This window comes from Zingiber officinale, chromosome 3B (assembly GCF_018446385.1).
Source record: "Zingiber officinale cultivar Zhangliang chromosome 3B, Zo_v1.1, whole genome shotgun sequence".
NCBI lineage: Eukaryota > Viridiplantae > Streptophyta > Magnoliopsida > Zingiberales > Zingiberaceae > Zingiber > Zingiber officinale.
Genome location: NC_055991.1, coordinates 134,148,662 through 134,210,104, shown reverse-complemented (window position 1 = coordinate 134,210,104; position 61,443 = coordinate 134,148,662). Strand labels below are relative to the sequence as shown.

At 39.5% G+C, this 61,443-nt stretch overlaps 5 protein-coding genes, 1 long non-coding RNA gene and 1 other non-coding gene across 8 annotated transcripts; 2 read left to right on the top strand and 5 right to left on the bottom strand.

The window, feature by feature from the left end:
* Positions 1–779: 779 nt before the first annotated feature.
* Positions 780–3,315, bottom strand: LOC121968658 (mitogen-activated protein kinase 5-like). Its single transcript, XM_042518970.1, has 2 exons — positions 2,935–3,315; positions 780–961 (listed from the first exon to the last, which is right to left on the bottom strand). The coding sequence occupies exons 1-2, from the start codon at positions 3,093–3,095 to the stop codon at positions 790–792; spliced, it is 333 nt and encodes a 110-aa protein (XP_042374904.1). The 5' UTR covers positions 3,096–3,315; the 3' UTR covers positions 780–789.
* Positions 3,316–6,314: 2,999 nt separating this feature from the next.
* LOC121968657 (zinc finger protein ZAT1-like) lies at positions 6,315–7,369 on the top strand. The gene has a single exon (XM_042518969.1). It carries the CDS (start codon positions 6,431–6,433, stop codon positions 7,223–7,225), a length of 795 nt encoding a protein of 264 aa, XP_042374903.1. The 5' UTR covers positions 6,315–6,430; the 3' UTR covers positions 7,226–7,369.
* A 20,742-nt stretch (positions 7,370–28,111) lies between these two features.
* LOC121967930 lies at positions 28,112–30,763 on the bottom strand. Of its 2 annotated transcripts, none has more exons than XR_006107882.1 (2): positions 30,572–30,763; positions 28,112–30,465 (listed from the first exon to the last, which is right to left on the bottom strand). It is a non-coding gene; the product is annotated as an uncharacterized LOC121967930 (long non-coding RNA). The 2 variants fall into 2 exon arrangements; XR_006107881.1 differs by having other exon boundaries at positions 28,112–30,348.
* LOC121968741 lies at positions 30,607–30,709 on the bottom strand. The gene has a single exon (XR_006108281.1). It is a non-coding gene; the product is annotated as a U6 spliceosomal RNA (small nuclear RNA).
* Positions 30,764–31,287: 524 nt separating the features above from the next.
* On the bottom strand, positions 31,288–36,431 carry LOC121967929 (SEC1 family transport protein SLY1-like). The gene is made up of 3 exons (XM_042518471.1): positions 36,285–36,431; positions 34,355–36,205; positions 31,288–31,707 (listed from the first exon to the last, which is right to left on the bottom strand). The coding sequence occupies exons 1-2, from the start codon at positions 36,313–36,315 to the stop codon at positions 34,356–34,358; spliced, it is 1,881 nt and encodes a 626-aa protein (XP_042374405.1). The 5' UTR covers positions 36,316–36,431; the 3' UTR covers positions 31,288–31,707; position 34,355.
* Positions 36,432–36,620: 189 nt separating this feature from the next.
* Positions 36,621–46,148, top strand: LOC121967928 (ABC transporter G family member 28-like). Its single transcript, XM_042518469.1, has 14 exons — positions 36,621–37,171; positions 37,268–37,344; positions 37,545–37,817; positions 38,960–39,023; positions 39,121–39,267; positions 39,413–39,447; positions 40,236–40,309; positions 40,546–41,387; positions 41,676–41,972; positions 42,539–43,027; positions 43,158–43,306; positions 44,867–45,156; positions 45,270–45,394; positions 45,743–46,148. The coding sequence occupies exons 1-14, from the start codon at positions 36,882–36,884 to the stop codon at positions 45,897–45,899; spliced, it is 3,309 nt and encodes a 1,102-aa protein (XP_042374403.1). The 5' UTR covers positions 36,621–36,881; the 3' UTR covers positions 45,900–46,148.
* Positions 46,149–46,312: 164 nt separating this feature from the next.
* LOC122055278 (ethylene-response factor C3-like) lies at positions 46,313–46,603 on the bottom strand. The gene has a single exon (XM_042616644.1). The coding sequence runs from the start codon at positions 46,601–46,603 to the stop codon at positions 46,313–46,315; it is 291 nt and encodes a 96-aa protein (XP_042472578.1).
* Positions 46,604–61,443: the final 14,840 nt, after the last annotated feature.

Below are 61,443 nucleotides of genomic sequence, written 5' to 3'. Positions count from 1 at the left end.
GAAAATAATATATGTGCATAACTTGGAAATTAAAGATTAAAAATTAAGCTTTGTTACAGTAAATATTAAATAAATAGGAAACTTAAAAAAAGAGTGACTAGCATCAAATCATCAATCAATTAACCAAAAGGGACCAATCAAAAAACAATTGAAGAATATTATTGAGGTCATAATAGACGTCAAACAACGCTCTCCACATTAACAGACATTGCCCTGTAGGTTAATTGACCAATAATAGTTTGGTCTAACATGGTATCATTTCAGAATTTTTAGAAGGCCATAACCAGTGGATATTCAAAATTAGCAAAAGAAATGGTACCAAACTCAACCTCCCAATTATTTCAGTATAACCAATTAGAACACCAAAAGATCATAGGAAGCATTCTCAACTAAATCCTAAAAGATTTTGAAACAAATGAAGCCACACTAATTGTTCTACATTGAATGCTAGAAAATCTCAGGAATAAATGAAGCAGCATTAGATTAGTAAAAAGGGTATTCATCGTTCATCAAGCAGAATTTCCTTCATTATGAATGTGAATACATGTTAGATTACTACTTGCTAATTTTAAGTAATTCTTAAGATCAATGGTTTATGAAGTAAACGTTGGAAATATGGTTATGAAGCAGAGGAATATCAGATGTCAAGTAATAGTAAAAATAATGTGGATTTTTTTTTTTAAACGGAACTATGGTGAAGCAACAACAATGAATAACTTATGTACTGAACCAGGAAGAAATGTGCAATTTAATTGAAGAACCCGAGTACCATAAACAGCTCTAAAGAAACTAGAAGATGAAGAAATCATGCCAAGTTGGCACTAAACTTACATTATCATGATTCAGATGCTGAAGAAGCTTGATTTCTCGCAAAGTTCTTTTTGCATCGATACTATTATCAAATGCATTGCCAATCTTCTTTATCGCAACCTCTTCATGAGTCTGGGAATTTACTGCAGCACTAAAGACCAGGGGAACCAACAGACCCGTTCAATATTGGTAATTTAGAAGAAATAAACTATCAGGTTTTTCATCAAAATGTGAATTATGCTGCAGTGAAAAGTGAAGGGGGAAAAAAATCAAATTGATTCCATAATGCAATCCTGATTTTGAAAATTGTTTGCAGAAAATTTTGTAAAAGGACACAACTATAGAAAAATTAAAATAGGGAAAGTGAGGCAACTGAATACTGAACCGGAATGCATCTCCCAACTAGCAGTTGCAGCAATCCATAGCCAAAGAATGTGAATCGTGCAATAAGAATTTTACTATTCTGAGAATAGCAAAGTTCAATTTGGTATAGCATAGACAGGAAGAGAATAGTATTAAGTAATGATCAATCTCATAAAGTAAGCACCCATCATGGGCATGAGATTAGTATGGGTTTGGATGTACCAAGCAGGCATAGATATAGATAATTAAAAATAAATTGCACATACTCTACCTATTGTCATCCCTACTTATATACCTAAAGGCATTGTAGAATATAAGTGAAACAATTAAAAATATCAATTTTTATCCTTCTGGTGGACACCAATATATGTTGCCATAGGCACGTGGTCAAGTTGAATGTCCAAGAAAAGGTGCTACCACTGTACTACTAGAGTGTAGAGTCAAGTATAGATAGGTATTGAAGGCTCTCAAGTCTCAAGTAGAAACTTAACTGGAATATAATAAGATCAGGACAAAACCTTAGCATGAAAATATTAAAGAAAATAAGAGGAAGGGGAATGACACCAATAAGAGTAATATAGCCACGGAAAACAAAGAAAAGTTGGAATAGGCATAGCAATATAAAGGAAAAAATAGGGTCAACAGGGATACATTTAAAAGAAATAATAATAAGAAGAAGAAAAGAGTATGTCTATATCTTACATTATAGGTTTTATTTCAAAGATCACAAAATAATACATTTTTAAGTTTTATCATCTTTATAATAATAAAAAAAAAATTTGGCAACATTAAAGGGAGAGTTCAGCAAGAAGGAAAAAAAGGGAAATAAAATATTGTTTTTGCACAAACTGCTTTGTTTAGAAAGAAAAGTATAAGTAATGGTTGAATCATGTAGTAGTAAAAGTCAACTATTACATACTGATAAACAGAGAGCCTGTACATGAGATTCCACAATGCAAAATGAACTATATGTTGGAAGATGAATTTGTGGCAAATGTTGTCTTGGCTTGTATAGCACTCTATTCTGACCCAAAGCGCATGAGATTGAACAAAAACATGACAGTCCCTTGGTCAAGAGGACTAAGCATCATCAAATCTCTCAAAACTAATTTTGCTTTATCTGCTCTCAAGATCTTAAATATTTCTCATTTTCCATGTATATATCTTGCAAGTCAGGAAAAACAGAATAAAATCAGCCAGACATAGATTGATCCAGCCATAGTGAAACACTACTCAAACATTGAAACTTGACTAGCCCAATAACAACTAGCCATATTATATATGCAGCAACAGTGACTTCTGGATGCCACTATTATCAGCAGATCATAAAACCCCATGTGATGAAGCTCTCCAGTAAAATACACGGAAAGACAACATATTAATTCTGAATCATAGATCAGACAATTATATCTCTACCTCCCCAGACGTATGTAATAAATCTATCTAACGCAGAACTCTCAGCAAAATCATGTAAAGGAGAACATGTTAAGCTTGAACTTGTTTGCCTATCATCTCAAGTCCTGAAACCTTTATTTGGAAATATGCAATTTCAAGATCGCATACTATTTTTGCTACAATACCTGTTGCCTCTATAAAAATTTCGGATTTGCCACATTCATAATGCCAAGTCAATGCTACTGAATCCTACTCACTCTTCACCCTTCGAAGTATCCCAATCCAAACACAAAGTAGGAAAAGACAAACAAAGGGAATAAAGAACAAAGGCGAGTGAGGTACAAAGGTGTGAACTTTTGGACTCACCAAACGATGCCGTTGGCCCCGCGGCCGATGGGGCGGATCGGGGGCACGTACTTCGCCGTGACCTCGAATAGGTTTCCGTGCACGTTGTACCGGACGTAGCGGCCGCTGTGGGTGAGAATTCCCTTGATGTGTCCCTCCCCGAGGGCGGCGGCGGACTCCATGCCTAGGGCCTCTCCAGCGGAGATGGAAGAAAAAGGAGATGGAAAAGCTGGGATCTCGTGAAGGAGAAGAGCGAGAAAGGGGAAAGAAAAAGGAGTAAATAGGAAGCCCGCGACCGTGAAACGGGAGGTTGGAGTTCGCTTTCGCCGGCGTTTCTCGTGGTGCCTCGCCGTCGCTTTCGCTCTCTCTGCGAGATTTTTTTTACCGCCATCGAAGAGAAGAAGCGCCAAAGACTTCAAAGACTTTTACCTAATTATTTATCGCGAAATAAGTTATTTATTATTATTTATTTTATTTTTTTAAAAAAAAAGGTGATTCTTGATAATAAAAAAAACTTAATTAAACGATGTTAATTTATTATATTTCATAAGAAACTAATTCAAGGTTTTCATTTAAATATATTTTTTTTAGATTTTAAATGTTAACACCATTGCATCTTAATATTCAATCTATTTTTATTGGATTATCATATAATTTTTTTAAAAATAATTTAAAATTTTTTTTTAATATCTAATCTATTTTTAAATCTTGCAACTTAGCAATAATATTATTCTTAAGTCATATTTTTGTTAACAACTTAAGTCTTTACGAAGACTTGTAGACTAACTTATGAGGGACGACTATTAGAGTGCTAGTCGAGTAGAAATATCTTGCAATTTGCTCATCTTTACTAGTCAAAGGTGAGAATAATGTGATAAGTCCGTATCTAGTTCTAGAAATATGAGGAAAATATATTTATTTTAGGTAGGACTTTGTGAGAAAAAAAGAAATTAGAGGGGTAAATGAACTAAGTCGCTCGTGAGCTATTTGAATCTCGATTTAATAAAAGTTCGTTTGAGCTCGTTTAATGAGAATCGTTAAGATAAAGAAACTAAGCTCAAGCTTCATAATACTCGGTTCGTTAGCTCGTGAACATATTCGTTAGTAAGCTCATGAATCAACTTTTAAATAAAAAAATAATAGTTTGATATTAATTTATAGATTTTACACTCTACTTATGAAAAATATAGATAAATATATTAAATTTATTTATTAGAATAAACTTATAAATTTTAATAAGAATATTATAATTTTCTCTAAATATATAATTTATTTTTTATAAAAATTTAAATTTATAATTTATATTTATTAAGTTCGATAAAAGTTCGAATAAGCTTATGAGCCATAAATGTATTTATTAAATAAAACTCGAGCTCAGCTCGATTATAAACGAGTCAAACTCAAACATTCAATAATTCGGCTCAACTTGACTCGATTCCACCCCTAAAAGAAACCCATGGAGGTTTAGAGGACGAATGAATTGTCCATGAGTCAACAATTTGAAGAAGTCCAAGATTGACTCATGGGATTCCTATGTAAAATGATGACTTTATAACTCGTTTTTACTCTAAAAAAATGTTAAATAAAATTGTAACATGGTATCATATATCTCGAATCATTATGTAGATACAAGTGTTGGCTATATTGATACTCATAATTAGAAGACACTATTTATTCTCCTAACAATAAAATCCTAGAAATCAAGACCAACTTTAATTGTGATGGTTCTTCCACCCTCACAAGCTAGATATCACGAACACGAGCCCACGATTAAACCGGATATGTGATGGCGACTTATGCCCCCATGATTCTCGTATTAAAATTTCACCTCCTACCAAATCTATCCCCCCTCCACTATGCCCAATTTAGCCCTAGTACAATGAATTCAATATATCAATGCGAATAATCTTCCCCTTTCCTCTTTCTATGTGTTGCCAAAATGGAGTAGAATTTCACTAAATGAAACCAATTAAACCGCGCAAAGGCACGACTTATTTGACTATGTACACCATATACAATTAGGTTTGATTTATTCGATAGACGAACTAAAGAGAAAGACAATCTATACTTCCATATAATTTGAAAAAAAAACTCTTAAGAATTCATTCTTAAAAAAGAGATATGTATTGAATTGGCACATTTAGCACCCTTCTCACCTTAAATTCCTTCCTAACTTTGTTCGTTACCTATCAACATTCTTTTGACAAGTAGCAAATGGTTGGGGGAACTCATTTTGGTATGTGATTTATAAGATATTATGATCACTTTGCTTTTTCTCTTTAGCGAGAAAAATCTATATTATTGTTATTATTATTATTCATGTCCGAAAGTAGAGAAGATGACTGATTGCGAAAGTGGCTTTGATGTTGACTGTTTGAGAATTCTGATTTAGTAGAAATGACTCTGAGTGATCCTGTGTGTCAAAAAGAGTGTTAGCAACCGAGCTGGGGAGTGGGTCCCTGGCGTTGGCCCTCCGACACTCAAGTCAGTTATCCAATTGAAGATGATGAACAATATTATGAGTATCTAAATTTGTGTAGTATCATATTGTATATATGTGTCTGTAGATAAAGACCCACTATAGTGTTACTATTTATTTAAACGCTAATCTCAAAGTGTTTTAAAAAAATTAAAGACATATAATGAAGATGCTCTAACACTTTTTTTAAAATAGATTCATAATCTTTGCGTTTGGTAAAAATGAAGCTTCTAATATACAACTTGCATTTAAAATATGCTCTCTCCTCCGTGACATAAGACGTCAAAAAGGAATATGTGACTGTTGGATTGAGGGACCGAAAATATGCTTACATGGCAAGCCGATCGAGCTCCTCCTATGATCTGATCGACAATCGCTTATAAGGGCAAACTGATTTATAGAGTATTCTCAGGGACTCATCTCTCACTCAGCCTATCTGTTTAGCTAAAGAATTCAATTAGATTGAGCGCCCATTTTATCCGATCGAAGTATAACTCCAATCGGTTCGACTACTCGATTAAGCTAGTTAATCATGCTATCTTCAAGTGGCAAAAAAAAATCTTGACTCTGGAGAATACTGACTTAGTCTTGAGTTATTCATCAATATCAAGAGATTCGACGTCCGATCGATCCAATGGTCCGATCGTATAACCTCTCAGCCATGACGATTGATCGCCCTGCCTTCAAGGATTGATCCTTCCTCGACTTTAACCATCATACCAGTTGATCTTTTGGACTCTGATCCGACTCAGAGGCCCATCTCAACCGTTGTATCAGTTATTATGATTTTTTATTATTAAGATAAAAAGAGGGTTGATATCTGAAACATTCATTAGTTTGTCTTATTAACTCCTTTTCTTTTGTTACTTGACTTGCTCTGCTACTTCTTTTTCCTCCTGTGGCCTTTAGTGGGCACAGGCAGGGGAGGTTTCTCCTTCTCCGGGCCAGCTCTGCTTCTCTTGTGCTCTGTTTCTGGTGATGGAACAGTGAAACTGCTCGGAAAGGTGTCCAAGATCTCGGCTTTTTGGGTCGCCGGTGATGGAGAGGCATCGGTGCAAGCAGTGCTATAGGCGGTTCGCCAGCGGGCGTGCCCTCGCCGGGCACATGCGCTCGCACTCCGTGGCGGCCAAGGGCGGCCGCCGTGGGTTTCCTCCGTCTCCTTCCGTGTCCTCTTCGTCTCCCGCGAAGGGGTGGGTGGTTGGCGCGGAGAGTGGCAAGAGGTTAGGGGCTGAGGTGCCGTCCTCCGGGGAGAGCGACGCCGTGTCGTCGCTGAGCCGCCGGCCGAAGCGCTCGCGCGGCGTCGACGCCGCGGATGAGGTGCACAGCTCCGTGTCCGATGGGTCGGCTGAGGAGGACGTCGCTCGCTGGCTGATGATGCTGTCGCGCGACGCGTGGTCCAGGTGCGAGGCGAAGGGTGGGCCGGAAACCAGCGGATCCAGATCGCCGCCGCGCATGCTGATGGAGTTCCAGTGCGAAACGAGCTGGGCGGCGGGTTGCCATTCTCAGAAAGCTCCCTGCGGCCACAGCGCCAGCCACAAGAGGGGCGGGGGCAAGCGCGTGGCAGTTCCCGACGAGGATCCCGCAGCCGCCGTCAGACAAGAACAAAAGCTCTGGGAATGCACCTATTGCCACCGGGTGTTCCGCTCCGGCCAGGCCCTCGGTGGCCACAAAAGATCCCACCTTTTCCCCTCCTCCGCCATCCTCGCCACCATCACTTCGCCGGAAACACCTCTTCCTCGTCCACGCCCCGCCTTTACCGCAGCAAACACCGCGGCTTCCAACGACAACGAGACCAGAACCGGCATAGATCTCAACCTCCCAGCTCCGCCTTAGGAAGAGGCGGAACTCTCGGCGCTCTCCGTGGCGATAGATTTGGCCAGCAAATGAAGCGAACGACGATCAAAGACGCCATTTTGGGGGCAATTCTAGTGCGCTAAACGTCAAATTTCATCAGAAAAAAAACTTGATCTTCGAAAATTCCATCGCATTCTTTTGTTGTTTCAGTGAATCCAGTTCCGCCTATACTAAAAATCAACAACTGGTCTGTAATCTCCTCCCGTAAATTAGCGTTTACAATCGTTGCCGCGATTAAACAGCAAGCAACTCAGAGCTGGTGCTCTCTGTGCGTGACTGACACACGAGGAAGAAGTGTGGCGTGCGTTAGGTGGAACAGGCGCAGTTACAGCTCTTTGTTGTTTCTTCTCTGTCCACTCCCTCTGCATGCATGCACTGTGCTCATCTGCTTAATCGCTCCTCCTCATCATCATTGCCTCCTCTCACTCACCCCTTCGGCGAGTGGTGGTGGCACCATTGATGCTGTTCTTCCCCGACAAGCACTTACCAGAAGACAGTGTGCAGACTATTCCCCATCGCTTGAGCTCCACTTCATTCCATGACAGCGTCAAGATTCTCCATCATCAGTTTCCAGAGTCCACAAAGCTTAAAGCCCAATCATTCTCCCACCTTCACATGCCAAGAAAGAGCTCATCACGAAGCTTAAAGGCAAGGCAAGGCAAGCCAAGCCAAGCCAGCGTCGCATGACCTTCACATGATCAAGTTCGACCACCATGCATGGCACCTCGGCTCGCTCCAGTTTACAGTATTTGTTTTCATTCCAGCAAGGATACTTTTCTGAGTCAAAGGTACATGGCATCCACGTTGATTGCCTAAAAGTAAGCCATCGATGCTGGGAACCGTTGACGGGGATGTCGGCCACTTGCGGCGGAGCAAGCTAGCCAGGGGAGTCGATGGTGGCTGACTGCGCGCGCCTGATGTTCGATGAATTGCCACAATGAATAACAGTATTAAATGATGGTCAATTGCTTAGGGAGTTTTAGAGGAAGTGCAAGTGATTTGAGTGGTTCCAAAGTAAGATTAAGATTAACAAGCAACATAAATTTTTATAGAAATATTATTCATTCATATAAGGTTCTAAATGTTTGTTCAACTATGTTTCTTTGTACTAAATGAACTGTGTATAATTGGCACCATACATATACACAACAATTTATTGAATTGCCACAGCTAATGATTCATGTCACAAAGTACAAATAAGCAACAGTCAATTGAGAATGCACTGATAAAATGACTGTAAATTAAAAAGAGAAGACAAAAACAGCAGTTAAAATATGAATCAGGGGAAAGTATTGACATAACTGGCTCTATGCGCTAAAGCAGTGCAAACCAAGATCTTATGCAGGTCTTAGCAATTTCACATTCAGATTCATTTCCTTGTAAGAACTGACCTTTTCTTTTGCATTAGAGCGATAGTAAGGAGCGTAGTTTATATCGGATTTTTATTAGTATTTTGCACGTATATTCTAGGAGCATATTTTGTATGGTTTGTTCCATTTTAGTATTGTTTTGTTGTTTTTCTTGTGGGAGATCTACTGTTGTGTTTTTTCATTGATAAGAAAAAGAATCGGAGCTAAAACAGAGTTAAAGAACCTTGGAACGAAGGTATCAAGTAAGGAATATACTGTGATCGTATCCCAAGACATGCACGTATTCCTCATGATGAAGAGGAGCAAAAACAAGAGAAACCGCAGAGGTCTCAGAATTTTATTGGCGCTCGAGTTTTGATATATAACAAATGGTTAAAGTTAAATTTTGTGTGTTCTAATCTGGTTATCAAGTGTGCAAGACTGAAAGAATTGATGGATCTAGAAGACTTGACACCAGGCTAAAGTCCAGTCAGACGATTGGCAAGAAGTCCAGTTAGGTCAGAGAGGACTAGACAGCTGGCAAGAAGTCCAGTTGAGTCAGGGAGGACTAGACGACTGGTTGAAGTCCAGATGGTGTATCTGGCAGGAAGACTTGGTAGGTCAAGAGATTAAAGTCAAAAAAGTTTGCAATTGGTAAGTGGAGGTAAGCACTAGAGAAGAAAGATCTAGTCAGAACGCGTTTCCCGTTGAGGGAACAGTAGACGTCGGTCTAACCTAGAATTTTAGTGAAATCTAAAGTCAAGACTAGATAGTCTCGAGATTGTTTAAATGTTTTAATATTTCATATTATATCAATTTTGCTAACTTTATGATGCAGGAAATCAAAGTTGGAGTTAGGGCATTCCAGACGTCCGGGCGATTAGATAGGATCCAGGTTCCCGAAATGGCCCGAATCCAACTTTGTAAGCAAATGAGTTGGCAAACACTGGTTGGTTGGCCTACGTCAGCTTCTAGGTGTCCGAGAGTGGTCCAGGCGCCCGGGAAAGGATAGAGGCGATTTGGATAGAGCTTCGCCTAGATGCAGCCACATCAGCAATCTAGGTGCCCGAAGATCGATAAACTCAACGATGACAGGATCAGATAGGCTTTAATGGAGGCGCTTGGAAAGGCCTATAAAATAAGCTTCAACCAGCCGCTTCAGATCATCAGTTGCTACGACTTTCATATTTACGCGTTGTTTTGAGAAGCTCTCTATGACACCAAAACGCTGCTCTGACAACCGACGTTCAAAAATATGGAACCGCCACCTTAGCAGCCCCCTAGAGTCAATCCAAAGACGACAACCAACGTTCACGCTACTACTATACTTTGTTATCAATATAATTTGTTTATTATTTTGTAATTAAGTCTTTGTATTCTTAATCGAGCTATTAGTTGATTGTCCAACTAAAATACTCAGCGAGTGCGAGTCTTGGAGTAGAAGTCGTTGAAGGTTTTGAACCAAGTAAAATCAACCTGTGTTAGCATTGTTTTTATTTCTTTTATTTCCGCTGCGTAGTTAAGTTTTTACGAAAAAGTGAAAAAGCGATGCGCGCTATTCACCCCCTCTCTAACACTTTTCGATCCTACAAATTTCACATGTCAATTCATGTGTTTTTCACATGGCTGTGAGTCGTTTTTGCCTGAGGACCCAAAAGTCGTGTGTTTTTACACGGTCGTGTGCCATCTCTTGTCGGTTTTAGAATTTCACATGGGCTGGTCGTGTGTTTTTCACATGACCGTGCGTCGTTTCTTGCCATCCTCAGAATTTCATACGGTCTGACCATGTATTTTCACATGACCCAGCCGTATGTTTTTTACACGGCCATGTCACCTTGCCTTAGATTTCATCATTCCAATATTTTTGAGAGTTTCTTCAAAATCTGAAGGCTGGGGAGGCTTTAAAAGGATCCCCTATGCTAATGGAGAGGAGTAGAAGAGTTTCCTAGTGATTAGCCCTAGGAGAGTTATTTCGAGGAGCAAGAGGAGTTCTCATCCACATTTGGAGTTGAGTTGCAGAAATAGCCTCGGGACGTCGATTGCTTAATAGAATAAGATTTTATCTCTTTCTCTTTGATTTTGATTGTAAAAACTTGTTCCATCATGTCTCCTTGTTGTAACTCCATATTCATGGAGTAGTACTCTTGATCTAGGACTAGGGAGTAGCCCTTTGATATTAACACACTTGTTTCTTTCCATAGTTTGCTTTTGGCAATTCTTAATTTCTATAATTTGATTGTCTGTGGTCTAGATTTATTGAACACACAAGAACTCGACGCCCAAAATGTGTTTTTGTATCCCAAGGAGTGCAGGGAAGGACCGAAAGGTGAACTCAATTTTCTGATTAGTAGAACACCCAGATGTGGGGGTCGGTCATGAAAGGAGGTCGAGTTATCACAAGGATTCTCTAGGCTTTCACGAAGCTTAATGGGTTTGCCTCGATTCGGCATCACGCGGTAAGGGAAGGAAACTTAAGAACCATGGGGCATTGTGACAGGAGTCTCCATGAGAAAGCGGTTCTTCAGCAATGGCGCCTGAAAAGTAGATGTTGCATTTGGGCGGATATACTGACATAGTTTCCAAAAGATCACGTTGAGTAAATCAGAATTATCTACCTACGCAAACAATTAATGAGAATTATGAAACCAAATATGGGTTAGGGTGTCTATAGTAATTGCGGTGAAATCGGAATCCTAGGATTGCTTCTTAAAATCGGATTTTCTTCCTAGAACTTTTCTTCAAAAGATCTCTTTGTTTTCTCAACATGTTCAAGAATTTCAAATCCTCTAGATAACCATTTTCACATTGTAGATCGGTACTTGATTTCCAATTTTTGTGAGATCGATACTTTTATTACTTGACGATGACCGTGCATTTGTGGTTTGTGACATCAAATTTTTTGCGCCGTTGTTAGGGACTACTTCAAATCGATGTCGGTCGATTTATGATTTGGTTAATCTATTTTTTTTCTCCTTTCTTGATTTTTCTTTTCTTTTTTAAATTTCTTTCCTGAATTGCATTTGGTGCACTTTTATTTTTTGTTCTCTTCTCTTTGTCTCTTTTCTGTTCTCTTCACTGTGTTCACCTCCTTTTCAAGTAATTAGGGTTTGAATATGTTGAATATAACGAGATGCAATGACCATTGACAATGGAGACAGGATCCTATGAGACTTTGTAATACCTTTCTCCGTGAGATTGAAACCTAGGATTTCAAGTTAAACCCTTCGTTGATCTCCATCATCCAGCAAATTAAACTCAATTTAGAGGAATACCTTCAGACGATTCCTATCGACATCTAGAGAATTTTCTAGGATATTATTGCACGGTGAAGCGTGAAGGTGTGCTTGACGATGCTATTAGGATGCTGGGGTTTGGTTTTTCCTTGAAGGACGAATCCATAATTTGGTTGCACTCTCTCCTAGCCAGAAGCATCATGATATGAGATCAGTTGGAAAAGCTCTTCCTAAATAAGTATTATTGGAGTAATCGGTGTGACACTAGGATTTGATGTTTGAGTAAAAATTTAAGTTAGGTTATTTGTTGTATTTGATATGCTCTTGTGAATGTGTATGATGCAGGTACAATAAGTCAAAGTTCAAGTGTAATCTTGGCAAAGGAAAAAATCCAAGTGTGATATTGGCAATGGTGAAAGTCCAAGTAGAGTCTTGGCGATGTAAGTCCAAGTATGTAGTTTTGGGAACGTAAGTCTAAGTGTGACTTGGAAAGATTGAAATCCCAGAGCGAGGAGCTTTTGACAATGGAAGACCCGATAATAAGGACAAGGCCGAAGGAAGCTTTTGAAGGCAAAGCGTGAAGGATATAGAAACATCTGAGGGATGCAAGGCTGATGGAGGAAGCTAGAAAGCAAGGTCAAGGTTGTGCGGGTAAGGACGAGTGCTAAAAGAATGTTCTCGGGGTAAACCCTAGGTTTAGGGTTTACCAATCGACTAACATATGTACCAGTCGACTGGAGAGAGAACATAATATTTCTATTCTCTCAACTGAAGTGGACCAGTCGACTGATATCGAGTTGTTAGGGTTGTAACGATTGAATTCCATAGAGGACCAGTTGACTGGTAACGATAGAAACAATTTGGTTGTTTTCCCCAAGCTCTATAATAGAGCTTGGGGTGGTTGACTTGGGTGATGAAATTAAAGGTGATTAACCCCTAATTAGAGTCTCCCAATCCCTCAAGTGCAATCTAAGTGTGATTTAGTTTGTGGCGAGGTTTCTCCATCAAGTAGGAGGATTGTGCTAGCCAAAGTTTGAGAGAGAATCATCCACCGACGGATAGAGATCGTCCACTTTACGGACAACCATAGAGTATGAGCATCATCTCCGAACCACGTTAAATTAACGTATTAGATTTGTTTTCTTATTTTAGTTTAGTTTTTGTATTTGTATTTTCGCTGTGCGCTAATAAGTGTAGGAAGTAAATGAACAATTTGGGATGGACCGTCTATTCACTTCCCCTCTAACCGGCATCAAGGTCCCAATAATAATTTTTCACTAAGTTGGGCAGCCACCTCAAGTTTCAAATCATGGGATTTGCACAAAGGAATGAAGAGTCATTGTTAAAAGCTTAGGAAAGATTCAAAGCCCAATTGTAGAAATGTCTGAATCACAGCTTAGAGATGCGGCTGATCATCCATACCTTTTACATTGGCCTATCTAACTCAACAAAAGCTTCATTGGATTCAGCTGTGAGAGAGTCCTTAATGAAGAAAAAGGTGAATATTCAGCTGTGAGAGAGTCCTTAATGAAGAAAAAGGTGAATGAAGCATACTCTTTTATCAACAACATGGCATGAACCTTCACCAGTGGTTAGATGAGTATAAAAAGATAATATCCCAATAAGTCGCAATAGAAGCAAGAAGGGTGGTCTCGAAGGAAGCTACCTAAACCTTACCAAAAAGATGATCATGATTTCAACCAAAATAGAGCCATGTGAGTGTTACAAACAAAAAATATAATAAATAATGAAAAGTATTAAGAGTTTGAAAAAAAGAAGTCAACAGTTTGAAGATAAAGTGAAGATAGGGTTGAAAAGGGAATATTATAATATTATCAAGTTGAGAAGTGACAGAGATTTTAAAGAACTTCAGGGGATAGATGGGTACATAGAAATGAGGAAAAGAACAAGAGGGAATTACAAAAACTCAACTCTGCCACTTCAATAAGGGTCTATAAGCCACCGATACCATTTCCTCAGCGATTGGTCTAGACAAAACCATGACAGTATGCCATGATGGGCATAAGTGAACAGATCGACAAGGAGTTCGATAACTCAATTAACAACCATGAGACGTTGGAAACTAAAGCTCCGCAAGTTACTTATTCTTCAAGAGCCGCAAACAGACTTTTAGATCGACCTAAGATAAACTCTATTGAATATTGCTATGTTTTGGGGAGATTAAGATGAGCACAGAGGATGAAGTCATGGAGACATTGTTGGTGCGGTTAGCACTAACGATTTAACCCAGGTTTTGATGAATGACAAATAGGTTAAGTTAGTTTTGTTGTTGTCTGACACTTTGATCGAGTGTGCAGGAAAAGTCCAGCTAGGTCGACGGGCTGACCGGATAGCTGGCGAGAAGTCCAAGCGGGTCGACGGGCTGACCGGACGCTTGGCGAGAAGTCCAGCTAGGTCGACGGGCTGACCGGACGCTTGGCGAGAAGTCCAGACGGGTCGACGGGCTGACCGGACGTCTGGCAGGTAAGAAAGGTAAGTCACTGGAAGGGAGTGACTGTGAGGACGCGTTCCCGGGAAGGGGACATTAGGCGTCGATCCGGCTTAGATCCATTTCAGATGTCTAAGTCGAGATCGTGACTAGATTCCGGTCTCGGAGAGACGGAATCTAAGTCATACTCTTTAAGTTGAACTTTAAACTGTGCTGACACTGTGTTTTCAGGATATACATTTGCCTCGGACTAACTTTGTTTTGCGGGAAAAGGTTTAACCGGGCGCCCGGAAGGCTAATTTTATCCAGCCAAGTCGTCGCCACGTGGAGCATCTTGGTTTGGCGATTCGTCACCTCCAGCGCCGGAAGGAATCCAGCGAAAAGATATAAAAGAAGCCCGTGCAGGAGCTTCGAAATTAATCAAGCCGAGAACTCTTCATCGCTGGTCTTGTCGCCGACGCCTGACGCCAACAAAGCTCCGACACTACGCTTCGTCTTTTCCCTTTTGTCGGTATTTGTTTTTCAGTTTCATTAGCATTCCCTGTATGGTTCTGTTGTAATTATTATTCCGAATTGCTAGTGATTGCCCAACGAAAGTGGTCAAGGACCACGGGCCTTCGAGTAGGAGTCGTCACAGGCTCCGAACGAAGTAAAACCACTTTACTTTTCCGCTGCGTTTAAACTCTTGTTTTTTCGAATCGATATTCACCCCCCCTCTATCGAATCTAACGGTCCTACAAGTGGTATCAGAGCAGGTACCGCTCTGATTTGGTGCAACCACCAATCAGACAGGGGGTGAATTGTTTTTGTTTTTTTTAATTAATTTTAAAACTGGTGTTTCGTTAATCAATTTAAATTAGTGCAACACGAATCTAGATTTTTTTTCTCTCTCTCTATTTTTCTCTTCCCGCACTACTAATCCAAGACCAAGTCTTGGGTTTTTTTTTGGTTATTTACCTGTGCACAGAATGTCCCAACAAGAAGGATTCAGCACAATACGACCTCCACTCTTCAACGGGGACGACTTCCCTTACTGGAAGAAGCGCATGGAGGTCTACCTCAAAACAGACTTCGACCAGTGGATGAGCATTACGAAACCTTACAAAATTCCAGTGGACAACGCCGGGAATCTAGTGGATCCTGAAGACTGGACAGCAGATCTCAAGAAAAAAGCATCAACAGAAAATAAAGCGATCAACACTTTACAGTGCGGATTGACAAGAGAAGAACTGAACAGAGTCGGTCCACACAAAAACGCTAAAGAGCTATGGGACAAGCTGATCGAACTGCACGAGGGAACGAGCGACGCTAAGGTAACAAAACGAGACCTGCTTCTAAATAGAATTTTTAATATAAAAATGCAGGAAGGAGAAACAGCGAATCATCTACACGCGAGGATCAAGGACATCCTCAACGGGCTTCATGCGATAGGCCACCAAATGGAGAACAGAGACTTAATAAGGTACGCTTTAAACGCCTTTCCACGTAATAGTTTGTGGGCATCAATAGTGGATGCCTACAAAATTTCTAAGAATCTTTCCAACTTAAAATTAGACGAGCTGTTTTGTGAAATAGAATTACACGAACAAACTAATGTTGGAGCCGAGAAAGGTATAGCTCTATTTGCAGGTTCCTCCAAAGAAAAGAAAAGCAAGCCTGAACTTGAAGAAGACTCCGATCAAGATTCTGAAGACGAAGAACACCTGGTGAACTTGGTAAGAAAAATGTTCACCAGAGAAAGAGGAGCTTCAGCAAAAGGATCTTCAAAAGATCAGCTCTCCCTCATAACAAAAGAACGTGACTTGCTACAGAGCAACAAAAGGGACATTACAAGAACGAATGTCCAAAACTAAAGTTTGAAAAACCAAAGCCAACCAAAAGAAGGCACTCAAAGCAACGTGGGACGACTCCTGACGAATCGGAGGAAGAAGAGCAGAACATCAAAGCCACCTCGCACCGATGGCCCTCAGAAAACGAGTCGGAAGATGAAGACGGGTCCAAACCCGAAACAAGCCACGTACTCGTTTCCGAAGGCCCGAATGAGCTATACTTTAATTTAAACAAAATTTTTTTTAGAATTATTTCCTGTTTAAATAGTAAATTAACTAAATTAGAAAATGAAAACAAATCACTTCTTGAGGAAAATCAAAACCTCAAGGAACAATTAAAAAATTCGAATCCAACTCAAGATCTAACACTTGAAGAGGAAAATCTATCGTTAAAAAATGATGTTAAAGATTTAAAAGAAATGCAAGAAAAATTTACAACAAGATCAAAAAATCTAGACTTAATCCTAAATAATCAAAAAGCATGTTATAATAAAACCGGACTAGGATATAAGTCGAATTCAAATAAAACCTTCAAATCATTAATAACCCAATACTAGTCAACCAATTTAGCTTGGGTTCCGAAAGCGTGTCTGACCACGCAAGTAGGACTTAATCAATATTATATACCTAAAGAAAAAATACATTATATAAAATTAAATAAACCAAACCAAAATCCAAAATACAAACCTAAATCAAATTCAAAATCTAAACAGAAACAACAAAATTATCACCAAGTTAACTATAACTATAAAAAGAATCGACACAAGCCTAAAATTAAAACTTAAATTAATGGCCAATAATTCAGGGGGAGGCTTCAGAATAGCTGGCACCTCCAAAACTAACCTACCCGACAGGGTAAACCAAAACAAATTAACCCGGCAGGGTAATTAGGATTAGTTAAAAAGAGACCAAGTTTAACTTGAATCATGGTACTGGTGAAATTTTTGGATGATAGTACGTTAGGGAAGCTTGGGCATCGCATGTCTAGAAAGATATGACTTCGATCTGGTGCATTTGGCCAAGTGGAACTGATCGAAGCTACCCTTAAATGAATCCTAACCAGTTAGACCAAGATTTAGTTCTAAGTTCCGTGGATAGGACTATTCGGAAAACCTCGAAAGGTTGGTTACTTCTAATGATGTCCATGTGACTCACCAAGCTTAGAAGTTTATCCGAAGAATGCCTATTTGTGGAAACCAAAACTAAATCTGAATCTAACACACGTTAAACCAAAACTCTATAATTAAAAATCCAATTTCATCTCACGAAATCATAGGACTCCCTGATTGAAAATATAGATCGGGTGAGATGAATAAGGTTTTAATTTTAAACTTAAAAATTATTTTCAAAATTTTAATTTTAAACTTAAAAATTATTTTCAAAATTTTAATTTCAAACTTAAAAATTATTTTCAAAATTTTAATTTTAAACTTAAAAATTAATTTCAAAATTTTAATTTTAAACTTAAAAATTAATTTCAAAATTTTAATTTTAAACTTAAAAATTATTTTCAAAATTTTAATTTTAACAAAAAAAATTAATTTCAAAATTTTAATTTTAACTTTAAAAATTAATTTCAAAATTTTAATTTCAAACTTAAAAATTATTTTCAAAATTTTAATTTTAAACTTAAAAATTATTTTCAAAATTTTAATTTTAACTTAAAAATTAATTTCAAAATTTTAATTTTAAACTTAAAAATTAATTTCAAAATTTTAACTTAAAAATTAATTTCAAAATTTTTAATTTCAACTTAAAAATTAATTTCAAAATTTTAATTTTAACTTTAAAAATTAATTTCAAAATTTTTAATTTTAAACTTAAAAATTAATTTCAAAATTTTAACTTAAAAATTAATTTCAAAATTTTAATTTTAAACTTAAAAATTATTTTCAAAATTTTAATTTCAAACCTAAAATTATTTTCAAAATTTTAATTTTAAACTTAAAAATTATTTTCAAAATTTTAATTTTAACAAAAAAAATTAATTTCAAAATTTTAATTTTAACAAAAAAAATTAATTTCAAAATTTTAATTTTAACTTTAAAAATTAATTTCAAAATTTTTAATTTTAAACTTAAAAATTAATTTCAAAATTTTAACTTAAAAATTAATTTCAAAATTTTAATTTTAACTTTAAAAATTAATTTCAAATTTTTAATTTCAACTTAAAAATTAATTTCAAAATTTTAATTTTAACTTTAAAAATTAATTTCAAAATTTTAATTTTAACTTAAAAATTAATTTCAAAATTTTAACTTAAAAATTAATTTCAAAATCTTAATTTAAACTTAAATTAATACATGCTCAAAAGACTAACTTTAAATCCTACTTACTGTAGGAAACCAAGTGGATTTTGGACAGTGGTTGCTCCAAACATATGACTGGAGATCACACCAAGTTCACTCAACTCACTTACAAAAGCCTAGGAACAGTTGCCTTTGGAAACAACGGCAAACTCAAGGTAATTGGTATAGGTAATATTGAATTAAAATTAGACTTTATAATTACAAATGTTTTACTTGTTGAAAACTTTAAATATAATCTTCTAAGTATAAGTCAATTGTGTGATACTAGGTATAAGGTCAAATTTCTATCTATAGAATGCTCAATCAAACATCTAGATAATCCTACCATAAGCCTAAAAGGTTTTAGAAAAGACAACATCTATGTCATCAACTTAACCATTTCTTCCATTAAGTGTTATTTAACACAAAAAGAAGAAACTTGGTTATGGCATAGGAGGATGTCTCACACCAACTTTAGAAATATAAGTAAACTAAATGGACTTGTAAAAGGATTACCAAAGTTACCTAACTTAGATTCAACCATATGTAATGCTTGTCAACAAGGCAAACAAACTAAATCAACCCTCAAACAAACAAATCAACCACAAACTATCTCAATCTTAGAACTCCTACATTTAGACCTTTTTGACTCCCATGGAGTCAAATCTATAAATGGAAACTTATATTGCTTAGTAATTATAGACGATTATTCTAGGTTTACTTGGGTCAAATTCTTAAAACATAAAGATGAAACTTTTGAAATTTTTTCAAATTTTTGCAAACAGATTGAAAACGAAAAAGATATCAAAATTAAAAGAATTAGGAGTGACAACGGGGGAGAATTTAAAAATCACCACTTTAACAGTTTTTGTCTAGAAAACGGTTACCATCATGAGTTCTCATGCCCTAAAACCCCCCAACAAAATGGAATTGTAGAAAGAAAAAATAGAACCTTACTTGAAGCTTCTAGAACAATGTTAAATGAGTATAACCTACCTAAATACTTTTGGGCAGAAGCCGTTAGTACAGCCTGCTATGTCCAGAACAGAACAACAATAAATAAAACTCATAACAAAACGTTCTTCGAACTGTTTTATAATAAACAACCAAATATAAAATATTTTAAGGTATTTGGGTGCCCAGTTTTCATCTTAAATACAAGAGAACACTTAGGAAAATTCACCTCTAAAATTAAAAATGGAATTTTTGTAGGATATTCCCTAAATAGTAGAGGCTACAGAATTTACAATAAGGTTACCTTAAAAATTGAAGAAACTACTAATGTAAAGTTTGAAGAAACTAAACAAGACATAGGATCTACACAAACACCTGAGTTTGTTCCAGAAACCAACCAAACTCTAAGTCATGAAGAAGAGGAACAACATCAAGAGAATCAACCTCCTAGAACAATAAGGGTTAACCCAAATCATCCAATTGATCAAATAATCGGTGACCTAGACTTAAGAGTTCAAACCAGATCATCCTTTAGAAACCTAAGACAAATTTCATTAATCTCAAAAATAGAACCCAAAACTGTGGATGAATCCCTCCTAGACCCAGAGTGGATAATAGCTATGCAAGAAGAACTAGCCCAATTTGAGCGTAATGAGGTCTGGGACCTAGTTCCACCACCTAAGAATAAGAAAATAATAGAAACAAAATGGGTATTCAGAAACAAACTAAGTGAAACTGGGGAAATTACTAGAAATAAGGCTAGGCTGGTTGCCAAAGGATTTAGTCAAGTTGAATGACTTGACTATGATGAAACATATGCCCCAGTAGCCAGATTAGAATCCATTAGAATGTTACTAGGTTATGCAGCCCATAAAGGGTTCAAACTATACCAAATGGATGTTAAGCCTGCCTTTCTTAATGGACTAATAAAAGAAGAAGTTTATGTAGGTCAACCTCCTGGGTTTGAAAGTCTAGAACACCCTGATTATGTATTTAAGTTAAAGAAAGCATTATATGGACTTAAACAAGCACCCAGGGCATGGTATGAAAGGCTAACATCCTACCTAACATCTAAAGGATTCAAACAAGGTCAAATTGACCCAACCTTGTTTGTTAAATCATTAAATTCAAACATATTTATTGCACAAATTTATGTAGATGATATAATATTTGGTTCAACAAATTCAGATTTTTTAGAGGAATTTATTAATCTAATGGAAAAAGAATTTGAAATGAGCCTAGTAGGAAAATTAACATATTTCTTAGGATTACAAATCAAACAAACAAATGAGGGAAATTACATTTATCAACACAAATACACTAAAGAATTACTTAAAAAATTCGGAATGGAAAATACAAAAGAAATAAAAACACCTATGGCAGTAAACACAATCTTAGATAATGACCCAAATGGAAAATCAGTTGACCTAAAATATTATAGGAGTGCAATAGGTAGCCTACTATACTTAACTGCAAGCCGACCTGATATTTTATTTACAGTTAGTATGTGTGCACGATACCAAACTTGTGCTAAGGAATCCCACTTGACACAAGTTAAAAGAATTTTTAGATATCTTAAAGGAACAATAAATGTAGGAATTTGGTATCCTAGAACCAATAATTTTGAACTAATAGGGTATTCTGACTCAGATTATGTTGGATGTAAATTAGACCGCAAGAGCACAAGTGGAGGATGCCAATTATTAGGTTCATCACTTGTTAGCTGGTTTAGTAGAAAGCAACATTGTGTTGCTCTATCTACAACTGAGTCAGAATACATAGCCATAGGTGAATGTGTTGCACAATTACTATGGATGATGCATACTCTAAAAGATTTCAACTTAAACATTACAAATGTAAAAGTATTAATTGACAATATAAGTTCAATTAACTTAACCAAGAACCCTGTGCATCATTCAAGAACCAAACATATTGAAGTTAGGCACCACTTTATCAGGGATCATGTTACTAAAGGTGATATTGAACTCAAATACATTGAGTCCAAATCAAATTTAGCTGACATTTTCACAAAACCACTCCCTGAAAGTGAGTTTAGCAACTTACGCCGAAAATTAGGAATGTGCTCAATAGACTAGAAATTTTAAGTTTCAAAATTGCTTTCAAAAATCACTCTTTCAAATTATAAGTCAAATTTGGTTGTTTTCAAAACTTTCCATTTTTAGATTTTCAAAAACAGTTTTGGCCTTAGACTAGTTTTGAATCCTTAGAAAGCATGTACCCATAAGACTAGTTTTTGAGCATCTCACCAACACCTTAGGTTTACCTTGCTTGTGTTTGACAAACATAGAAAGGGGTGAGATGCATAGGCCAACTGTCTGGACTTAAGATGCTTATTTCAGTGCATCAACATAAGTCTGGACGTTAAATACAATTCAGACATTAATCAGATTAAAGTTCATCAGTCAAGTCAAACACTGACTGGTTATAATTAACTTAATTTGACTAACCAAGTGAAAGCTACTATCTTCTGATAGTCAGTTAGTAACTAATTGGTTAGACAGCTGGTTAGAGTAAGTATCAAGTTCAGGGGGAGAATAAACTCAAATTTTGTATGTTTGAAAATGACTTTTAAAACCTAACCTATGTTTGAACATTGATTTACAAAAAAAAAAAAAAAAAAAAAAGTTAAATTTAACTAAGTATTTGAAAAATGTAAAAGTTTAATCCCACCTAATTTTCAAACCTGATTTGAAAAATTAACTATTTCCAAAATTAGCCTTAAAAATTAATTTTGACAAAAAATTTATTTCTTGAAAAGTTTAAATTTTGCTTTGTTTTAAATCGAAGTTGAAAAATTTACCTTTTTGAAAATTAAATGTTACTTAAACATAAAAAGTAAATTTGAAAAACCTATCTTGAAAATTTCTACACGCTTGAAAAGTTAAACTTGATTCACTTTAACTTTTCAAAACTCAACTTGTCTGCCCCAAGTCAACTTGACTATTTTTTAACTTGGTGTTAAAAATTACACTTTTATCTTTCAAATTTTGAACCAAACTTAGCTATCTTTCAAAATTTGATTACCTGTTACAATAACTCTTCACTATGGTTATTTACCTTTGTTCATTTTTTTGATGAATGCCAAAGGGGGAGGAGGGTTAGGTGGTTAAGTTAGCTAAACCAATTTGAAAATACAAACTAACTTAAAACCACATAAATGCATGTTGTTTCTTGCATATGTTTTCACTAACTTAACCAGGTTGTCATTACATCAAAAAGGACTAACGATTTAACCTAGGTTTTGATGAATGACAAATAGGTTAAGTTAGTTTTGTTGTTGTCCGACACTTTGATCGAGTGTGCAGGAAAAGTCCAGCCAGGTCGACGGGCTGACCGGATAGTCGGCAGAAGTCCAGGCAGGTCGACGGGCTGACCGGACGTCTGGCAAGAAGTCCAGCTAGGTCGACGGGCTGACCGGATAGCTGGCGAGAAGTCCAAGCGGGTCGACGGGCTGACCGGACGCTTGGCGAGAAGTCCAGACGGGTCGACGGGCTGACCGGACGTCTGGCAGGTAAGAAAGGTAAGTCACTGGAACGGAGTGACTGTGAGGACGCGTTCCCGGGAAGGGGACATTAGGCGTCGATCCGGCTTAGATCCATTTCGGATGTCTAAGTCGAGATCGTGACTAGATTCCGGTCTCGGAGAGACGGAATCTAAGTCATACTCTTTTTAATTATCTGTTGAACTTTAACTGTGCTGACAATCTGTTTTACAGGATATACATTTGCCTCGGACTAACTTTGTTTTGCAGGAAAAGGGAGCATCTTGGTTTGAGCAGTTACGTCACACTTCAGGCGCCCGGAAGGAATCCAGGCACCCGGAACAACATATAAAAGAAGCCCCAGGCAGGAGCTTCAGAAATTAATCAAGCTGAGAACTCTTCTACTGCTGGTCTTGCTGCTCGACGCTCAGTGCGACGCCAACAAAGCTCCGACACTACGCTTCGTCTTTTCCCTTTTGTCGGTATTTGTTTTTCAGTTTCATTAACATTCCCTGTACGGTTCTGTTGTAATTATTATTCCGAATTGCTAGTGATTGCCCAACGAAAGTGGTCAAGGACCACGGGCCTTCGAGTAGGAGTCGTCACAGGCTCCGAACGAAGTAAAATCACTGTGTCTATTTTACTTTTCCGCTGCGTTTAAACTCTTGTTTTTTCGAATCGATATTCACCCCCCCTCTATCGAATCTAACGGTCCTACAGACATCACTTGAAGAAGTTGAAAAATTGGTTGAGGCTGCAAATTTTGGTACAATTAAGATGGATGAGGGATCTCAAACTCCTGACCTTTCGAAAAAGAATTCTCAAACAAAGAAGGGAAGAGTTAGAACTCAAATATTGTGTGAAGGGAAACCTGAGAAATAAGAAATTGAGGCTTTGAAAAAGGATTGCATGACTTTAATTTAGTTGCCTCCGACCCTCAAAATTCCAAAAAAAGTTTCCCTCAGTCGTCATCAAAGCTATATTAATTAACATTGAATTTTTTTTTGGTGGGCAATCAGATGAACAATCTCTTGATGATACTATGAAATTGAACGTATTCTACAAAGGATAAAGATGCAGAGCAAACAAGTACCTTGTCCCTCTACAAGCAAGGTTTAGGAGATATGAAAATGTTATGAGATCAAGCATGTATGCTAAAGGGCTCAGAGCTTGTAGTAAAAGGATAAGAAGGTATCTTGCACCAGCACGAGCATGATTCAAAAGATATTTCCTTGACGCCCCTAAAAAAAGAAGAGGGGAGTGTGACCACCTTAAACCATGTGCCCCCAATTGAGTTAACAGGGGTCAAGCTAATGACTTAAAAAAAGTACTTATTATGAGGCAATCCAAAATTTAATTAATATTTTTCTTTAATCCTTAAGATTTTCTTCTTTTTTTTTTTCATTATTATCACGCTAGTTTGTATTTTTATTTCCACAGGGTTAGGGGCATCCACGAGCTAACCATAGCTAAAGTTACTAGCGTGAGAGCATTCAGGAGCAAACATGGGGGGCCGTGTGAATTTCACAGGGTCATGTCCCTTGAAACAATGCCCCACATAGTGGGGTCGTGTGTCCCACACACAGTCGTGCACCTCCGAGTATTGAACCACAAGAAAGCACATGATAGGATTGTGGGCTTTTCGCACGACCTTACCTCCACCAAATTAAAGTTTTGACCTATTTTGCCCAATCTGGTGGCAAAAGGTGAATACGCTCACCCCCAGTGCCCCCGCCAACCCGTCTCAAGACCAACACGGAGGAGGTAAATCACAGGCGGTTACTAGCCTTTGGAATAATGACTAGCACATAAGGGAGACATTTACCTCGGCTTTGCCGAGATTCAAACTCCAAACCTCATGGTGACAACACCTCATGACTATTTTGCCCAATCTGGACTCCACAAAGTGTAGAGAGAGAGAGAGAGATGGTACTGATAGGACCTTTGCGTATGGCTAGGGGGGATGAATAGTCTTTCTTTGATTTTTCCCTACAATTTGTTAGCGGAAGCACAAATAGAAATGAAATTGAAAAACAATAAGAGAACAAGGCTAACTCCTCGATTTACTTGGTTTCCACCTCCTTGAGGTGACTAATCCAAGGCACACACACACCCAATCAAGCTTCACTAAGATCTTCTCCTTTTCAATCCAAGAGTGACGGTGGAGAAACCTTTACAAGATGATCTCCTCCTTTTACAAGATTTTAATGAGCTTAGGGAGGAGAGAATAAGAGTAGTAAGGCTTGGAGGTCACTTGGAAAGCTTAAACAGTAATTTCGAATCAGTTAAGTTGTTCTCTCTAAGCTTCCAACTTTATATACAGTATGCTGGAATTTTCGATACCAGTCGACTGATGAAACATGCAGTCGACTGGTAGCACACAATGACTACTGTTTTGTTCGAATCTGTGGAGATCTTGTGCGTCATCATCCCAACGGTATTATACCAGTCGACTGATAAAACATGTAGTCGACTGGTGCAGTCGACTGCATGTTTTAGCAGTCGACTGGTGTCTGTGAACTGAGCGAACAGAGATATTCTGTTCGCTCCCAGTCGACTGCATCAGTCGACTGGTGTCTGTGAACTGAGCGAACAGAGACATTCTGTTCGCTCCCAGTCGGCTGCATCAGTCGACTGGTGTCCGGAGTTGCCCTTGAAGTCTTCCTCTTCAGCCTTTGTCCCTCAGATGCACTCAAGCCTGCAGCTATTCTTCGTGTCATCCTTCACATTACCTTGAGGTTCACTTCCCTTCACTCCGTTTGCTTCTTATCCGTGGTCCCTCGGATGCACCATCCTTCACCAATCTTCAAGAACCTGAGCCATGAAACTTTCCAAGCTTGTGCAATCTACCAAGTTCTGCACAACTTAAGTACATATTAGAACCAATATAAATCCTAACTTAAACCCTTTGACACACACATCAAAAACAAAGATCACCCCATTTAATCCTAGGTCGATTGTATCAACAGGTACTTCAACCAGGCATCCTCCTCTCTTTATTGATTTCTCTTTGTTGGGGTATGATCTAAGTCTTGGGTTTTTTTTCTATTAGTTGTTTAGTATTTTTGCTAGGGTTTGTTTGTTTGTTTGACTTGTTTAGGTAGCATGCATTATATAATGTTTGTTTCCTTCATTCTGTTTATGTTTACTTTTTATAATTTTGATTTGATTCATACATGCATAAGACTTGTCCTCAACAATTGATTGATTGTAGAGATTTGAATAATATCATGATAATATGCTCTTGTGTTTTAGTAGTTCAGGTTTCTCTATCTTGTCATAGAATTTGACATATGCTCTTGTTGTGTTAAATATTACTTTACCATGTATTTGCTTGATTATTTGCTTATTTCACTCACACTTATGACTTATATATGAAAAGTTTGATTTAGTATAATGTAGACATGATTCATTTTATCTAACTAGTACTTTAGAATTCATAGATGACCTTGTCTAAACATATTAAATACTGGATGACGCTTGATTTGTGCAAATCCATTTGGAAAAATCAAGATCCCCCCTAAAAAAATATTCAGGTGTTGCACTTTGCAAGCATCTTGCAAGAAAAAAATATGGGATAAAAAAAAATTGTTGTGAGTGGAAATGATGAGGTACTCCTTTGAGACTGAATTAAGTTATTAGAGAAATACTTATCAATTTTTCTCATTACCGAGTGCTCGTTTGAGACTTTGTGTCTAGATTCAGGGGACGAATCTCGCGTAAGGTAAGTAAATGCCTAATGTTGGAAACTTGAGGAACACGATGGAATGACGATTTGCCTTAGTTTGAAATTGAAAAACTTTAAGATTTGGGTTACACACATAGTACAGTGATAATCTTGTTAGACTTAATAAAGTTATTTGCACACACCTGAGCTTGATAATTTTATTGCTTGATCGTTCTAGGTGAACTTGCTAGGGATCAGAGACGTTTATTCATGCACATTAGACTAGACATCAATTTTTATTTGAAGACAAGCAAAAATTTAGGTATGTGAGATTTTGATAAGTATATTTCATATAATGTTTTCATTAGTACTTGAGCATATTTTCTATGGTATTTTCCTTTTAGTATTGTTTTACTATTTTTCTTATTTGGAGATCTACTCTTATACTTTTTCATTAATAGGATGAAGAACCAGAGCTAAAACAGAGTTAAAGAACCTTGAAATGAAGGCACCAAGAAAGGAATATGCTCTGCCTAAGTTCCAAGACACAAGCATATTCCTCGGGACGAAGAGAAGCAAAAATAGGAGCAACCGCAGAGGTCCTAGAATTCCACATGGCCTGACCGTGTATTTTTCGCATGGTTGTGCACCATTTCTGTTGGGAACCTAGAACCAGACATAGCCTGACTGTGTGTTTTTCACACGACCGTGTGCCATCTCTTGTTGGCTTCAGTATTTCACATGACTCGACCGTGTGTTTTTCACACAGTCGTGTCGTTTCTTCCCTCATAATTTCACATGGCTTGGCCGTGTATTTTTCACATAGTCTGTCGCCCACTGCAGATTTCACCATTTGGATATTTTTAAAAGTTTCTTCCAAATATGAAGGTTGGGGAGTCTTTAAAAGGATCCCCTAGGCTCATGGAAAGGAGGAAAAAAAAATTCCTGGTGACAAGGAGGCCTAGGAGAGCCGTTCCAAGGAGCAAGAGGAGTTCTCATCCATGTTTGAAGTTTGAGAAGCAGCCCGAAGACGTTGATCGCTTCATAGAATAAGCTTTTTTCCCTTTCTCTTTGATATGGACCGTAAAAGCTTGTTCAATTCATATCTCCTTATTATAACTCTATATTCATAGAGTAATACTCTTAATTTTAGGACTATATTCATAGAGTAATACTCTTAATTTTAGGACTAGGGAGTAGCCTTGTGATATGTAGACACTTGTTTCCTTTCCATAGTTTGTTTTTGACGTTTCTTAATTTCTATGATTTGATTGTTTGTGTTCGAATCTCCTGTGCACACACAAACTCGTTGCTAAAAGAGCATTTCCATATCCTAAGGGGTGCGGGGAAGGATCAAAAGGTGAACTCAATCCTCCAACTTGTAGAACATCGAGACATGGGAGGTTGGTCATGAAAGTAGCTTGGATTACCATGAGGATTCCTTGCTTTCACATAACTTAATGGGTCTGCCTTGATTCGATATCACACAGTAAGGGAAATAGTGGGGCATCATGACAAGAGCCTCTATGAAAAAGCAGTTCTCCAACAATGTCACCCTAAAAATAAACGTTGTATTTGAGTGGATACACAGACATAGCTATGAAAGATCATGTCAAATAATTCAGGATTGTTTATCTATGCAAACAACCGATGAGAATTAAGAAATCAAATATAGATTAAGATGTCTACCGTCATTGTGGTAAAATCAAAGTCTTTTGATCACTTCTTAAAATCAGATTTTCTTTACAAGATCTCTTTATTTTCTCAAACATTTTCACGAATTCCCGGCAGAAAAGCTTTTGGGGACTCCTTGCTCCTCCAAAACTGAAGAGTGAAGACCAACTAGAGTCGTGCTTCACACTTAGTTTTGCAGAAATGCTAATACAAGAAGATGCTGAAGGATCCTTTTGAGCAGAAGGTTCAACATGTAGATCTTTGCTTTTGATTGCCAAAACTAAAAATTGATTTTCGTCTATCTTTATCGAGTTTTTCATCGGTTAATATGATTCAGACTTTGGATTATTGGATCTTCCCCAGAACAATTTTCTGCTTCAGAAGAATGATTAAAATTTACATCAATAAAAATTGGAAATTGCATAAGAAAAAGACTTGGTTCACGAGGAGCTGCATAAGAAAAAGAACAAGTCAAGTGCTTCTCTAGAACAGGGAATAAGTTTTTTTTTAATAATCTAATAGGCACACATAGTATGTTTAACAAAGGTATAAAATTCATAAGATCCTTATAGCTGATACCAAAATGTAGTAACAAACACAACTTAACGTTCGTTATATAGGACATAGTACCTTCTTCCCTCATCCTTTCCTTCTATGACCATCTTTTGGCTCATTGGTAGTGTAACATCATCAATCTTGAGCAAATCCTCTTTAGTTTCACACGATCCATAATTTGATTCAATAGACATGGTCATGCAAATTATTGTTCAATGATAAGATTAACAGATTAAACTAAAACATCAATCAATAACATTTGTTGCTTTTGCCAAGATGTTATGATGATTGCATATCATTTGTAGTAGATCTCCCCTCCTACTGAACTGGATGTTTGTAGTCTACAAAGGTCCATGAACCATTGAACCTCACACTCTAGGAACCATGTAAACCTTATGAAAAGGGTAGGACCAAAAAGATGAAAGCAAAATTATAGCAATGATCTGGACACATTATATATGGCATGAAAAGGATGAAAAGGTATTTTGAAATATAGATGTGCACTGGATAATGTGTAAAGCAAAAGATCAGACCACCTTTATTATCTTAATTAATCTCCCTCTGTAAAAAGTCTAAAGCTTGTTCAAGAAAAATTCATTTTTGAATTCACAGCATATCATATGCAAACATGAAATGCACAGGTTTCGACTTACAATTGGATTAAAATGATAGCAATGGATTCAGGCTCTCATAGAATCTATTCTATAAACTATTGCTAAATAGAATACAATCTTGAGCATCAAGTCATTATATTTTCTCCTATTGAAATACAAGTATCTTTAATTGTACTTATAGCTAACACATCCAATACAATCATGATATTAGTTAAATTCTTTCCACACAAATGATTCCTCTAAGAGAGTGAAACTATGCTGTCATCAAGATAATAATTATAGGGGCAATGAAGCTATAGTCCAAGAACTAATTCCAGGCTAAATGAGTACAGATACAAGCAACAAGGTAATATTGCTTCGTAGTTGCCATGTGGTGCCATCTTTAATGAGAGGTTTTTTAAAGAAATTAAGTCAAGCACAAGCATCAGCTAAGAAAATTGACTATGAATCAATGAAGAATTGCAATTGGTTGTACATTCAGAAAGTAAAGGGATAGATGAAAACCACATTTAGGTATGTAAACATTGACTAGATAGTCGTGCATATTAGATTCAATAGAAAAGAGCATTCTTCATTTCTACCCAGCATTGCTAGGTTAGAAGTTTTGATTCATCATACTAACAGCAACTGGAAATTTCCTAATATTATGACAAATTTCTGTTATGAGGGCTGGCCTCAGCTCATTGCTTTGCTTACTAAAACGAAAAAAAAAACCAATACGAGCAGTTTGAAACAACAAAGTTGAAATCTAAACAAAAACCAATTTGACAAGATCTGAGGGAAAAAAGCAAAGACTTCAATGGCATTGACAATCCACAAAAGTTTATAGAGCAGAACAAAAAAATGCACAAGACAATGCTAACCTAATTTTGTCGATGCTCTCTGTCTCATGCAATGTTTCTTTTACTGGAAGACAACTTCGCAAAGGAAGATAAAACCCGTGTTTCAATCAAACGAAATCCTTGTAAGCCAACCAAAGCAACACAAGCTGTAAAATGACAAATAGTGAAAGTATTGATTTACAAGCGAACAGAGGCGAAAGTTGCGAAGAAGCGCAAATCTAGGGTTCGCTGAACTAGGGCTATACGCATGAGACGAAATCCAACTACGGAGAAAATCACAAAAAGATTAAAGATTGCAGCCATGAAACGATCGTAATAAAGGAGGAAATAAAGCCACAGTAAAGAAGCAAGAGGTGTAGACGATCATACCTTCGAGAAGACGAACGAGTTCACGATCGGGAAAAAAAAATTTGGACCATTTCTCGATTTATGCGTGTCATCCTTGCGCAGGGGCCATGCTAATCTTCTCTGTATCGTTCCAATTTTATCGGATGTCTCCGAAGAGACAACCAAGGCGCAGCAGAGAATCAATAAAACTACTTGCTTTAACTCCAAAATCTACAATGTGGGACTAAACACACTTATCGTGTTCGATTTAACGAACGAGATCTCCGATGTGGGCCTAAACCTAATTAGTGACGTCTGCGTTATTCGACCCGGCCCGTGTTGGATTTAAAGAACGAGATCTCCGGTGTGGGACTAAACCTACTTAGTGACGTCTGCGTTATCTGACCCGACCCGTGTTTGATTTAAACAAACTGTGATGATTTTAACTCTGCTTTTACTCACTGTTCAATCAGACTGGGATTGGAAATTCTGGCTTTATCTTTAGCTTAGCTCACTGAAATTAGTCAGGTTCGAACAGTATTAACTGGCTTTAACTCTTGAAGCTAACAAGTTCATCGAGTAATTGAAGACAAAATCTCACTCTTTAACAAATCCTACGATGAAACTTTAATACTTCAAAAGATGCTCTTCTACACCTACTCGAAGAGGAAGGTAATGGAGCATCTCTTATAACACCGGAATAATAGGAATAGAGATGCAAAATGTGCACCGAGTGGAAACATGGAACAAAAACGAGATAAAAAAAAAATTCTTGAATTCAGTAACTACGGTTTCTCCCCTACCCACAATAGAAAAATACCATTGACGAATTCTCGCCAATAGACATTACACAACACGCAGATTCAGATTACTTGCTGAAGGAAATACATAGAGCTGCTATAAAGAGGTAAACTTATAAAATGGTTACCAATCTACGATATTGGTGTTATGGAATGGTGGCTCGTGGAAACGTAGCAAGGACTTGCAAGAATACAGCAAAAACAGAAACAGACTCATCAATCAGGAAGATTGTCGGTACTCTTGGACAGCAAGTTCTATGGGAGAAGTGTCTGTTTGCTTTGGTGGTAGAGCATGCAGCTATCTATTCCAAAGGTCGAGGCCCATTCCTGCATTGTGTGCAATTAATCCAATTGAAGTTGTCTTGAAGCAATCCTTCCCTTCAAAAATTTTAAAAGAAAAATATTAATCAGCCACCAATGTGTATACAAAAATCAACCAGAGAATGTTATATTTACCACTTGAATAACTAAATGCGAATAGACAACTGGTCAGATAACATTAGTCAATAACAATTGCAGAATTATCTGTAATAGATTAGCAAATTCAATATGATATGAGGAATCACTTCTTTTACAAAAGTTGCTTCCAGTGGCCTCAACTCATCAGTTTAATCAGGGGAAAAAAGAACATGCGGTTCTAGAAATGAACAAACATAACAAAAGAAATGAATATGGTTTGCTTTTCAGGTGACAAGCTTCATGAAAGGTATGTGAACCTTCTCTTGAGTGGGACTATGGAGCAGTTAAACAAGTCGACCTAGCTTTTGGGCTGCAATTCTAAGGTTGTGTTTACTTTAGTGAAGTAGATTAAGATCAGAGGGGAATCGAAAAAAATTGGTATTTATGGAGTTCAAGGATAGAAGGAAGAATCCTAAATAAGGATCCCTCAACTGATCCTTTCCACTGAAACCAATCCACCAAAAGTCAGTGAATGGATATGGAAACCAACAACACAGCCACTTTTCTTCAACAAATTTGTCTCCTTCCCATCCATGCCATCACCTTCTGCCAAGTAAACAAAAAAATGGAACATTCTCAACTCCTCGTTCAATAAGTTCCTTATCTTCATCGCATCTGGGACTAAATATCCTTAAAGATCTAGGCAAACGAAACATGATAATGTCGCAGCACATCTCTAGGGCTGACCAGAGGCACATCCCACATGCCTTTACAAACATCTTAACCATCTCCACAACCTCCTCATAGTCTCTTTTGGATTTCATCAATTCCTTCAACTAATGAGGAATTCCATCAGCTATAGCACCATAAGATGGCTTAGCTATGTTTGATTAATATGAATACTACAATGCTAAAAAGGACTTTGATTAAAAAAAAAAATCCCCCATAAAGTTCAATTAGCAAAAACATATGTCTAATTAGAATACTTAGACCAGAAATAAAACAAAATCCTAAACAAAAATTCTATTCGTATAAAAAATATTTTTAATAGAATCTATATGAGCAAATCCATATCTACTATTTGGAATACTCAATATATCATGAATGTGATAAGTTATGAGTACATAGAGAATTGAAACACAAATAATTGTTCAGGTAAACAGTTTATGTTCACAGCTCAAAATTTCAAATCTCAAGTATGATATTTCAATCCAAATTCAAAATATATTCTCTAGGTGTCAGCTTGCATTGATGTATGGAACAAGTTGGCAAAAGACTGACTGTACTAACCTATTTTTTTACATGAATTGTCAAATTATACTTTCCTATTGATATAATTTCTTTGTCCTTGAATCAAATGTAGTTACAACTCCCTCAGAAAATATTAATCTCTTTATATTTGTCTCATTAAAATTTTAACTTTGAACTTCATGGCTCCACCGTATGCTTGTTTCATTACCAAATTGTCATAATCTTTTATCGTTTGACAACTTATAATGTTTGCTGAATCTGACCTGACTTTCTACAAGAAATTAACATCTCAAAGAATACAAAATTGATTTTGTAGAAGATGCATGCATATTGCAAAGTAAGGACAATTGTCTTAATTCAGTTTGTAATTGTTACCAATGAATTTATGTTTACATTTGCTTTATAACTTTAATGATGTGACATTTTCATGTTGCCTCTTTTAATAACATTCGAGACACTGTAAAATTACAACTTTGATAAGAAACTTAAAAGTATGGTTATGTACTCAAATAATATTTTCTCTACTTGGCATGCAAGTTACATATGTAATGAGTCTTGGGATAATTGAATAATTTCTTTCCAGATTAGTTTTGCTAATATATTTATTCTACTTTTACCATGCATGTATAGTAGTCTTAATCTTATCATTGTAACTATTTCTTTCAAGTTTCTGTTATATGTGTGTTGCATACTCTCAAGCTCTATATTCCTGGAAGCAAGCTATGTATAGCTTGCAATAGAGCTTCACGTCAATTGTATCAACTTATGTAGCACTTTTTTTTTGACCCATATTAGGCAGCAAAGTAGCACCAAGTATCAAAAGTGTCATCCTTCTACTGGTCCCTATTCTAGACATATCATTGGAACAATAGGACTTGCCTGTATCTCTTGGCATTAGATTTAATATGTGAAAAAGCTTACCCATGTCCATCTATCTGGTTAATTAATGATCAAATAAATAAGCTTTTGAAATTTGCTTATCCAATCACAAATAACATAAATAAGCTCTTAAATAAATGAACTGTTATTCGAAAGGGGTTTGTTCATTTACAGTTAAGAAAAAGTATCTCCCCATCTTATAAATTCTCTCATCCAAATCTAAAGACAAATATATAGGATAATTCAACAAGGCAAACCAAGATCTTAATAATTCTGATCATTAACAAATTGAACTTTTCCACATGGACAATGAAGTGTTGAAATTGTGAGAAAGCAGTTAGCTGATTTCAGAAGAACGTAAATACGTAATTACCACTCAATCTTATCTAAGATACCCACAAAAACACAGTTTTACATAGGTAATCTCTCTATCTTTCTTAACACAGAGATAAAGATGAAGTCTGTATGAAAGAAAGCTAACATGATGTTTCTGTACCTCATTGGGCAGTTGGGCCTCCAGCGTTTCCTAGACCCATTTTTTGTCCTAACTCCGTAAGTTGTTCAACAAATTCAATCCCATTAAGAATTTCTGTAGTTCCATAAATCACATGTTTCACTGGCTGTGAGCGTTGTGCCAGCTCCATTAAACTCCTGTATTCTACATAATTCCCCCCACCTATCATGAAAACAATTGCCTCCTTAAAGGGTCCCTTCAATTGTGCTCCAGGACCTGTTTTGGGGGCTCTTGGATCAAATATAAGGTAAGAATCAACCTCTGGATTTGGCTTCCCTTCCATCAAAGCCTCCACTATCCTTGTTAGAGCCAGCTGCCTCCCTCCTGACAATAGATTCTTCATACCTGCGGTTACAGCACTGATGGACTGTCCATAGAGCTTCTCTGCCCAGTCCACAATGTTACTCCTGCTAGCAGAGCTCGCTGAGGCAGTCAAGGATGTATTCAAGGACTTTACCTTCTTCACATAGTGAAAGGCACGTGTATCGACCTCAGACTCCCTCAATGCTGCTTCTATTGACTCCAATTCAGATTGTGGTGTTGTTTCCAAAGAAAGAAGATAGGTTATTGCAACACGAAGCTTATCTACCTTGGTACCTTTCCCTCTGAGAAGACTGAGCAAAGAACTTCTATCCACACTTCCCTTGCTCAGCATGTCAGTTTCAAGAGTGCAGTAAGCATCCAAAGACCTTGCTTTGATCTCACCCAAAAGAACAGTAGCGATGTTTGTGTGTTTGTCGATCACCTTCTTCCTTTCAGTCAGCTCAGGAAGTGAGTTAACTGCATTCATCAAATGCTTGGTATTACCAATCAGATCAGTCCCATCAAACTCAACACCATCCTTTCCCCCAGTTCGCCTATTCACCTCATCAACATCCTGCTTGTACTTGCTCAATTGGGTCTCTATTTCCTCCGCCACCTTCTCAAATGGAGACCAGCTGTTGGCAACCCAAAACGGATCGGAGTCATCCAATTCACACGACTTTGCTGCACCCTTTTCTGCAGGCATTGTCACCCTATTCAGCTTCAATCCAAGCACATCATGAACCAGTGGACGGTAGCTCCAGTCGTGTTGGATCCCAACAGACAGCTCGAAATTCCGATCAAACAAACAGAGGATTGGGCGCTGGAAGGAGCTAGTAAGATTTCCGCCCTCTGTGAAAAGGTTGTTTCTTGTGACCAAATGATCACGAAGACGAGCATCCAAAGCGGACGCGACCATCTCAGCAGGACCACCACGAGCACACCGGATCACCGGAACAACTCCCAGCGTGGCAAGGACGCAAAATAATCCGCTGACTATCTTCTCCACGAGGTCCTCAATCTCACGATCTCCCGCTGAGGGATCGTTAATCTGGACGTAGGTCTTCGGCTGGGCGAGCGAGAAGAGACCATCCTCCAGAGACACGAACTCAAGATACTGATCGTATACCTTCGAGATCCGGTGAACAGAATCCATCTCGAGGGTCCTCCGAGCGAGATCCTCGAGCAGCGGGCGAGGAAGAGAGGATGAGAAATTGAGATGGAAAGCGTCGTAGAGGCCACGAGAGGCATCAGCAGCGATCCGCTCGACGTTTTCGGGGGTAGGGCGGACGAAGTAGACAGCGGGCACGTCGGGGACTTTCTGGCGCTCCTTGTCGATGCTGAAATAGAGAGTGACGCCGTGCTTCCGGAGGTCGTTGACACGTATCAGCGGGGACAAGACGACGCGGCAGAAGGCGTCCATGATGAGGATCTTGTAGACCTCCTCGGCGGGGGCGGACGCGGACGACATCCCACCGGCGCCGCCAGGAGTTATCGTCTGGTTCAGATTCAGCATCCGGACAATGAAATCTTCGGAACAAACATCGATACGATCAGAAAACAGAGAAAATCACGACTGAGATCATAGCAGAAGAAGATGGGGGCTTACTAGTTTGCTTCTGCCGCAGATTGAGCGCCATGTCCACGGCCAATCGGGTTCTCGCGCTCGTCGGAATCGCAATCGAGTCCGCAGCAAAAGGCAGGGAGGGTTCTCGATCGGATCTGAAGAAGAAGAAAGGGGGCAGTTCAAGCCTCTTCAGATTTTTCTAGAACTACACCCTTTATATTTAAGTTTTTTCAAAACTATCACCTATAATTTTGATAATGTTACAATGACCCCTAATATTCGATTTTCTTGTCAAAATGATTTTTCTATTTGAAATTCCCATTTTTTTAATTTATTTATAATTATCTATATTTTATTTATACTGATTTAATGATTTTCTATTTGTGGATGACAGGCGAGAAAGACCATTTGGTCCTCTTTCCTTCCCGCCCCCCAAATTAAGAAGGTAGCTCCTTTTCCATCGCTCCAATCCTGCGTCTCTCTGTCTCTTTTCCGTTCCTTTCTCCTTCCTTCTCCCGTTCTCCGATTTCCTCCTCCTCCATCTCCTCCGACACCGCCACCCCCATCTGCATTGCCATTTTCCAAACCGCCTCTCAGGGCAGCCCGCAATTGCCCCAGCTCGACGAGATATCTAAAAGAATGCTGGCCTCATGGTCCCGCCGGAGGCCGCGACGGGGCTCCGCCTATGCCTCTCCAATACCCGTCGTTTCTTCGGTCCTAATACTCCTCTTCCTCTTCCCTCTCGGCCACTGCCAGGATTATGACGATTACGACGGCGGCGGCGGCGGCGGAGGCGGAGGCGGGGGCGGAGGCATTGGCCAGGGAGCGTCCCAGATGTTTACTCAGGTGGTGTACCAAAAGGTCATGAACCTAACCAGCGCCTTCGCTAAGGACATTGGACGGCAGCTGGATTTCTGCATTGATAACACGTATGCTCATCGACCCTTCCTTTTTTTTTCTGGATCATTTGTTGGGATTCTTCAGTTGCAGGGGATTGATGTTTGAGATGGTGGTGTTGGTTCCAGGGACAAGGAGTGGAATGAGGCATTCAACTTCTCCAAGGACACCACTTTTATCTCAAATTGCCTCAAAGAAACTAAAGGTGCGAACTTTTTTGATTGCTTTCCTCCTGCAATGCATTCATTTTTTTAGTTTATACAAATCATTCAGAGAATATAATCATTCCATATTTTTCATAAAAGCAATCATTTCGTATTAACAATTCAGGTTTGCTTAGAGATCTTTTATACTCCACATTATTTTTTCAAGGCATTATGACGGTATACTTCAATGCATTAACAGGAGATCTCACTCGTCGCCTATGCACAGCTGCAGAAATTAACTTTTACTTCAGCAGTTTCTATGACAATGGTGGAAAAAAGAACTATCTGAGACCTAATAAGAATTGTAATTTGACATCATGGGTATCTGGATGCGAGCCAGGATGGTCTTGCAGTGCTTCTGATGGCCAAAAAGTTAATCTTAGAGACTCCAAGGTCGTGCCGATCAGAACTACAAATTGTCATCCTTGTTGTGAGGGTTTCTTCTGTCCCCATGGTATCACATGCATGATCCGTGAGTATCTTTCTCTTGGATTTGAACACGTGTTCTCAGAAGTAACTTCAATTTGTTATCATATCATTATGTTGGTTCAACCTGTAGTTCAATTTCTTAATTCTCAGTAAAAAGAAAACCACTTATTGCACATGTCAAAAATGGTTAGATCATATTGAATTATATTATATGCTTGAGATCTCTATTTATTCTGCATTTATATTCACATTGCCTTTGCCTTTCTTCAGTAAAAATTATATTTGAAACACATACATTAATCATACAAAGAATGAGGTGAATTCTTAGTTTGATTGTAGCTTCTAGCTTAAAAATGGATTAAGGTTCAAAAAGTTATGTAAATAGTCATTTTGTCTTATAGCCCATAAACTAACCTGCAAGAGCTTCATGTGGTAGTCTATCCTCTTTGCTTTCCTTCAAACCATATCGAAGATACAGTCTTATTAGTATATATTGCAGGAAAACAAGACCATGATACCTTGGTTCTAGTTGGGTCTTTATGTAAATTTATTAACTTTTTAGATGGTAAAGCCTCAAATAAGCATTCGATTGAATAGTTCTTTCAATTCAGCAGTTGATACAGTGCAATGGACAGTTGCAATAGTCCAGCAGTATTTACTGAGGTATTTTGACCTCTCTTCACTTTCAGGGTAAACTGAGCAAGATAATTGCATATGATTTGTACCTGTATAGCTATATACTTAGTTAACTACTGAACAGACCTAAATTTGTAGCTTGCTATCAAATTGTTTATTATTTTCTTTTTCCGGAAGGGGAAGCCTTAACTTTAACTATTCATTCTATCAGAGTTACTATCAAATACATTTGTTAATCTATTTATTTGTGCATGTGATTTATAGATGTGGGAAATATTATTTTCTGTCTTAAAGATTACTGTAACTTTATATTTCCTTCTAAAACACAAATCCTTAAAGTAAACCAAACCTAGAAAGAGAGAGAGAAAAAAATGGTACCTTCCGTTTTAAGCATTGATTTGTTTTCTTCTTATAACTATTTTAGTTTAGATGGTGCTCAACAAAGTACCTTTTATGCTACCTTACACTTTACTAACGTCATATGCCCTAGTTTACCATTGGAACTACAAAGAAAGTTTCACTAATTTCATTTTCTTTAATGGTCTGTAGCCTGCCCATTAGGTTCATACTGCCCACTTGGAAAGTTCAACCAAACTACTGGTGTTTGTGATCCGTAAGTTGATCTCAATCTTTTCAAGGTTCTGCCAGATATACATTGTTTAATTTCTTAAAGCAATATTATTTGCATCTTGACATTAAAATATATTCAGGTACAACTACCAGCTACCTGCTGGAGAACCAAACCATACATGTGGGAGTGCTGATATGTGGGCTGACGTGGTATCTAGTGGTGAAATATTTTGCCCTGCAGGGTTCTACTGTCCAAGCACTATACAGAAAATTTCTTGTAGTAGTGGGTATTGTTTCTCAATCCTAGTTTTCTAGAGCAATTCTCTACCTATAATATCATTTGAGACTTTCTTCATGAGAGTCAACTATACTACAATTCTTACTTAGATTCTTATATGTGCGACTGACACTCATTTATAATACTTGCTTCAGATATTACTGTAGGAAGGGCTCTACTTCTCAAACGAGTAAGTTTTTTCTAGTGACTTAGTTAATTAGAGATCTTGCAAAATGTTTTATTCAATGATGAAGAATTATAAAGTAGGAAATATAAAATACATCTCGTGAAATGTTTCAAGTGATAATGAAAATTTGAATTGTAAAGTAGAAAACGGAAACCATCTAAAACAACAACGAATAGATTATAGGACTAGCTATTAGGTTTCTTCTAGGCAGCACATCCTAGTAAAAATTCAAACTTTCCATTTAAGTGGGGGAAGTGCTAAATCAGAGACATGGACTTCTTTGAGTCTAGATGGGTGCATGGATCTATCTCAGACTTGGGTTAGATTCATCATTCAAGTTTAAATCTATTTGGATTTTCAACTTAGCATGGAGTGAAGTTGGGTTAAAATATCTATATTTGGATTCATCGTTGAAGTTTGAATCTACTTGAAGCCAAATATATTGGATTGAAGTTTGGCTGATCTATGTGATTTGTTAAGTCGAGTTTCATCTAGTGTTGGCTCAATTGAGGCTGAAGTTTTTTTATCTCCAACAAAATGCCTATCAAAGTATGTTAACCACACCATAGAATTTCTCACAATGACAATAAAATCACTCTCACTTGCTACAGCACTCAACATAGTCTGTTTGAGAGGCCTAAGTTGATTACCAAGCCGCAAACTTAATTTGCTCCTCAGCTGAGCTAACTATCTGCCGTGTTTTATTTTTTTGGAAGCCTAGCAAAAGTTTTTTTTGCGTTCTTTTGCAACTGAAACTAGCCTTTTCTTATTGAAGTTATATGCTTTTGCAGGGTGCTTCCAAAAACGCTCTTGTCCACCAAATTCTGTAAATCAAGATATTACCATATTTGGAGCCTTGCTGATGGTGAGTCTTATTTTGGTTACTCCTTGTTCTTCTCGTACTCTTACTGCTGTCGAGTTCGACTATTATTATCGTATTAAGAAATTCTTAATAAATGGACATCCAATTCGGTTATAGCATTCATCCCTTATAGAAATTAACATGGTTTGTTTGGGGGGTGGTGGGGAGGAAGTCTATCCTTACACTAGTGGAAGTGCATCTCAATTGTACCCTACTAACCTTTTGTGTAATTACTGTAGGTTGCATTGTGTTTGTTGCTATTGATAATATATAACTTCTCTGGTCAAGTTCTCACCAGTCGTGAAAGAAGACAAGCAAAATCTAGAGAAGCTGCTGCAAGACATGCAAGAGAAACTGCTCAAGCTCGTGAAAGGTGGAAAAGTGCTAAAGATGTTGCTAAGAAGCATGCAGTTGGCCTGCAGACACAGTTATCTCGCACATTTTCTAAAAAAAAGTCTGTTCGTACTGAGCCTTCAAAGGGGGCAGGCAAACCTTCCAAGAAAAAGGATCAAAACAATCTTACTAACATGATTGAATCACTAGAGGAAAATCCTGATAGTTATGAAGGCTTCAATGTTGAAATAGGAGATCAAAATTTGAAGAAGAATATGCCTAGAGGAAAACAAATGCATACTCGCAGCCAAATATTCAAGTATGCATATGGTCAGATAGAGAAGGAAAAGGCTATGCAGCAAGAGAACGCGAACCTGACCTTCTCTGGAGTAATCTCCATGGCCACTGATTCTGATAGTAGAAGTAGGCTCGCAATCGAAGTTGCTTTCAAGGATCTCACGCTGACTCTTAAAGGGAGTAAGAAAAAACTCCTAAGGTCTGTTACAGGAAAACTTATGCCTGGTCGTGTGGCAGCAGTGATGGGCCCATCTGGGGCTGGTAAAACCACATTTCTGAGTGCTCTGGCTGGAAAGGCAACTGGATGTGCTATGTCAGGCCACATACTTATAAATGGGAAAGCAGAACCGATACGGTCTTATAAAAAAATTATTGGTTTTGTCCCACAGGATGATATTGTTCATGGAAATTTAACAGTAGAAGAGAATCTTTGGTTCAGTGCTAGATGCAGGTACGGTGGTACATTAACTTCATTGCGTTCTTTCATATGTTGAGTTTAGCAATTTAATGTTTTACTTTTGGTATGCCAGAATTACATCAAGTAGGTGTAGACTCTATAAATTATTATGCTCTTAAAACACCCAGATTCTCATTTTCTTAATGATAATCACAATCATATGTAACCATTTGCCTTTTTGTATTGGCATGGCAAAAGATTTATACAAGTCCTTGTTCATGTTTCTCTCACTAATGAGAATAGTTATAGACATGGTTGTAACCCTTTTCCATGATGTTGCAGACTTTCGGCAGACATTTCCAAAGCTGATAAAGTTTTAGTCGTAGAAAGAGTTATTGAGGCCCTAGGCCTACAGGCAATAAGAGAGTCGCTTGTTGGAACTGTAGAGAAACGTGGCATCTCTGGTGGACAAAGAAAACGAGTGAATGTTGGTCTTGAAATGGTCATGGAACCTTCTCTTTTGATATTGGATGAACCAACATCTGGTTTGGATAGTTCTTCTTCAAATTTGTTGCTGCGAGCTCTTCGACGTGAGGCCCTTGAAGGGGTAAACATCTGCATGGTTGTTCACCAACCCAGGTTGTTTTAACATTCATGGCAACATGAACTTCACAATTATACTAAACTATAAATTTTCTCCTGCAAGTGGACTCCAGCATCCATGTAGTATACAAATAATAATAATTTAATATTGAAGGAAACTAGTTGCCTATTGCAAAATGTCAGTGGTTAGTTTCTCAAAAAGTTAGAAAAAGATTAACAAAAGAAGAAAACAAACTGCTAGCATTTGACTGGCCAATATGTAATTGTTTATGCTTCTGACTCTCCTGTTAGAATGCCAAATTATTTTACATGACTTGAACTATGCTGCATTTTAGTGCAATGTCGTTATGCATATAAGAATTTCAGCATGGTTAAATTTTTTTAGCTATTAAATTATGTTGCATGAATAGTCTAAATATTTAGACAAAATGCAATTTTATTGGCTATATTCGTTCAAGCTACTAGCTAGACAAGTCTTGTATGCCAGCTCGCTTACCAGTTTATAACGGGAAAACCATGAAGCAATTTTTGGAAATATTGTCTGCAAAAACATGTAATCATTTCTCTATGAGACTGAGTAATACGATCTTCTTTTGTTTCAGCTACACCTTGTTCAATATGTTTGATGATTTGATACTTCTAGCAAAAGGAGGCATGATTGCTTATCTTGGATCAGTTAAAAAAGTTGAAGAATACTTTGCAGGCCTGGGAATCAATGTCCCTGAGCGTGTAAATCCTCCAGATTATTTCATTGATATTTTAGAGGGTATAGTTAAGCCAAGTGCGAGCTCAGGTGTAAATTACAAAGAATTACCTCTACGTTGGATGCTGCATAATGGGTATGATGTACCCCCAGATATGCTACAGAATGCTAGTGACGCTGATTCATCTAACAGGGGAACTGGAGGGAATCATTCAGAAACTGGGCCTGAGACTGAGAAAAAATCAATCGCAGGAGAAGTATGGGATAATGTCAAGGATATTATGGGACAAAAGAAAGATGAGTATGATTACAATTTCTCCAAATCAGCAGATTTATCTAATCGAAGGACACCTGGTGTTCTTACCCAATATAAATATTTTTTGGGAAGGTAAATATTTCACCTGTCAAAATTTTATTATCTCAATAAGGCCCACAAATGCTCAAAACTCAGAAAATAATGGTCATATGTTATAGTAATTGTTGAATTTCATGTTTCGATCTTACTGGTTCATTTACAGGGTTGGCAAGCAACGGCTTCGGGAAGCTAGAATTCAAGGTGTTGATTTTCTTATATTATGTCTGGCTGGTGTATGCTTAGGAACACTTGCTAAAGTGAGCGATGAAACATTCGGTGCACTGGGTTACACATATACCGTCATTGCTGTTTGTAAGTTGGAGACTTGTAGTTTTACCCCTTTTTCTGTTTTTGTGTTTTATGCTATATATATTATCAATTTGTTGGACATAAACTTGTGTAAATAACACAAATAATTTGGTGTACCACAGACAACAATTTTTTTGAGGGGGAAAAAAGGTGAAATTCTACCCTTAACTAATCCTGTAAAGAAATAATGTACAAGGGTATATACTTGTGCCCTGAGACATGTGACAATTTGAAGTTGACTCAAGAAAATAAATTTTCATAGACTTGGTAAGTTGGTAGTGATAGTTGCTTTGATAAGGAAAATTTTGGCGAATTTGAGTTACTTCCTATACAGGTTGAATAGTTGGAAGCCTTCATGGTATATTTTAGTTCGTCTGAAGCTTAGGCCTTCCCAATAAGTCCAAGCAAAATAGAAAACTTGGAACATACAATCAATGAGGAGTTTCATGATTGATCTCTTGACTTGACACTAGAGAGAATTCATTTCTGTAACCGAAGGTCAAATCTCAGCCTAAGCCATATCATTTGTTGCACAAAACTGTAAGAAAATGGAGAACAAGAAGAGATGTAGAGAGGAGTATCCTTGATGACTTCAGTGGCCAAGTAGGGTTATTGATATAGAGGGGAGGGGTTACATGAGTTATGCATACACTTTTCAGTTATGGCAAAGACAGGACGGCAAATATGATGTATATGACAAACTTGTACATGGTAAATTATAATTGATTAATATCAACCAGGTGTTTGATTGATCAGTTGGGGATTTGATGACTTTACACTAGGAGTTCATATCTAGAAATGCATTTATTTGCTTAAGTAATCTGGTGTTAATTTGTTAGCAACTAAGCTGATCATTCATGTGCCATGATGATACTAGCAGGAAGGTGCAAACATAATACAAAATAATAATATCTTGCTAGACAGAGCAATTTGGTGATCCAAAAACCCATAGTTAGTGTTGATTGATATCAGTCTAGGTTTGTAATGTACATTAGCTATCGTGTGGCACACAGAAATTCTTGCTTTCTTCCTTTTTGCAGCCTATGCAATTAACAGGTTCCATAAGAAAAATATACTCATGTTTTTCAGCTTTGGCCCTTTGGCTAAAAAAAAAATTCTGTTCGCTGTAGTATTCCACCATAGAACTCCTTAATTCCCTTGGCAACTTATTGTCAACCTGATTAAAATATTTAATTTCCTGGTTCACTTGTTGCCTAACAAAAGTTTTAACTTATTTAAAATGATATATTCATTATTCGCATTGAATCCAGTTTTTCAGTCAGATTTAGTGTTTGACTTGATTTTGCATCAGTAAGTCTTTTTAGTTGATCAAATATGACGCAGCATAATCCAGTGACATACTTTTGAATCGTTGTTTATCGTTTACGCTTATGTTTCATGCATGCCTCACCATGTATTTAGTCGAAAATGGAGACAATCTATTGTCTTAAGAACCTTTAGGAAGGTGAAACTTTAGTTAATTGATTTGGCATCACCTTGTGATTTCTGATGTATTTGGTGCATAACAGCATACACTTCTTAATTATCACTCTTAAATCGCAGCTCTCTTGTGCAAGATTGGAGCATTGAGATCATTTTCACTCGAAAGATTGCAGTATTTGAGAGAACGAGCATCTGGCATGAGCTCACTTGCCTATTTTCTTTCAAGAGATACAATTGATCATTTCAACACGATCATCAAGCCAATTGTTTATCTTTCTATGTTCTACTTCTTCAACAATCCTAGATCATCCATTTTAGACAACTACATCATCTTAGTCGGACTGGTCTATTGTGTGACCGGAATCGGATACGCTTTTGCAATTTTCTTCCAGCCAGGTTCTGCACAACTGGTATGCTCTACATTATACATCATAATCCCTCTACATTCATGCAATCATTTAGCTCACTCGTATACTAGTTTCTATTTTTTTTAAATTTAATCATCATTATTTTCGAATGGCAGTGGTCTGTGCTACTACCTGTTGTTTTGACTCTACTTGCAACTCAGCAGAAAACCTCGAAAACCTTGGCAAACTTATGCTACACGAAGTGGGCCTTGGAAGCTTTTGTCCTTGCAAATGCAAACAAGTATGACCTTTCGATTCTTTTCTCTTTGGACAATAGTGTTTAAAGTATAAATGTTATCCAAGTCGGCATGTGCTAACATCACAGGATTAGCTTAAAAAAATGGTTTCATTGAGACTTAGTTCACCTTTCCAATTTCTCTATATCGAAAGAAAGTGAAAAACAAAATGAACAGATGGGAAGTAATGAAACTTCTTTGCTGTAAAAGTTCTTGATTGATTGCTGATAATACTAAACATAAGTTACTTCCAAACTTCACCATTTTTCTTCACTGATTATCTATACAAGTATGCATTAGTGACATGGCCTGAATCTGCACCAAATCGAAACAGACTAAACTGTTCCTTGCAGGTACTCTGGAGTATGGTTGATAACCCGGTGCGGCTCGCTTATGAAGAATGGATACGACATTGGCGATTGGTGGCTGAGTATAGTTATCCTAGCATTGTATGGCCTCCTTTTTCGCTGCATTGCCTTCTTTTGTATGGTCACTTTCCAGAAGAGCTAAGGGATACAGTTTTCATGCCTCTTGTCTTAGCTTCATTCCTATCTTCCTCATTCAATTTTGATGTTTAACTTGTCGAGGAAATGCGCAATAATGTAAAGCACATCGCGATCAGATTGGTCCTTATAGAAACCAGCCAGCAGCAAAAGCTAGTAGATAAATTGATTGTGTTTCGAGGTGTACATGCTTTGTCTCTGTTTCGTTGAACATTGATTGAGTGCCACAAGCATTAGCTAGTTGGTCTTTTGTCTATTCACTCGCAGATTGCAATTTGTCTTATTTTATGTGGTAAAAGATGATTCGTTCATCCTAGTGTCCTCGGCGTCAATCCATTCTTAGACTAATACGAAAGAATTAAATCACATATGACTACTAATATTTAGTGCAGGTGGTAACCATTTGTACACTAACGGTTGTCATGAGAGCTCGGATAGCCTCATGATCTCCTCTAGATACTCTACTCCCAAGTCCTGTAACTCCACAAAGCTTGCCGTGGCGCTGGACTCCCTCCCCTTGCTCTGCTTCATGGTTGATTGCCGCAGCTGCCTGATGTGATTCCTCTTCTTGAGGGCTAGCATCGGCGAGCCCCTGAGGTCGATACCCATTGCCTTCAGCGACTCCGGGACACGCTCTGCCGGGAAGTTGAGTGCCCCCCACCCCACCCCCCCAAATGCGGCCTGGTCGTACGCCAACGTGGCGGCCTCCATGCTGCCGAAGGTCCCCAGCCACACCCGAGCCCCCTGTCACGTCGAGTCCCGGATCTCCGCTGCAAACCTTCCCCATGGCCGCTTCCGGACCCCAGGTAGCTCCTCTCCCCTGTTGTTTTCTCCGTCGCCACCGCCATCTCCATTGACTCAGCTACGGGATTCCGTCTCTTCGCTTCCTTCCCGGTAGGGATGTAAACGAACCGAACCGAGCCGAACAGTATTAGGCTCGAGCTTGACTCGTTTAAGTTATATTCGGGCTCGAGCTCGAATCGAACTTTTGTCAAAAGGCTTGAGCTCGGCTCGTTTTGGAATTATCAAGCTCGCGAACAGTTCAAGCTCGGCTCGTTATTAGTTCGATTATCAAAGTTAACGAGTCTAACTCGTTAAGCGAGCTCGGGTTCGTTTTAGATCTCGTTTTTTGTTCATTTTATAGTTCGTTTTTTGGCTTATTTTAAAATTTATTTTAAGATTAGTTTTTTTTTTTTTACTCATTTTAGAGTTCATTTTTTGGCTCGGTTTAAGGCTCGTTTTAAGGTTCGTATTTTTGGTTCGTGAATCTATAAACGAACATGTTTGCGAGCTCATGAGCAGAATATCCTTAAGCTCGAGCTCGGCTCGATAAAAATCGAGCTCGAGCTCGGCTCGATAAGATAAACGAACGAACTCGAACGAGTTTTTTACCGAATCAAGCTCCTAATAGCTCGCGAACCGTTTGATTCATTTACATCCCTACTTCCCCGCTCGTCGTCGTCGTCGTCGTCGTCATCGTCGTCCCTGACGAAGAAAGCATGCTCCGGGCCTTCATGAGCATGTCGAACAAGTTCATTTCTTCAGCGTCGTTCATGTCGAAGGAAAGAGGGCAGCCCTCTCCGCCGGCGCCGCCATACCGGAAAGGACCCGTCGAGATGGTCTCCGTTACCAAGAAGGATTCGGAGAGTAGAAAGTGGAGAAAGCTGTCATAATCCATTGAGATTGGCGGAGGGAGAAGAGATCGAAGCAGCTCACGTGCTCTGGTTTTTTGCTCTGTTTTATGTTCGGCATTTGAGCGTCCCACTCCCGGTCATTTTATATGCCAATAAATGAGATGTACAAATTGGATGAGTTGGGTCGATCCTTCCATTGGGCCAGAACCGTGGGGGCCAAGACTCGCAAGAGCACGTGCAACAATGATCGAAAACAATGTTTGGCGTCGCATCCGACATATCCGTCTACTGTTTTCAGAGCCAACTAACAGAATCTAAGGGCATCTCCAATAGTTAAAGTTTTGAATAAGCTTTTTTGAAGATTTCAATATGTCACATCAACATTATAAAAATTCATTGAAATATTCCTAATGGTTAAAGCTCTAAGTGAGCTTTTTTGTAATTCTCTCCACATGTAATTGCATGGCTCATGCACATTAATTCTCTCAATAAGTGGACTTATTATTAATTATTTATAAAATAAAACATTATAAAACATTATGGCAATCATTGACATTAATTATTAGCTCTATGTTTAAGAGAAAAAAGCAAGTTTGAAAACTCAAACCTGCTCTTGAATTAAAAACCCCAAACCTTATATACACAATCATAAAAGCTCTTTTTGATGAGGTTTTTTAATTTTACAAACCTCTAATAAAGCTTGCATTGGAGATGCTCTAATGACTAGCTGGGTGGATTCGCACGATCTAACAATCACATATAAAATTCCATGAAAAATGTATTAATTAAAAAACCAACTTCGATAGAGAAAAATAATAGATAAATCTTTAGCTAAATTTTATTTAATTCCGTTGAGGTTATGAGAATTCATAATATAATATTAAATAATTAAAATTTGATCACTCAGAATATATTTTATAAGTCATTATAAAAACATTCTAGTAATATTATATTTATATATTAATTACATACATAATATATATATATATATATATATATATATTTATATGATCGGGTGATAAGGGCTTATCCCTCATAGGGTCATTATAACGGTGGAAGTCAAAGCCTAGGCGGTCAACGCCCCTGCATCGTTGGTCGGTCGGACAACTTGTTAGGACCTTCGGATAGCGGCTAGAGAGGGGGGGTGTGAATAGCCGACCTCAAATTATCGTTTCTTCCTACAATTTAGGTTAGCGCAGCGGAAATACAATGTAGAAACGAAAGTGGAGAAGATCAAACCTCAAACACGATGATGTAACGAGGTTCGGAGATGATACTCCTACTCCTCGGCGTGTCCGTAAGGTGGACGAAGTCTATCAATCCGTCGGTGGATGAGACCCCGGATAACCGGCTAATATGAACTCCTTCTGGGTGGAGAAACCTCGCCACAATCTCTCTTGCAACAGCAAGAATGGAGTACAACCAATAGAGAAAGAAAACAAAAACAATATAAATGTAAAAACACTTTGCTTGCCTTCTCGTCGACTAGAGTTCGATGAAGCAGCAACTTCACGATGTCAACAGCAGCTGATCACCCAGTCGAGGGAAGCTCACACGAAGCTTCAGGAATAGGGAGCTCAGCAAAGCTCAGATCGCAAGAGCGAGGAAGAAGAGGAAGCGTTACTGTAGAGGCCCTCGAACTCGATTATAACCTGGACCTGCGAAGAAAGAAGACAGAAATCTAGCCGTTGTGACTCAACGGCTAGGCCTGGACCGATCAGGCCATAGCCTGATCGGTCCAGGACATTCCTGATCGGTCTGTGGACCGATCAGGCCCTAGTCTGATCGGTCCCCAGACCGATCCCAATTCTTCACAGTGAGGGGTTGTCGATTTCTGATCGGTCTGTGGACCGATCAGATAACCTACAACGAACCACTGTTTGGTTACTGATCGGTCACCAGACCGATCAGATAAACCTGAGTATCACTGGATCGGTCACCAGACCGATCCAATGCCTTAGAGCTTCCCAACCCTAAATCCTAAAGTCTTCCTGGTCTAGAGAACGAGCTACCGAGCCCTCTCTGACCTAGTCCGGAGAACGAGCTACCGAGCCCTCTCCGACTTCCACGTCCGGTCCAGAGAACGAGCTCCCGAGCCCTCTCTGACCTAGTCCGGAGAACGAGCTACCGAGCCCTCTCCGACTTTGTCCGGTCCAGAGAACGAGCTCCCGAGCCCTCTCTGACCTAGTCCGGAGAACGAGCTACCGAGCCCTCTCCGACTTAGTCCGGAGAACGAGCTACCGAGCCCTCTCCGACTTCATCCGGTCCAGAGAACGAGCTACCGAACCCTCTCTGACCTAGTCCGGAGAACGAGCTACCGAGCCCTCTCCAACTCTGTCTGGTCCAGAGAACGAGCTCCCGAGCCCTCTCTGACCTAGTCCGGAGAACGAGCTGCCGAGCCCTCTCCGACTTCGTCTGGTCCAGAGAACGAGCTCCCGAGCCCTCTCTGACCTAGTCCGGAGAACGAGCTGCCGAGCCCTCTCCGACTTCCCGTGCCAAGCTCTCTGCTTGGACTTTTTCGTGCTAAGTCTCCATACTTGGACTTTTCCCGTGCCAAGCTCCCTGCTTGGACTTTTCCGTGCCAAGTCTCCATACTTGGACTTTTCCCGTGCCAAGCTCCCTGCTTGGATTTTTCCGTGCCAAGTCTCCATACTTGGACTTTTCCCGTGCCAAGCTCCCTGCTTGGACCTTTCCGTGCCAAGTCTCCATACTTGAACTTTTCCCGAATCAGGTCAACTCAAGTCGGGTCAACCAGGTCAACCTTGACCAAAGGTTGCACCCACAATCTCCCAAGTTTGTATTCTTGTCAAACATCAAGATACAACTTTTCTATCCTCGTCAAACATCAAAATACAACTTCTCTATTCTTGTCAAACATCAAAATATACCTCGAGTCAGGTCAACTCGAGTCGGGTCAACCAGGTCAACCTTGACCTAAGGTTGCACCAACAATCTCCCCCTTTTTGATGTTTGACAAAAATCATAATCAAGTTAGGTTAACCCGATAACCTAACTTAGGTTTTCCAATAGTTCTCCAATCAATGTTCTTCCTTGAACATTCTCCCCAAACTCCAATGTTCTTCTTGAACATTCTCTAGACATTTCTCCCCCTTTTTGACACACATCAAAAAGAGTGAATCAAGGTCAAGAGTTTCTTCCTAATGAAAGTCCCATACCTTTCATTGAAACCCTTAATTTCCCCTTGATACTAAAGACAACAATCAACTTAGTGACCATCCCATGTCACTCATCCTCAGAAATCGAGTAAAAACTCCCCCTAAAAGTCAACTCCCCCTTGACCATTAGATAAAACTCCCCCTAAAGGTCAACTCCCCCTTGACCATTGCACCAACAATGTCTTGGAGAGTTTCAATCCTTTAGAAATCTAAAATACCAACTTCCAGCTGAAATTTCAGACAATCAGTCGAAAATCAGCATTTTGGCACGCTCAGCCTTTACTGGATCGGTCACCAGACCGATCCACACTTCCCTGGATCGGTCCAGTGACCGATCCAGACCTCCCTGGACCGATCAGGATCCCCTTTGATCGGTCCATAAAGCTCTGAATGGAATTTCTGATTTTTCTCCCGAAATTCAGAAACCCCTAAAAATTCACAGAAAATTCCAAAAATTGTAAAACTTTGAGGATACATTCCTCATAACATATATTATCATGGAAAAATAGTTTTCTATGAAAATAACTTCCATTTTCAAATCTTGATACAAAGTTCGAAAAACTTTGAAATAGCTCAAGGTTAATCCATCTTTGTATCAACTTGCTCAATGATGAATGCTATCACTAGAAAAGCTTCGTCAAGGTTTTTCAAATCAATTTTGAAATGATTTTAAATCATTCAATTTAGGACCACAATCTTAGGGCTAAATGTACATGACTTGTACACAAGCTTTCCCTATGATCCTCAATTTAGAATTAGGCTCATTTAGGTACAAGAGCTATGCACCTTGATCCTAACTCATAATCCTAATATCTCACACACATCTAAGGTGTATCAAACACATCCAAGTCAATTTTGATGTGAGATATGGGTTTAGGTCATCTTAAGCTAAGTTCTCATGCATTTTCTAGATAATAATTTGATTTCCATATCAAATTGAGTTTTTATCCTTAAATCAATTTAATTGATCATAAATGCAAGAGATGATGACATGGCATAAAATAATATCATAAGTGAAAACATGTGCCAATGTCATGATGTCATGTCATAAAGTATGAAACTTAAATAAGGCATGACATATAACTAACCTAAGCATTATCATGACATTTCAAATGATAATAAAATAAATATGATGTCATGACATGGCATATGGCAAATAACATATAAAGGTATAGAAAATACCTAATTCTAGCCTTAGTTGCCATTTTTGATAGTTTTGATCATTTTGCCACAAATTCTATATTCCTAAGTGTAATAGACCTAAAATCATATACTAAAGATTTTTAGATCACTATCTGCCAATTAGATTGATCCTAGAAAACTCCTCAAATGTGGATGGCACATCCTAATCACCTTAGGAATAATTTTTAATTTCATTTTCAAGGCTTGGTTATACCTTGAAAATTCCTAAACTGCCACCTTTTGTCATGATTAGGTTAACTACCTATCCAAATAAGGTGGGCACACCATAGACCATCTAGCGTGAAGGAATCACGCTCCTAGGAACCCAATACCTATTTGAGCTCATTGGGTTCACTAAATATTCACTAGGGATGACTTCCCTAGCAACCCTCCTAATGACCCTCCTAGGCTTTAAAGCCTTGGTCATTTGGGACTCATCAAGATCAACTCTAGGGGTGACTCCCCTTGTGACCTTGGTGATGGTCTTCCTAGTCCTAGGTCTTGTTCCATAATCGAATGGAATATTATGGTAAGTGGGCTTGACCACTTGAGACTTAGGTTTGTGACTCAAACCTCTCATGTCCTTGGGCTTTTGCTTTTGACCCTTAGACCCTAGAGTTGACTTCTCCAAATTCTTAAGAGTCTTTTCTAAGGTGTCAAGTCTTGACCTCAAGACTTGATTTTCTTTCTCTAATACCTCAAGTTTTAATTTGTCATTTTTCTTTGAGGTATTCCTAGGCATATGTCTTGTTGTTTTGGGATTCCTATCTAGGTTTTCCTTAACCTTAGATGAGTTAATCTTAGGGTTGGCATTTCTAGTATCATCCTTACCTAGACTAACATGTTTGGCACCTAAGCACACGTATCGGTTTCTATAGTTATCATGCTTATCATTATTGGCAATTGCAATAAAGCTACTAGCATGTTTCTTATTAGAATTGCAATAATATGCCTTAAAAGATACCTTAGGGTTTGCCTTAGCTCCCCCCATAGATGAGTTTGGTCTCTTGTCCTTGTGAGGTTGCCTCCCCCTTGGACATTGACTCCTATAATGTCTCGTTTGCTTGCATTGGAAGCACACCACGTGCTCCTTGCCCTTGCGTATCGGGACTCCGGCTTCCTTGACTTTTGGTGCCGGTGGAGTCTTCTTAATCCTCTTTGGACATTTACTCTTGTAATGCCCATATTCCTTACACTCAAAGCACATTATATGTAATTTACTTGAAATTAAGTTGCTTGAGTTACCTAGGGTTGAGGATGAACATAAGCTCTCTTCTTCATCCCTTCCGGAGGTAGAGGCTTCTTCTTCTTGCTTCAATCTTGAAGAAGAACTCTTCTCCTCTTCTTCCTTAGATGTTGAGTAGCCCTCAACTTCTAATTCCATACCTCCATGATGTGAGCTACTTGGCTCACTTGACTCCTCTTCATGACTTGAATTGGAGCTCTCCTCATGGAACTTAGCCAAGTTGTTCCACAACTCCTTGGCATCGTTGTATCCACCTATCTTACACAAGGTATCATTAGGTAATGAAAATTCAAGGATTTTCGTTACCTCGTCGTTGATTGTGGATTGGTGGATTTGTTTCTTCGTCCACTTCTTCTTCTCAAGAGGTTCTCCTCCTTTATCTATGGGAGGAATAAAACCTACTTGTACACAATTCCAATTTTCTATGTTAGTCATAAGAAAATACTTCATTCTTACCTTCCAATACGCGAAGTCGTCGCGATCGTAGAAAGGTGGAATCGTGATGTCTTCTCCAAGTTGATCCATTCTCTAGCTCGTGCTCCCCCGGGTGTTAATCCGACGAAGAGCGACCTTGCTCTGATACCACTTGTTAGGACCTTCGGATAGCGGCTAGAGAGGGGGGGGTGTGAATAGCCGACCTCAAATTATCGTTTCTTCCTACAATTTAGGTTAGCGCAGCGGAAATACAATGTAGAAACGAAAGTGGAGAAGATCAAACCTCAAACACGATGATGTAACGAGGTTCGGAGATGATACTCCTACTCCTCGGCGTGTCCGTAAGGTGGACGAAGCCTATCAATCCGTCGGTGGATGAGACCCCGGATAACCGGCTAATATGAACTCCTTCTGGGTGGAGAAACCTTGCCACAATCTCTCTTGCAACAGCAAGAATGGAGTACAACCAATAGAGAAAGAAAACAAGAACAATATAAATGTAAAAACACTTTGCTTGCCTTCTCGTCGACTGGAGTTCGATGAAGCAGCAACTTCACGATGTCAACAGCAGCTGATCACCCAGTCGAGGGAAGCTCACACGAAGCTTCAGGAATAGGGAGCTCAGCAAAGCTCAGATCGCAAGAGCGAGGAAGAAGAGGAAGCGCTACTGTAGAGGCCCTCGAACTCGATTATAACCTGGACCTGCGAAGAAAGAAGACAGAAATCTAGCCGTTGTGACTCAACGGCTAGGCCTGGACCGATCAGGCCTGGACCGATCAGGCAACGATCAGTAGCTTCCTGATCGTTTTCTGATCGGTCTATGGACCGATCAGATAACCTACAGCGAACCACTGTTTGGTTACTGATCGGTCACCAGACCGATAAGATAAACCTGAGTATCATTGGATCGGTCACCAGACCGATCCAATGCCTTAGAGCTTCCCATCCCTAAATCCTAAAGCCTTCCCGGTCTAGAGAACGAGCTACCGAGCCCTCTCTGACCTAGTCCGGAGAACGAGCTACCGAGCCCTCTCCGACTTCCACGTCCGGTCCAGAGAACGAGCTCCCGAGCCCTCTCTGACCTAGTCCGGAGAACGAGCTACGGAGCCCTCTCCGACTTTTTCCGGTCCAGAGAACGAGCTCCCGAGCCCTCTCTGACCTAGTCCGGAGAACGAGCTACCGAGCCCTCTCCGACTTTGTCCGGTCCAGAGAACGAGCTCCCGAGCCCTCTCTGACCTAGTCCGGAGAACGAGCTACCGAGCCCTCTCCGACTTAGTCCGGAGAACGAGCTACCGAGCCCTCTCCGACTTCATCCAGTCCAGAGAACGAGCTACCGAGCCTTCTCTGACCTAGTCCGGAGAACGAGCTACCGAGCACTCTCCAACTCTGTCTGGTCCAGAGAACGAGCTCCCGAGCCCTCTCTGACCTAGTCCGGAGAACGAGCTGCCGAGCCCTCTCCGACTTCGTCTGGTCCAGAGAACGAGCTCCCGAGCCCTCTCTGACCTAGTCCGGAGAACGAGCTGCCGAGCCCTCTCCGACTTCCCGTGCCAATCTCCATACTTGAACTTTTCTCGAATCAGGTCAACTCAAGTCGGGTCAACCAGGTCAACCTTGACCAAAGGTAGCACCCACAATCTCCCAAGTTTGTATTCTTGTCAAACATCAAGATACAACTTTTCTATCCTCGTCAAACATCAAAATACAACTTCTCTATTCTTGTCAAACATCAAAATATACCTCGAGTCAGGTCAACTTGAGTCGGGTCAACCAGGTCAACCTTGACCTAAGGTTGCACCAACACAACTCACTTGCCAGACCAGGGTGAAGGATAGCCAAGTCGATATCAACCTGATGTTACCACAGCTCGGTCGCATACCGAGCTTCCGACGCTCAGAAAATCGTACCAGCAAGGCATACACCGAGTGGCTAGCTCGCTCGGACTTACATCGAACCTTGGAACCAGCGAAATGGGATCGCAGCCGAGCAGTCACACCCCGGTATAGCCCGACACAACAACTAAGCTCGGACAGTGGAATGTTGGTCGAGCGCCCACTCTACTCGGCCAAAGAGCCAGACCACCCAGACGGCTAAGGGCTGGCCAAGCGGTCATCCCGCTCGGCCCACTAACAGACAAAAGGAGGATCGGTCGATATTCTTGTGGGAACTCGTGCCACCGACAGACGACATGGTTGGCAGCATGGCCAGCAGAGGATTGTACGACGGAAGTTTCCACTGTCATGTCAGAGATATGCTCGGGTCATTAAGGTATGGTGTTAGGGACGCTTTCCCGACATGTCTTTTCAGGGTAAGTTTTGAGAAGCGTGCACGTCTCGAGAGCATGCACGCGAGCCTTTGGAGCCCTATATAAAGGGCCCCAAGCTTCAACGGAGGTATGCATAATTTTACTCTAACTACACTGTTACTCTACTTCTCCGTTTCCTTGCTTACACATCACCGGAGGCTGACTTGAGCGTCGGAGGGCCATCACCGGGGAACCCCTCCTTGGCTCGGCACTGACACTGTTGTGATTGCAGGATCCTCCAGCTCGGAGTCCACCAACGGTCAATAAGAGCGGCACGTTCTCCCAACGTCCATCGCCTCGACTCTCGGACAGGACCAAATTTGGCGTTGTATGTGGGAACGCACCTGCATCTGAGCCGAGAAGATGGAGGAAGCTGGACGACTTCACACTATGACGCTCACTCAAGAGGAGCTCGATATGCTTGTGCAAGCTCGAGCAGCCAAAATAGTCGAGCAGCAACAACAGAAGGTGTTGGCTGATCGGTTGGCGCAACAAGCCACGTCAATGTCAGGAGGTCGAGCAGCGCAGGAGGATCGACCGGAACAGCTTTCCATCTGAGGGCAAAACAGAGGGCCGACCGGCACCCATGGAGAGGCACGACCCACCTCGATACCGTTCCACTAGGCTTTATTCCAGACGCCCTCGGAAATCGCGCAGGCAAATCAAGAGCGACGATCCTCTTCAGATGAAGCGCCCGTTCGGGACTCCTGAAAGGGCAAGGCACCTTAAGGCGACGCGTCCCCCGAACAGATCAATCGCCAGTTCTCCAAAGCGATACTGCAGGACCCTCGGCCGAGACACTATGCTCCACTGGCTATTGGAGAATACAACGGGTCTGTAACACCCGTAAATTCTCAAAACTATTTTAGAAATATTCTATGATTTTTCTGGAATTATTAGATATTTTTCCGGAATTTTCCGAGTAGCGGAAGTAGCAAAAATTATTAGAAAAGTAAAATGGCTTAAGCGGGAATCGAACCCGGGACCTCTCGGGTCCGTTAAACCTTTAATTAGCCTTAGTAACCGGTGAACCCAGCAAGGCCGTGCTGAAAGAAAAGGGAATCAATTATATTTATAATTGGTTTGGCCGAATTAATTACTTAGTATAAATAGGAAATTTAAGTTGGGGTTTGGTTTATTTTTAAAAAAACTTGGTTCGGCAACTTTCTTCTCCTCCTAACTCACCGACGCCACCTCTCCCTCTCCTCCCTCTCTCGGCGCCAACCACAAGGAGACCTAGGGTTCTCTCCCTAGGGCCCCAAGGTCACTTTCCGGCGACGATTTCAGCACAAGGACGTTCCCCTCCGCGAGTAGAGCATGTGGACGCGAGCGAATCGTCGGGAAGTCGTCTTCACCGAAATTTCTAGCGATTAGATTTGTAAGAAATCTAGCACACAAGGTAAGAAACCCCTCACCTGCAGTATAAGTAGCTCCGTTTGGTTTTATACGCACTAGTTTCGCTATATGCAGTTTTTATCGACGCATAGGGTGAATTTGACCCTCCTCGCAGATTTAGGGATTTAGTGAGTACTTCTAGATGGGCCGGACACGTATTCCCTCTTCAGTGGGGGTTCCTAGACGTTGTCGAGTGCCTAGAAGTGGTCTCCCTAATAGAGGGGAGAGTTGGGGCACACTAGGTGTTCGATAAAATAGCTAGTTAAGTTAAAATGCAAATTAGGCATTTTAATAGCTCAGGTAAATGCATTAGAAGCATTTAAATCAGTAAATTAGTTTATTTTAGCTTATATGGGACTACGGTCCAATGGGTGGGCTCCCACAGTCGCCTCTAGGTTCAGACAACCTAGTTCTAGGTTTAGATAACCTAGATTCAGCAAAATAGTATTAGCTATTTCAGTATTTTATTTTCAGTGGCACTGTACTGGATCAGATATCCATTGGGTTGGACTCCCACAGTCGTCCCTAGGTTTAGATAACGTAGTTAACCCTACTAAATTCGGGACTTGCAAACCCGGGTCTAGTTAGGGATGCGCGCACAGCAAGTACAGTTGTCGGGCCCAAACAACATGATTATGTATTTTCACTTATTATGAAATAGTTTTCAAAGCTCAAATTAGTTATGTTAGTTGAGTTGGAATTCAGTATCAGTTTAGCTACAGTTTAGCTTATTATATGTTCGGTTCAGTTATCTTTATTGATTCATATGATTAGTTGTCATGCCATGATTGTATGCTTATATGTCATGCCATGTTTAGTTTATTCAGTATACTTAGCATATCTTTTCAAACAGCATGATTTAAAATTATAATTGCATCGTATGCATGTTTTAGTGAGGTAGATGGTTTCTTACTAAGCTTTTTAGCTTACAGATACTATTTTTCTTATACTGCAGATACAGGTAAAAGGAAAATGGACTAGCAGAGGAAGCTGGAGGCCAATGCAGAGATGGTGTGTGTGGCAGGAACTGGAATAAAAGATTCTTAGGGGACTTAGCAAGTTTAAACCGTAAAACTCTTTAGTGTTTTACTTTCATGCACGTTTAGTTGTGTAATACTATGAACAAGTGAACTATATGTCATGTTAAGTTTAGAATACTAGTTTTATGTTATTAGAATGTTTCTCATGTAGTGTATAACTCATATGTGAGATTTTGGCATGCCCAAGTGCTGAAATCAGAGTTTCAGGCTGAAATCAGAACTCTGATCGGTCTATAGACCGATCAGGGAATGGGTTGTGCCGCTGGATCGGTCAGCTGACCGATCCATGCGCGAACAGAGAGTTGGCCTCTGTTATGGATCGGTCAGCCGATCGATCCATTGTGCGAACAGAGATTACCGACGCTCACTGATCGGTCAGCCGACCGATCAGTGCGCTACTGATCGGTCAAGCCGACCGATCAGGGTACTCCTGGATCGGTCGGTAGACCGATCCAGCCGCATACAGAGGCGAGGGAGCATATGGATCGGTCTGCCGACCGATCCAGAGAGTTATTTCGTGCCAGTAGCAAGCTGGATCGATCACGGGATCGATCCGACAGCCCAATCAATCTATGGATCGATTGAAGTGCCTGATTATAGCTAGCAGTCCATCCGGGAGGCATAGATTGTCTTCCCTAACATGTGTACAACTCCTAGGTACATCCAGAACACTAAGTTACACTTTACAGCATTTAGTTCAGTAAAATTTTAGATTAGCCAGTTTTCATTCCGCATTAATAGTCCAGCACAGCATAACTGTAGCGACCGGCCTCGCAGCCTAGTACGTAGGAGGCGGGCCGTTACAGAGTGGTATCAGAGCAGTGTTCCATACTTCCTACACACACATCAGCATTGAACCTACAGCTTCCAAGTAAGAATACCTCTACTTTATTTATGCTTTCTGCTTCCTTGTTATAGATCATGTTTATAGATAAACTGCTGCATGATAGTATGCGATAGTATATAACATGATAACGATAGTTATACAATTATGATTGTAATAGTTATTCATGTTCTGTCCTCTATGTCTTTAGCAATGGCACGAGGACGCCCAGCTAGAAGGGCACTAGCTACTGAGCCCCAGCAAGAGGCAGGCAGTTCAGTGCCTCCCCCAGACTTAGTGGCAGCTAGCTGAACAACAACAGAAATAGCCACCTTAAAGGCTAATCAGAGTACCCCACAATACTCCGGAACCGAACGACGACTAAGTCTTAGAGGTTCCACCCCTACAAAGACCAAAGACATTCCCAAGTGAGCCAAGAAAGGAAGCCTATCTGATCCAGTGGCAGCGAGTCAAGCCAGAAAACTTCTTAGGCACTAGTGAACCATGAGATGCACAAGCCTGGTTCAAAACACTGGAGAGCACGATGGAGCTTCTGGACTGGCCAGAACACGAGAAGGTGAAGTGTTTCTCCTTTTGCCTGACAGGAGACGCACGCATGTGGTGGGAAAGAATCAGAACGAAGCACCCAGTGAACCAGATGTCATGGGCTGACTTCGAGAAGGAATTCTTCAAGGAGTTCTTTCACATACGGGTTACAAACCGCCACTACGACGAGTTCACTGAGTTTCGTCAGGGCAACCTTTCAGTTGAGGAAGCCGTGAAGAAATTCAACAGGTTGGCTCGTCTATGCCCAGAGCTAGTCAGCACAGAGAAGGAACGAATCCGGTTGATGCTCAAGATGCTGAGGCCAGAGATAGCAGTGAACGTGGCTGGTGGCATACATAGGCCACAAACCACAGAGGAGTCAGTGAGCAGTGCCTTGACCACAGAGCATTACCAGAACAGCATAAAGCAGCAGAAACAAGTCTCCTCAGAGTCCAAAGGTCAAGGAAACTCTCATACTCAAAAACAGCAAGGCCACAGCTCTAACTGGAAAGGGAACTCCAACAGCAAGCGTAAATCAGGGAGTGACCCAAAAGGAGGACCATCTAACAAGCGACCCAGTTATCCAAAGTGTGCTACTTGTGGGAAATTCCACCCAGGGGTTTGTCGCAAGGGCACACGAGGATGCTTTGAATGTGGACAAGAAGGGCACATGACTAAGCAGTGCCCGAACAAGACCGGTCTTCCTCAGCCACAGCAGATTCAATATGCAGGCCAGCCAGCTCAGTTATATCAGATGCAGGCCGCTCTAGAAGGTCCACTTATCAGCCAGGGCAGATTAGAAGCCCCTCCAGCTACGGCAAATGCGAGGATCTACTCACTCACCAGAGAGGACGTAGCCAATGCCTCGATAGTCGTCACAGGTCAAATTAGCATTTTACAGTATAGTGCTACTGTTCTATTTGATACTGGGGCAACCCATTCATATATAGCCAGGATGTTCTCCGAAAAATTAGAAATACCCTCAGAGGTACTCAGTGGTCAGTTTTTGACGACACTACCTTCAGGAGAGATTATGACATCCACGCACTCGCTCAGAGCAGTGCCGGTCATTATAGCAGACAGAGAGCTCTTTTGTGATCTGATAGTGCTAGAGATGACCGACTATGACGTTATCTTTGGAATGGATTTTCTGGTCAGATACGGTGCTACCATAGAGTGCCGTAAACAGAAAGTCATCTTCCAACCTGAAGCGGCAGTGCAATTTGAATACAGCGGGGAACCAAAGAGAAAGACCAAGAAGTTTCTCTCAGCTATGAAAGCACAGAAGCTACTGGATTCAGGATGTACAGGATTCCTAGCACACGTAGTCAACGCCAGCCAGGACAAAAACCAACAGCTAGCAGAGGTTCGAGTCGTATGTGACTACCCAGCAGTCTTCCCTGAAGAGTTACCAGGCTTAGCACCAGACAGGGAGATTGAATCGGTACAAACCCTATCTCCAAAGCACCTTATCGCATGACTCCAGCAGAACTGAAGGAACTTCAGGAGCAACTACAGGAGCTGCTTGACAAGGGTTTCATACGCTCGAGTCACTCACCATGGGGAGCGCCTGTATTGTTCGTGAAGAAGAAGGATGGAAGCATGCGACTGTGCATAGACTACAGATCACTGAACCAAGTCACGATCAAGAACAGGTATCCCCTTCCCAGAATCGATGACCTGTTCGACCAGCTGAAGGGAGCAGCAGTGTTCTCTAAGATAGATCTCAGATCAGGTTATCATCAGGTGAAGGTTAAAGAAGGGGATATACC

Coding starts and splice junctions, on each gene's coding strand:
- LOC121968658 (XM_042518970.1), bottom strand. CDS start 3,095: ATGGAGTCCGCCGCCGCCCTCGGGGAGGGACACATCAAGGGAATTCTC. Junction 962..2,934: donor GGGGCCAACGGCATCGTTTG/GTGAGTCCAAAA, acceptor CCTGGTCTTTAG/TGCTGCAGTAAATTCCCAGA.
- LOC121968657 (XM_042518969.1), top strand. CDS start 6,431: ATGGAGAGGCATCGGTGCAAGCAGTGCTATAGGCGGTTCGCCAGCGGG.
- LOC121967929 (XM_042518471.1), bottom strand. CDS start 36,315: ATGGCGCTCAATCTGCGGCAGAAGCAAACTA. Junction 36,206..36,284: donor TCTGCGGCAGAAGCAAACTA/GTAAGCCCCCAT, acceptor TTTGTTCCGAAG/ATTTCATTGTCCGGATGCTG.
- LOC121967928 (XM_042518469.1), top strand. CDS start 36,882: ATGCTGGCCTCATGGTCCCGCCGGAGGCCGCGACGGGGCTCCGCCTAT. Junction 37,345..37,544: donor TTGCCTCAAAGAAACTAAAG/GTGCGAACTTTT, acceptor ATGCATTAACAG/GAGATCTCACTCGTCGCCTA. Junction 45,157..45,269: donor AGCCAGGTTCTGCACAACTG/GTATGCTCTACA, acceptor TTCGAATGGCAG/TGGTCTGTGCTACTACCTGT.
- LOC122055278 (XM_042616644.1), bottom strand. CDS start 46,603: ATGGAGGCCGCCACGTTGGCGTACGACCAGGCCGCATTTGGGGGGGTG.